Source organism: Colletotrichum graminicola (assembly GCF_000149035.1).
Source record: "Colletotrichum graminicola M1.001 genomic scaffold supercont1.102, whole genome shotgun sequence".
In the NCBI taxonomy this organism is placed as follows: Eukaryota; Fungi; Ascomycota; class Sordariomycetes; order Glomerellales; family Glomerellaceae; genus Colletotrichum; species Colletotrichum graminicola.
In genome coordinates, this window is record NW_007361106.1 from 1 (window position 1) to 60,185 (window position 60,185).

At 36.9% G+C, this 60,185-nt stretch overlaps 9 protein-coding genes and 1 non-coding gene across 10 annotated transcripts; 5 read left to right on the forward strand and 5 right to left on the reverse strand.

Annotated features, from left to right (window-relative positions):
• Positions 1-5,525: 5,525 nt before the first annotated feature.
• Positions 5,526-6,965, forward strand: GLRG_11660 (uncharacterized protein; the record flags this gene model as incomplete). Its single annotated transcript, XM_008102343.1, has 1 exon — positions 5,526-6,965. One exon carries the CDS (start codon positions 5,526-5,528, stop codon positions 6,963-6,965), a length of 1,440 nt encoding a protein of 479 aa, XP_008100534.1.
• Positions 6,966-10,305: 3,340 nt separating this feature from the next.
• GLRG_11661 (uncharacterized protein) lies at positions 10,306-10,700 on the forward strand (the record flags this gene model as incomplete). Its single annotated transcript, XM_008102344.1, has 2 exons — positions 10,306-10,347; positions 10,473-10,700. The coding sequence occupies 2 exons, from the start codon at positions 10,306-10,308 to the stop codon at positions 10,698-10,700; spliced, it is 270 nt and encodes an 89-aa protein (XP_008100535.1).
• A 12,287-nt stretch (positions 10,701-22,987) lies between these two features.
• GLRG_11662 (brix domain-containing protein) lies at positions 22,988-24,367 on the reverse strand (the record flags this gene model as incomplete). Its single annotated transcript, XM_008102345.1, has 2 exons — positions 22,988-23,887; positions 23,939-24,367. 2 exons carry the CDS (start codon positions 24,365-24,367, stop codon positions 22,988-22,990), a joined length of 1,329 nt encoding a protein of 442 aa, XP_008100536.1.
• Positions 24,368-24,652: 285 nt separating this feature from the next.
• Positions 24,653-27,022, forward strand: GLRG_11663 (DEAD/DEAH box helicase; the record flags this gene model as incomplete). Its single annotated transcript, XM_008102346.1, has 6 exons — positions 24,653-24,823; positions 24,881-25,024; positions 25,348-25,511; position 25,568; positions 25,728-26,360; positions 26,693-27,022. 6 exons carry the CDS (start codon positions 24,653-24,655, stop codon positions 27,020-27,022), a joined length of 1,443 nt encoding a protein of 480 aa, XP_008100537.1.
• A 551-nt stretch (positions 27,023-27,573) lies between these two features.
• Positions 27,574-30,124, reverse strand: GLRG_11664 (kinesin motor domain-containing protein; the record flags this gene model as incomplete). Its single annotated transcript, XM_008102347.1, has 3 exons — positions 27,574-28,569; positions 28,627-29,724; positions 29,786-30,124. The coding sequence occupies 3 exons, from the start codon at positions 30,122-30,124 to the stop codon at positions 27,574-27,576; spliced, it is 2,433 nt and encodes an 810-aa protein (XP_008100538.1).
• A 2,790-nt stretch (positions 30,125-32,914) lies between these two features.
• On the forward strand, positions 32,915-34,703 carry GLRG_11665 (uncharacterized protein; the record flags this gene model as incomplete). The annotated part of the gene is made up of 2 exons (XM_008102348.1): positions 32,915-33,683; positions 33,745-34,703. The coding sequence occupies 2 exons, from the start codon at positions 32,915-32,917 to the stop codon at positions 34,701-34,703; spliced, it is 1,728 nt and encodes a 575-aa protein (XP_008100539.1).
• A 683-nt stretch (positions 34,704-35,386) lies between these two features.
• On the reverse strand, positions 35,387-35,893 carry GLRG_11666 (uncharacterized protein; the record flags this gene model as incomplete). Its single annotated transcript, XM_008102349.1, has 1 exon — positions 35,387-35,893. The coding sequence occupies one exon, from the start codon at positions 35,891-35,893 to the stop codon at positions 35,387-35,389; it is 507 nt and encodes a 168-aa protein (XP_008100540.1).
• A 1,500-nt stretch (positions 35,894-37,393) lies between these two features.
• Positions 37,394-37,465, reverse strand: GLRG_13293. Its single transcript has one exon. It is a non-coding gene; the product is annotated as a tRNA-Arg (tRNA).
• A 698-nt stretch (positions 37,466-38,163) lies between these two features.
• Positions 38,164-40,374, reverse strand: GLRG_11667 (Brf1-like TBP-binding domain-containing protein; the record flags this gene model as incomplete). Its single annotated transcript, XM_008102350.1, has 1 exon — positions 38,164-40,374. One exon carries the CDS (start codon positions 40,372-40,374, stop codon positions 38,164-38,166), a length of 2,211 nt encoding a protein of 736 aa, XP_008100541.1.
• A 1,204-nt stretch (positions 40,375-41,578) lies between these two features.
• On the forward strand, positions 41,579-42,267 carry GLRG_11668 (uncharacterized protein; the record flags this gene model as incomplete). The annotated part of the gene is made up of 2 exons (XM_008102351.1): positions 41,579-41,720; positions 41,774-42,267. The coding sequence occupies 2 exons, from the start codon at positions 41,579-41,581 to the stop codon at positions 42,265-42,267; spliced, it is 636 nt and encodes a 211-aa protein (XP_008100542.1).
• Positions 42,268-60,185: the final 17,918 nt, after the last annotated feature.

A 60,185-nucleotide genomic window follows, 5' to 3' on the forward strand; every position in this document is an offset into this window, starting at 1 on the left:
CTTTTTTTTTTACTACTAGTCTCTATTTTATTAGAATAGAAGTTTATACTAAAGTAGGTTTTTAGAAACTAAGTCTAGGTTATAGGAATTCTAGTCCTTTCTTACTAACTACTAGTATTTTAGCTTATCTTAAGGTTATATATACTTTTATTTATAATTCTTAAGTAAGTTTAAGTATATTAAGGCTACTTATAGGTTCTTAGCTAATAAAGTTTTATATTAGTAGTTAATATAGTTAAGAGTAGATTCTTACTATTATATAAGGCTTCTTTTTAGTATTTATCTTATACTTAACTTATTATTTAAACTAATATAGCTTATTATATAGTAACCTTATAGTCCTAATTATATTATAAATAATTTATTTATTATACTTATTTAGTAGTTATTAAATATCTTTATTTATAATATTTAGAATTATTTATTATATCTTTATTTAGTAGGTAATAGCTTTCTTACTTATAGTAATAATCTTAGTTAGTTATATACTAAAGCTAGTAGCTTTATATATAGTTTATTTAAAGTCTTACTTTAATTACTATTATTTTTAGTAGTTACTTTATACTTTAATATAAACTTATAACTACTTATTAAGGGTGTCTAAGGATTTCTTTATATATAGTTAAACCTTTTTATTTTATATAGCGTCCTATATATAGACTAGCCTAATAATAAGCTATTAATTTTATATCTTAAAGTCTTTAACTTCTTAGATTTATTACTTTCTAGCTACTATAATAGTTTTAGTAACTTCTTATAGGTGTTCTTCTTTAAGTGCCCTTAACTATTTAAGGCCTTCTTAAGTTATTATTTATTATTCTTTTTTATTACTACGTTAGTAAGTAATTACTATAGTTTATTAGTTAATTTACTAAATATTTATAGGCTTAGTAGCTTAGGTTATAGTTTTAGTGCTTTTTTAAGGTACTATTATATAGTCTTTTTATTATAGTTTTTATTATTTCTTTTACTTTAATTTAGTTATAAAATTCTTTTATCTTAATTATTATAAACTGTTTTTATTAGGCTGTCTTAGTAGTATTTTTAAGCTTTCTTAAGTACTATCTTACTTATTTCCTACTATCCCTATAAGTTAGGTAGTTATTATTATAGTAAGTAGTCTATAAGAGTTATTTATAAGGAACCTCCTTTTAAGCTATATTAGCTTTTTATATATACTTAGGTAGGTTCTTATTTTATAGCTTTTTAGGCTGTCTATAGTCTTATATAAAGTGTTTTATCTTTTTATAGTTATAGCACTTAACTATACTAGTATTTTATACTAGTTACTAATTTTATTTTTTAGTAATACTAATATTTATAAGTCCTATATATTATTTATAAGTAGTACTTAAGTAAATATTATATAATTACTACTAGTAGTTTTACTTTTTATTTTACTAATATAGTTACTTAGGTCCTTAGGTATACTTCTTATTTATATTAGTATTAGGTTATTAAGTTTTTTTTATTTTTTATATTACTTAAAAAGTTATATATTAATTTTAATAGTAAGTTTAATATAAAATAAAAAGTCTTTAAGTAGGTTAATAATTTTAATAAGTCTATCCTTAATATTATTTTTAAGTCTTTAGTAAAAAGTAAAGATTAGTAATTCTTAAGTAATATTAAGTTAAGTAGCTAGTTATTAAAATTTAGCTATATAGTAAGAGGCTAACTTTATTTATTATAAGCTAGCTAGGTCTTACTTAGCCTATTTCTTCTTATTAAGATCTTAAAATAGTAACTATAAGGCCTTTATAAAGCTAGTTATACTTCTAAAGATATTTTATATCTTATAAAAGTATATAATAAGGTTATTATTATACTTAAGAAATTCTTTTAAGTAAGGTTTATACTAAGAGAGCACTTTTCCTTTATATAAATAACTTATTTAGTCTTACTTCTAAAGTTAGTAGTATAAAAGGTTTAATAAGTATAAACTTAAATTATAAATCTTTTTAGCTATTTACTAGTCTTATTATAAGTTTTAAGTAAGTTAAGTTTAAGTTTATTATATTTATGAACTAAAGTAGTAATAATATTTACTATACTCTTAAAGGTAGTTACTTTTTTCTTTAGTTTATTAGTTTTAGCTATTTTATTTTTTAGCTAAGTAATAGTATTATAAACTATATTTTATAGCTAGCTAACTTTAAGGGTTTTAGTATCTAGCCTTTTACTAATATTATTAATTATAGCTTATATTTAAGCTATATTATTATTTTTATATTTTATATACTACTAGATCTTATTATATATACCTTAAGTAAAGTCTAGCTTATTATCTAACTTTTTAGCGTCTTTTATTTCCTTATTTAGGCTTCTAGCTAGGGTAGTTAGGTTCTTTCTAGAGCTAGAGGAAGTTAGGGTTATCTTAGGTGTAGATATTATAAAATACTATTAGGTAAGTATTAAGGTTAACTTACTTAATAAAAGTAATTAAAGTGTTATAGCTAGTTTTTAGATAGTAAGGTTTCTACTAATAGTAAGTAAAGGTTAGTACCTAGTTAATAGTATTTCTCTTCTTATTATCTTTATTAATTACCTAGTAATTACCTTATCTTATAATTACTTCCTTATCTCTATATAACTTATACTATAGTTCTTTTATTCTAAGAAGTTATCTATTTGTTTCTTGTTTCTTGTCTATATAAATACTACTGCTGCCTACTATCTGTCTATTAGGTAGGGTAATATAGCCTGTAACTTATTAGGTCATAACATATAGCTAGCCTATTTATAGCTTTAGACATTACTAATTAATACTTAAATACTATAAAGATAACTATATACCTTAATAACTATATTACTAGATACTACCTTAATAACACCCTAGCTAACTTCTTATAGTTAGCCTTCTTAAAGTTTTAAAGCCTAGTATACTACTTCTTAGTACTAGTAAATATCTAGTAGTTACCTAGGTATAAAGATATCTTAGGAAATAAGATAACTAATAGCTTTATAAAGTAAAGTACCTTTATTAAACTTTTTAACTTAAAAACCTACTTACTTACTATTAGCTATATTAAATAAGAAATATAGTTCTATACTAGTATAGCCTTCTCTAGCTAGTAATATAAAGCCTACTTAAACTAATACTAACTATATAAGTTAAATAACCTTATTATATACCTTAAACTTACATCTAAGATCTTTTTACTATATAAAGAACTTTACTTCTTTTTTACTACTTATATAAAGTATAGTAACTTTATATCTTATTATAATAAATCTACTTACTTAGATACTAAATATCTTTACTAATATAAAGCCTTAAAGACCTTAGACTACCCTCTCTTTTACTATTAGTTATAGCCTTAGCTGCTATAAATAAAGATATATACCTAGCTTAAAGAGGACTAGTATAAGTTTATTAAGCTTACCTTAAAATTCTATACTAATATATATATATCTACTTAGCCTCTTAAAGTAGTAATAAGATAATACTATCTTATAGTTAGCCTTCTTAAGCCCCTTTTAGTAAGAGTAGACCTAAAGTCAAGAAATTCTCCCTTAAAAGCTTAGCTATAACCTAGGTTAAGATATATTACTAAAAGAAATCTTCTTTTCTTAATTAAGTACTATTATAAGTTACCTTTAACTATTAGATAGATAAGGTCCTCCTAGTATATAATAAATATACTTTACTTACTATACCTCTACCCTTTATACTTTACTAAAGTTATACTTAACCCTAGCCTATCAATAACATAGACTAGAAGACTTACTTTCTCCCTTACTATTACTATTACTAACCTTATATAGTTACTACCTAATATATATAACTTTTTATATAAACTTAGAAAGAAAATCCTAATTCTAGTGCTTATAATAAGGGATTTATACTATATTATAAGGACGTTGTTTTGCTTAAATTCCCTTCTAGAGAGAGAGAGTACTTAGGCTAGTAATAGTAAATAGACTACACAGACGCCTTGTGCTACAAGATAGACTTAACAGGCGTTAAATAATAACAATATTATTATTATATAGTTCTTTTATTTTAAGAAGTTATCTATCTGTTCCTTATTTCTTGTTTATATAAATACTGCTGCTGCTTACTATCTGTCTGTTAGGTAGGGCAACATAGCCTATAACTTGTTAGGTTATAACACCTACTACTTAATATAAGAACCTTTCTTCTTTATTACTCTTAAGTATAAAAAGAAAGTATCTTTAAGTTAAATATATAGGCTAGCTAATAAGCAACTAGGCTTAGTTTTATATTAAAAAGAATATTCTTTATCGTAGCTAAGTATAAGAAAATTATTCTAAGAAGCTACTTAATATACTTATTATATCTTTATAAAAGCTAGGCTATTTATTATTACTATTAAAGTTATAAAAGCTTTATACTTATAGCCTTTTAGATACTATTAAGAAATATAGCCTATAGGCACTTAAATAACTTAGCTATACTTTATTAAAAAAGTTAAATAAAGCACTTAATTTAAAGAATAGAAATATTACTTTTTAGAAGAAAGAAATATAAGAACTAAAGAAGGAACTAGAAGTATATATACTATATATAAAGCACTTAGTAAAGCTAAACCTAAATAAAGTCTTTACTAATAATAAAGTAGTATAATAGTTATATATAGTAGCCTAGTAAAATACTTTTATAGTTACTAAAAAAACATAAAAATAAGAGATAAAGTTTTAATCTTTTTAGTATAAACTTTAGATAGCTAAGTAGTATTAATTAACATTAGTCATAGTTTTAGCTAACATAGTAATCTCTATAAGAAAATCCGGCGGATGTAGGGGTGTGGCGGATAGGGGTAGGCTGACTTACCTAGGAGCCCTTATGTGGCTGCTTAGGCCTGTTACTAATACGGCAAGCAATGAGGCACGTGATACATCGCAAAAGGAATAGACAGTGTGGGAACGCTGACTGTATTTTCTTCTGTCGACCTTTGAGCGGGACAATATTAATCCCACAGACTTTACGGAAAATCGGTCTTTCGAAATTCCGCCAGTTTATTCCTCAGTCGATTCGGATCACAATTCCTCTCTTCTACATACACTACCGTCGTTGCAACTGATCTCCGTTTATCTACCGTCAACCCTCATCCCTTAATCGATTAATCCACTTCAGCGTCCCGGCTTCCCTTCTTCTCAGCCCCGGCGCTGCGCACGAACGTCAATTTTTCCTATTCGACAGATCTGTCTCCGGCGCCCCGATCATTCATCTGCTCCTGGCTGCTTGGCCGACTCATTACACAAGTAGGACTGGGATCCCGTCGGAACTCATCTAAACCGTTGCCTTGACGCTTCGCGGTTGGATCTGTCACCCGTCGCCCTGGTCATTCTACTGCTCGTGCAAGAGCCCCCAATGCACCTCGAGCAGGGTCGAGATCTCGCCACGACGCGTCTCGTCTGCGACACGGCTGTGACGAAGCCCCCTCTCAGAAGGGGTTAGACGCCAGCGCCCATGACTACGGTAAGTATTAACCATTCAGGTTCTCGTGCACTACTTCCTCTACGCGCAAATTTAGAAGGTTAAATAAAGTTATCACAACATGTCTGTTGAGGATAAGCCCTTTGTCCACGAAGTCTTTGCGGTGTGTGAAGATGAACGAGATGGACGACAGCCCAAACTTTTCGATCAACCCTTCCAACTCTACGCTAGCTGTAAGCCGTCGTCATCTGTCTTCTTTCGTCTCAGAGTCTCCCTCATCAACGGCGCCTCGCGCAAAATCATGGTTTATCTGCAAATCACACCGGATCGAATCTCTTCCCTTCGTTACACGACATGCAATGCGAACGACCTGGGCAGCCCGAGCCCGCCGTGCCTCGAACTTGTCCGTCAGAAACTGGGCGGCAGGCGCTCAGTAGCTCGTCTCCAGTTCCAGCTACACAGCACACATGCTCAGCTCGTCGTACCAATCGGTTTTGCTCTCGATGAGCCCCCAGACAGCCCGGCGCGTTCTGCCCTTGGCTCTGCCAACTCGCTTGCAGCCGCTTCCCTATTTTCCCTGTATCTTCCTCACAACGTTTTATCCATGGTGAAGTTTCAAAGCTTCGCACGGGCCCTTGACCAGTTCCCGACTCTGAGTGCCGAACAACATCAGTTGTATACTCGAATGGTGGATCTGCGTGGCCTGTATAACGGCACAGGGGGTATGGAGATGACACTCGAGGACCAAGATGCCAGTCCTCTGCCAGATAAGGACCACGACAGGTCTACCACACCACCCACGACCGCCTCGTATACTACTACTGTTGCCTTTGACACTCCCTCGCGTTATATAGACTCGCCACCGCGGTATGAAGAGTGCCCGGGTGAGGGCTGGCAGCCGAAGGCTAGGTCAGACCCCACAGCTATCTCCGCCGACAGTCTCGATGTCCGCTCTGCCTTGCCCGAGTACATAGAGAACGATCGACAGGACAAAATGTCGAATGCTCCTGAACGCGTGCTGCACTATGGGGGCAAATCCATTGATTCACGCAAGACGTGTAAAAGAAGACATTCATTTGCTGCCGGGTCGCCAACATTTTCGTCGATTGCAAACGTCCAACGCCCAGAGAAAATGCTGCGATCTCAGATAGCAGAGTCGGACCGCTGTCAGAGCAGGCTGGAGCTTCTGCTTGAACATCAACGCAAACAGATTGAACAGCTACAAAAAGATATGAGGGAACTTAGGAGGCGGAACACGGAGCTCGAGGGGCGATATGGTGAGGTGGAGGAAACCTGTTGTGACTTGGAGAGTCGTCAACTCGAAACGAAAGAGACCATTGAGTCCATACTTACACACACTGGCGAGCTCGACGATGAGTGCGAGAAGCTTGGAAAGCAGATGCCAGACATCTATGAGGAGGTGCAGGATACGGTGAAAGACTTGGTGGGTGAATGGGTCCAGGAGAATATGACGGAAATTATAAAAGGGCATATCGACCAGCAAGTCGCCGCCCAAATAGCTCTAGTGAAGACAAAGATGTGCCGGGCTCTACAAGATTAGCCGCTCCTGTTGCTTCTGATACTGCTGCCATTCCTGTATAGCACTTATTTTGGTACACGTGTGTTAATGCTCCTGGTCACTACCAGCTTTCTGAAAGGCCAGAAAGACACTTGGTTCCGCCGCCTCGCTATGCCTTACCTACAACACTTTTCACCCTTGATAAACATAAAACTTAGCAACCCCTACAGGGAAGAAGAGGCCCCAAATGAGAATTATCTCACGAAGAAGATTGGGCCAGCCTCTCACTGCCTAATTACTGAGATGTCGGCCCCCTTCCCATAGTAGATTGGGTTGGTAAAGTCACCAACAAGGACCATAAATCCACAACCAGCTTGCCTGCGGCACTGCAGACATCTGCAATTTCCTCGATTGCCTTCCATGACATGGGTTATGTCCAGCAAAGTATTTCACACCATGTACCAGAATAGGGCTGAGAACATCCCATACCGACCGGCCCACCGAAGGTCCTAACTCCCCCACCCTATATCCGAACCACCCCCACATCCGAACCACCATCATCACCACCATCGCCACCACTATCACCACTTATTTCACCATCTCTGCCGCCCACCCATATGCAACTTTTGGCCTCGCTAGGCAATTCGGATGCCCTGGATTCATCCAGACTATCTATATTGCCGGCATCCGGACTCTGCGCCCAGATTATATCCTCTATAGTGGCAAAGGTGCTGTTAGGCAATAGGCAGACCTTTTTCCTCTTGCGTGACTGTATATTATCTAACTAGGCCTGTAATAAGTTAACTTGCCTTTCTAGAAGGGCTGCTCTAGATACCTGCTTATTATATCCCTTTTACACTTTTTTAGATAAGTGACAGATAGTATAGGTATCTAACCTATCCTTACCTAGCTAGGTTAACTAGTATAATTAATACTATAGATTAGTAGATTAATAGGGAGTTAACTATAGGATAATAGATTTAGCTTTATCTTACTATTAGCTACTAGACTACTAGCTAGCCTGGCTGGCCTGGCTGGCCTACTAGGCCTTAGTGACTAGTAGGTTAGATAGAGGGTGCCTTTTAGATACTAGCTATAACCTAGTAGCCCTCTAGCTACTCTTAATGTTAATATCTATAATAGATACCTTACAGGCCTTAAAATAACACTCTAGAAATACCCTTTTGCTAGTAATAGTTAAATCTATTACCTAGTTATCTAGACATCTAACCCTCTAGCAATAGGCCTACTTTAATAGGCTAAAGATAGCTATATCTAGAGGCTAGAGGATAGTAAAGGTGTATAGCAGTAGAAATAATAGATAGATATAATACTATTAGTACTTTTATATAAAGTTAATAGTTATATAGCTATAATACCTATTAAGAACTAGTAGTCTAGCCTCCTCTAGCTAAGTAGGCCTAGTATATAAGATAAAGACCTCCTCTAGCTATTTAAAGATAGTATTATTAGTTATCTAGCTATTATTTATTACTATAAATTACTAAGCCTTATATCTAAATAGGTTAGATAGGTTAGATATAAACTACTAGGCCTAAAGTAACTTACCTTTATATATAAGTAAGGGGGGTAAGGAGCTCTTAGTAGTAGATATACACTTAATAATAGATACCTATACTTAGGATCCTAGCTACTTTTTCTAGATATATTATAATATTATAAAGCCTAACACTAGCCTATTAACTCCCTTAACCTCTATAATACTAGTCTTGTTTATATTTTATCTATTAGATAAATAGATACCTTAGATAGTAGGGATACTACTAAGGTAATAAAAGAAATCCTAGATAACCTTAGGGGAATAGGCTGCCTATTACTAGGTATTAATTACTCTAGATTAAAGGGTTCTAATAGATAGATTTTACTATATAAAATAGGCTATCTATTTCCTCCTTATAAGAGGATACCTATTACTTATTATATACTCTACTAGGCCCTTTACTTATTAATAGGTAATCTGCCTGCTAAGAGAAGCTTAGAGGGATATATAGGCAGCTAGATTATCCTCTTAGGCCTAGGATAAGTGCTGCCTATCTTTAAAGGCAGTATTCCTGCTTTACCTACTAAAGTATTAATACTAAAGTGTTAAATATAGTATACCTTATCTATAAGCAGCAGCCTAGAGGCTATACTACCTAGACTACACATCTAGGAGGGCCTATTAGAGCTTATCTTTAGAATATTACTTTATAATAAGTTAAAGAAGGTATCTTAAAAAAATAGCGTTATTTAGTAATAAATAGTAATTATTATAATAGTTTAAAAAAGGTAGTAGTGTTAATGAAGGAGGGGAAATGTGGGAATTTTGGGTGGTTCGGATGCGGGGGTGGTTCGGATATAGGGTGGGGGAGTTAAGAGTTCTAAGTTCGGCAGGAGACTGGCAATCCCTCTGTGGCAACAAAATGAAGGTCGGTATGATGGCGGCTCGATCGCGCACAATGCCCTCTGGAGGATAACCGTGCCTATTCGTCTTCTGGGCTTTAACCATGCCGAATATCGTTACTGCATGCGAGACTTGTGCAATGCTGGCTCAGAGACAAAGAGCACCTGCAGCCTTGGTTAGGTAGCTGTGTTTTAGGCTGAAATAGTGCACACTGTAAGATATCATATCTGTGCATAAGCAATGCTACATCCATTGGCTCGGCCTCTATTCCTCCATGGTACTTTATATCCTTGGAGAACTCGGGATGACCAAGCGGTTTGTGCCCGTATATTTCCTTCAACGGCGGCGGTTTGATGTACGCGAGGTATCAGAAACTGTTCGAACAAAAGTACTGAATCGGTTGTGTAGCTCCAGGAGATCATACGGGGTACAGCCGTGGATATAGGATAAGGCCGTTCACCACGGCATCGCGGCGGCGAGACGGGGCATAGGATATGGGCGAGCGGGTGAAATTAGATGTTGCAGATAGCAAGTGAGACGAAGTATCCTGGTGTCTTTTAGGGATTAGGAATGACTCTTGGCAAGTTCTTGTTGGAAACGACTTACTAGTGTGATGGGCAATACGACAAGTGACAACCCACTACAAGGTGTCACAGCGGAAAGGGTGGTTCGTGCAAACACCATTTTGAATAGATACAGTGGAAGAAGAAATAGTAACAAAGTATGCCACACGGTCTTTGGATTAACAGGAGAGCCCATGCCATTAAACATGTGGTCATGAACTGGCCTCACTTCAGAAGCTCAAATTGTCTAGCCATCGCGGATGATGAAGAAGTCGTCTCAGGTTGAATGACTAACGCCAGATCCTATCGTGGACGCAAATCGGGAGTACCACGTATGAGACTGCAAGCTGCTTGCACATCGTTCTACGAAAGGGCAACGAGGGATCAAAAAACAAATTTTGCAGAGCTTATTGGTATGATGTGCGGCGAACTAGAAGATGACGGCCACGGTACTCAGGTAGCCGGCCTCTTTCCTTGGCAGAATGCATGTACCATCTCAGTCTCTGAACCATGAACATCTGCCCAGGTCTCACATTCCTCGACCTGAAAAACTCTTGAATCCTCGCGGAACTCACGACCAAGATCTACACGACTTTCGCCCACCCCTTCGGCATCATCTCCACCGCTATAGGCAACTGCAAATACCTCCTTGCCTGCATTGAAGAGGACCTACGCATGTACTCGTACTCTTCTCAACCGCACACTCGCATTGTACCCGCCGTTGGTGCAATTTTCGACGGCAAGCTTCTTACCAAAGGCACGTCCATCAGTGTCACTCATTGCGCCACGTCCAATAGCCCCGCGAACTAGACGCTCCTGGGGGAGTTTATCCCCGAGCGTGTTAAGCATGTTTCGGAGACCACTTGGAGCAGGACCAACAGCCAAGGTCTAAGAGACTGTGACAGGTTTAGGTAAAGCTTTCTGGCTTAGATTTTCTCCTTTACGCTTCTGTGTTAATATTGTTGATTATGGATAGGGCCAGGGGTGGCTTTAGGCACTGGGAGTCTAGATAGGCTGAACGTTACATCAAAGACACCTACCTCTTCTCTCTCACTGGAACATAAACTAGCCAAACTCCCTCGGTTTCGACCAAATCTGTCACAACCTTGCGCGTCTGTTTGGAAGTTTCCAATTGCCGCAGCTAGATTGTTATTAGTGTGCGCCACATCCACTCTGTCGCCCTCTTGCGTCTTGATACCAAATTCGAACACCAGCGCGGCCAGCGCCCGAGCATCTTAGTATTACAGTGCTAATACCTGTGTTCTGGAAGTCTCCAATATACGCCCTTATACGCGAATACGGACGAGCTAGTCTTGCATAGGGAGCAAGCCCCTATGAGGGCTTGACATGAGCAAAGCCGCCTGCAACTGGCAGGGGTAGCGAAGGAGGAGACCGCCTCGGTCACAGCACAAAGCATGGCGAGAAGTGCATTTTGCGGGAAAGAATAAATCCGTTGACTGATTGAAAAGACGCTGACCCTGTCATGTTGAACCTCATGTTGTTTAAGTAAGGAATTGAAGACATGACTGACACCGAGGGTGTGCCGAAGATGAAATCTTTGTAAAGGCAAGATAATCTAGAGCAGGCAACATTTTGAGGAATACTTAACTCCCCTACCCTACTTACAAGACATCCCCACATCCAAGACATTATTATTACTATCATTACCACTACTATTACTACTTATTTTACTATCTCTACTGCCTACCTATATATAACTTTTAGCCTTACTATATAATTTAGATACCCTAGATTTATTTAGACTATCTATATTACTAGTATCTAGACTTTATACCTAAATTATATTCTTTATAGTAATAAAGGTACTATGAGGTAGTAAGTAGACCTTTTTTTTCTTATATAACTATATATTATTTAACTAGGCTTATAATAAGTTAACTTACCTTTTTAGAAAGGCTACTTTAAAAGCCTACTAATTATAACTTTTTTATATCTATTTAAATAAGTAATAAATAGTATAAGTATTTAACTTATTTTTACTTAGCTAGGTTAACTAGTATAATTAGTATTATAAATTAGTAAATTAATAAAAAGTTAATTATACTATAATAAATCTAGCTTTATCTTACTATTAGTTACTAGACTATTAGTTAGCCTAGCTAGCCTAGCTAGCCTACTAGGCCTTAGTAACTAGTAAGTTAAATAAAGGGTGTCTTCTAGATACTAGCTATAACCTAATAGCCTTTAAACTACTCTTAATATTAATATTTATAATAAATACCTTATAAGCCTTAAAATAATACTTTAGAAATACTTTTTTATTAGTAATAGTTAAATTTATTACCTAGTTATTTAGATATTAAATCTTTTAGTAATAAGCCTACTTTAATAAACTAAAAATAACTATATCTACAGGCTAAAAAATAGGAAAAGTATATAGTAGTAAAAGTAATAAATAAATATAATACTATTAGTATTTTTATATAAAGTTAATAGTTATATAGCTATAATACTTATTAAGAACTAGTAGTCTAGTCTTTTTTAGCTAGATAGGCCTAGTATATAAGATAAAGACCTCTTCTAGCTATTTAAAGGTAGTATTATTAGTGATCTAGCTATTATTTATTATTATAAATTACTAAGCCTTATATTTAGATAAGTTAAATAAGTTAAATATAAGCTACTAGACCTTAAAGTAAATTACCTTTATATATAAGTAAGAGAAGTAAAGAGCTCTTAGTAGTAAATATATACTTAATAATAAATACTTATACTTAAGATCCTAGCTACTTTTTCTAAATATATTTATTAGAAGTAAGAATATCTCTAATATTCTTATACTTCTTTATCTTATATTTCCTCTATTATAGAGATTATATATATATAAGATATATATATTTTTAATCTACTAACTTAGTAGATTAATATATATATTAATTACGTAAGTATTTCTAATTACGTAATTAACAGAAGATTAAAGAAGGTACTAGAATATCTAAGATCTCTTAAGATCCTACCTTCTAACTCTATCTTACCTATAAGGTTATTACTTTAAGTTAGGGTTATTTAGTTAAGGTTATTATCTTACGCGTCTATTAGGTTGATTTATAAGCAGCTTACGTAAGTATAGAATATTCTAGTAAGCTAAGTATAACTATATAAGGGCGAGAATACTTCCTGTTTCTAGTTTCCTTTCCTTCTTTCTCTAAGCAAGCAAATAGTTAATAATCTAACTACTATACTCTCTTTTAACTATATATCCTTATATCCTCTATTTATCTACCCTAGGTATAAGCATTTATATCTCCCTTTTATCCTATATTCTTGCTTCTATAGGATATATCTTTATATAAGAGATATACTCTCTTATATTCTCCTAAGCTAGAATTCTCTATCTAAGAGACTAGCTTACCTGTTATGCTAACAATATTATAATATTATAAAGCCTAATATTAGCCTATTAACTTCTTTACTTTTTATAATACTAGTCTTATTTATATTTCATTTATTAAATAAATAAATTACTTAAATAGTAAAGATATTACCTAAGTAATAAAAGAAATCTTTAATAACCTTAAGGAAATAGGCTACTAATTACTAAGTATTAATTACTTTAGATTAAAAGGTTTTAATAAATAGATTTTACTATATAAACTAAGCTATTTATTTTCTCTTTATAAGAAGATACTTATTACTTATTATATACTTTACTAAGTCTTTTACTTATTAATAAGTAACCTACTTACTAAGAGAAGCTTAAAGAGATATATAAGTAGCTAGATTATTCTCTTAGGCTTAAGATAAGTGTTATACATAGGTAAAGGTAGTATTTTTACTTTATTACTTATAGTATTAATAATAAAGTAACTAGTATAGTATACCTTATTTAAAAGTAGTAGCCTAGATATTATACTTATTTTATATATCTAGAAAGGCCTAATAAAGCTTATCTTTAGTATATTACTTTTTAATAGGTTAAAGAAGGTATCTTAAAAAATAGCGTTATTTATTTATATATATAAAATGTTATAATAATTTAAAAAAGGTGGTAATGTTAATAAAGGAGGAGAAATGTAGGATTTTTAGATGTCTTGGAAGTGGGGGTGTCTCGGATGTGGGGTGGGGGAGTTACACCGCTAGTTCCCAGCCCTGGTATGGCCAGAACTCTCATCGACCGGACTCAAAGCCGCTTCATGTGTTGCCTGTTACCATGTTCCATGAATTCTCGGCAGGAAACAGGATGGGAGGCAATCCCTGACACGTATCATTGTGTAGTTTTGGGTGCCTGTCATTCGTCCCCTGACACTTTCCATCTTTTCACCGCACACTGTAACATCGGTTAGAATGATTCGATCACTGTGCCATGCTGAATCCCAATTGTTGCAAGGTTGCAGCCCCTCAGTATGATTCCATCCTTTTCCTCTTTGCTCCTCTTTTCTCTTCCACCTTGCTGGGCTAATCTCCAGGTTTGTGCCACCATGTTCTGCCGCCGACTTCTTTTCCCCCGCTCCAATAGCTATATTAATTATTTTGCTATTAGTAATTACTTAGCTATTAGCTATTAGATTAATTAATTTAAAACTATTTAATCTTACTTTACTATTAGATCTTATTTTACTATTAGTTCTTATTTTACTATTAGTTCTTATTTTACTACCTCTTATATTAAAATCTATAAAGGCTATAACTGTTAAATAGTAGGGATTATAATAGTTACTTAATTAATTCTTGTTATATGTTATATATCTATAGTAAATTACTATAGAAATAGGGAAAACCCCCTATTTCTTAGTTAGGAAATCCCTAGTTAATCCTAGCGATATTATTAGTAGACTTACCCTAAAAGTGAGGCTAATTTACTGCCTATTCCCTAATAATTTACTATAGGGTAACTGTACATTTACTAGTTAATTTATATATAATTCCGCCACATTTAATACACCCCCTTAGCGCTAGTAACGCAGTTAATTACTATAGAGCCTATATTAAATATCCTCTATATATAGCCTATTTATTTATTAATTATCTTTTAATATCTTATATGTTTTCCTCCTTTATCTAGTAGTAAAGCTTTACTTTATTATTAGCTAATTCTTACTATTAATTTGCTTTAAGGCGTATACGTTAGTTACTTATATTTAATTAGGCTATAAATATAGTAAATTATAGCGCGCTAAGCGCCTTTATTAATCTATTAGCTATTAATTTAGTAGACTTCTTATATTTAATAGTAATTTAATCTACTACTACTTCTTATTATAGCTAGTAGTTATAAATATCTATATACTATAACCTTATCTATAGTTAGATAAGCTTCTTAGTAATAAGCCTAATAGTCTAGGTATTATTATAGCTAACGTAAATAGTTAGTAGCTATTTAGTAGCTACCTACTTATTAAGTAATAATTTAGTTCTTATTTATATTAACAGTTAAATACCTAGTGTAGTAATTAATTTACTAGTAAAAAGCGCCTCTTTTACAGCAGATAATAAGGCTAGTAATTTAGCCTTAGTAGTTAACGTTATTACTATATCTTACTTTTTAGCTTACTAAAAGATAAGCCCTCTAAATAGCTTTAGTGCGTACGCTTATAAGCTATAATAGTGTAGTAAGTTATTAGTAAATAAGGTGTCTAAAGTAACCTCTAACGTATTATCTTTACTACCTAACGTTACTTTATATTTAAGGTAAAAGTGCTATATATAGTAAAGATATTTAAGTATATAATTTACTACCTTTTAGTAATTTAAATTTAGATTATAGTTAAAGTAAGTAAGCTAGCTAGCTATAAAAGTAACGTCTAGCTAAGTTATTACTACTATATAAAGGATTATTTCTACTTTCTTTTAATATTAGTTAACCTCTTATAATAAGGCTATATATTTACTAGGTAGTAGCTTAGCCCTTACTATAAGTAATAATTTAGTATATTTCTTATTTAGTAGTAATAGGTTTATTACTTTATTATAATATACTACTTATAAAAGCTAGAGATAATAGTTACTTTAGCTATAAATTACCTTAAGGCTAAGAAACTATTATAATAGGCCTTTAACTTTAAGGTAGTATTATTACTAAATAGCTATTATCTTATTACTTACTTATACTTTATTTATATAGTAATAGACTAATATATAGCTATTAATATAAAAGAAGAATATAATATAATCCTTTTTCTAATAGTAATTCTTACTAGGCACTTAGTAAAAGCCCTATACAGTAAGTTCTTCTTTAAGGTGCTTTTACTATAGCAGTAGTAATTACTAAAGCCTATAGAGTGCTTTTAATAACTAGAAGATCTAGCTAGTAATTTAGTAGCCTAGAGGTATCTCTATAAATACTACCTTATTAATAGTAGTATAAATAAACGTATTTATTATATTATATTAAAGTAATTCTAGATTAAAGTAAGTAGCTATTACTATAAGTATTTTAAATAATATACCTACTAATATAGCTATATAGGTATCTTATAGATCTTTTACTTATTAGTTACTATAGACTATAAGTCTTACTTTAAATTTAGTTAATTAACTATATTTATTAAGCTTATAGGTATATACTTAATAGCAGCTAAGGATTTAATACCCTTTAGCTACTACTTATAGCACTATTACCTAAGATTTTAATATTTTATACTTATATAGATACGCTTTTTTAGCGTCTTTAAATTAATTTTTATTTAGGTAGCTTTTTAACTATCTATAGATTAAGAGAGGGTGTAGTAACTTCTAGTATATACCTATTAGCCTATAAGGTCTAGTAACTCTTTTATTATACACTAGTAATTTATTAGTAACGTCTTTATAACTATAAAGCCTATTAGGTGCCCTATAGTTATTTAATTATTAGCTACTAGTATAAAATATATATACTAATATAATATTATTTTTAATATAAAATATATATATTATTTCTTAGTTAGAGGTATATATTAGCTAAAGGTAGTAATCTTTACTTATTAGTTAACTTTATAATATACTAGACTACGTTATTACCTATAAGCTGCCTTATATATAGTCTGTAAGCCTTTACTATAAGGTAAGCCTTATAAGAAAAGCCGCCTTAAATAAAGTTCTTAGTATAATATAACTACCTATATACGTAGTAAGATAATACCTTTTTATAACGTCTTTAAATAAGGTTACTACTAGCTAGATATTACCTAACAGGCCTACTATAGTTACTTAATTATATAGGGATAAGATAAGGCATAAGGGATTACTATCCTTATTATTTTAGAACTATTAGTTCCTAGTAAGTTACTAGCTTATAGGCTATTAGCTATTAATAAATTATTTAAACTATTATTAGCTTTAATTATCTTAAGTAAGTTACTAGCTTATAGGCTATAGGCTATTAATAAATTAATTAATAGGCTATTAGCTATTAATTTAGGTATTTACTTATTAACTATTTTACTATTAGTAATTAATTAGCTATTAACTATTAGATTAATTAACTTAGAGCTATTAGTTCTTATTTTACTACCTTTTATATTAATATCTATAAAGGCTATAAAAAGGCGCTTAGTAGTAATAGTAGTAAAGTAAGAAGAAGTGTAAATTTTGTCTGCTTATATAGATATTCTACTGTGTTACCTAATTATAGAGCGCCTAGTAGAGTAATATTAGTATATTTAATTACTTTATTTATTTCTTTATTAGCTTCTTTACGTATAGGGATTAATTACTAGCTGTAATTAGCTTATTAATTTATTATTAAATTACTATAAGGTTAGCTTTATAAAGCTTATTAAGTAGTCTATCTATTAACCTATTAAAGGTTTATTTTTTATTAAATATTACGTTACGCGTAGTAAAGACCTTATTTTACACTAGATACTAGACGTAATATAAGTTACTAGATATATATCTAATAAGAAATCTAATCTATACGTATATAGTTAGCTTTTACTAATAATTTTATAATAGTTATATATCTACTATTAGTATATATACTTAGTAGCTATAGGCTTATAAATATAAAAGATCTAGCTTTACTATTAGTAAAGGCTTAGCGTGCTTATTAAGTATAAAATATAAGTAAAATAATTAATATAAGGATTTTTACCCCTAAGCTACTAATAGCGTTTAATTATAAAGGTATATAGCTATAGTTATAATTTTAGGCTATAGGACTTTAGGTAATTTTATATTAATCTATATATATTACGCCTTAAGTTTAATAATTATAGTAATTTACTTAGCGCTACTGTTTTAAGCCTAGGTATTTACTACTAATAGCTTAATAGAGATTCTATAATTAAAAAGTATATCTATATATTACTTAAGGCATAGGATTTCTTAGTTAGCCTTAATAACTTTTAGTATAATTAAATATTTAGTTTTTAGTATTATAAAAAAACCCCTTATTATTAATTTAATAGTATCCTAGTAGTAGCTATATAAGTAGAAATCTTATATAAGGCCTATTACTTAATCTAAGATTATTATTACTAAGTAGTATCTTATTTAGCCTTATTTAAGATTATAAAAGTCTAGCGCTAGGTAATTACCTAGCGCTATATTTATAATTAATTTATAAGGCTAGTAGTAAATCTACTGCTTTATTTTACTAAGACTATATAAATTATAGTCTTATATTATTATAGTATTAACTTAGGTTAAATATACTTTATATATAGTGTTTATAATCTTTTATAAAGCCTTAGCACCTAGGTAGCTAAGACGCTTATACTATATTATTATATTACTATAAAGTAGTTATTACTATATTAATATTATATATTTATTTCTTACTTATAAGTTTAGTAGTAAATTATTAGTAAAGTGTATAGTAAAAGCGTCTTTACTTTCTTAGCTATAGCTATATTACTTATAATATTTAAGTACTTATTAGTTACCTTACTTTTTTATATAGCTTATAAGGCTATAGTTAGTACGTCTTAGGTAATTACTACCTAGGCTTATATCTTACTATATACTTTACTAGTATAGCCTTATAAAGAAAATAAGTAATATAGTAAATACGCTATAATATATTATGTTATATATATAAAGCTTTATTAGTAAGCTATTAGTGCCCTTTAAAGTAATCTTTATAGTACTATATCTTTTAATTATAACTTAGGTAGTGCCTACCTAGATATAGTTACTAATTAGGGCTACTACTAACGTAATAAACTATAATATATAGTTAAATATATAGTTAGTAGTACCTAAATTAAGTAAGGCTAAATTACCTAACTTATAGCCTTATAAAGTGGTATATAAGGCTATCTTTATATAGTATTTACTATATAGTTAATATAACTTAGCCTTAATCCTTTATACTTACTTAGTAAGATTAGGATTACTTATAATATACTTATTAATCTATTACTAACGTTACGTATTTACCTACTAATTATTAGGCCTTTATAATTTATTTATAAAATAATAAAGTTATAACAGATAGGTGCTAAAGTATATAAGGTACTTTACTTTTTTACTTATACTTTATTAATAGTAATACCTCTTATTAGTAACTTTATTTTCTTTTACTATAGCTTTACTATATAATAGGCTATTATTATTATTTCTAGTTAGGCTAAACACACTATAGCCTACTTAGCTATAATATAGTAAGTTATTAGTAAAGGCTTTAACCTTATCTAGCGCTATCTTATAAAGAGATTACTATTTAAGATTATTTTAATTACTTATTATTCTACTAGTTACTATATATAAATCTAGCTAGGCGCTAAGTACGCTACTTTATAGTATAGTAATAATATTATTAAACTAAATTACTAGCTGTTAATAGTTAGGTAAATTAACTTATACTAACTTACTATAGGCTATATTTTATTTATTAAGCTATATAGTAAGATCTTTTTTAGTAGTTAAGGCCTTTTACTAAGCCTTTACTAACACTTTACTATACTTATTATAAGTATACTTTATATATTCTTCCTTAGTTATTCTTACTACTACGCTTAGGTTATTAAGCAATTTAGCTAGTAATTTAGTAGACTTATAATATTCTTTTTAAAGATCTATAGATATAGTAGATTTAACTATATTAGTTATACCTTTAATATCTTTTTAATAAGTAGTATACTTATATACTTCTTTATAATAATAGCTTATCTAGCTATTTAAGTATATAAGATTATATAAGTTAAGATTATTTAGTGTTACTATATATTTAGATTTATATATAAGCCTATTAGGTATAGCTATAATAGCCCTACTGTTTACTATATATAGCTATATAGTTACTTACTAGGATACCCTAGTAATTACTATAGCTATAGTAACTTCTTAGTAAGTAGTAAGCTCCTCTTTAGATAACACGTATAGATATTATATAGTAAGTAGCTTTATTAGTTTTCTTAGATATATTTTAAGGATTAATTAGTCTGCTGCTATAACTTCTAGGTTAATATATTCCTAGAGATTATAGCGCTTTGCCTTTACTTAGATAACGTTAAGCTATATAAACTAATTACTATATAATTATAGGATAGTTACTTTATTATTATTATTCTTAGTACTTATTATAATAATACTATTTAGTAGATAGGTATATTAGTTATTATAGATATATATATTAGACTATTAATTATTAAATAGTAGGGATTATAATAGTTAATTAATTAATTATATAATATGTTATGTTAATCTAGTTAAGAACCTATAGAACTGTAGAAATTCCTTTATTTCTAGGTAAGGAAATCCTAGACTAATCCTAGTTATTTAATTAGTAGATTAACTCCTTAAAGTGGGGCTAATTTACTGCCTATTCTCTAGTAATTTGCTATAGGGCAACTGTGTATTTACTAGTTAATTTACATGTAATTCTACTATATTTAATAAGTATTATCTAATATATAGTCTATTAAGCTTAAAAAAGACTAGGTATATACCTAGTATATAATTTACTAAGGCTAAGTATATACTAAGTTTATTTTACTTATATAACTATTTTCTTCTTCTTTTTTTCTTAATTAAAATACTTAACTTATAAGCTATCTTTTAGTATCTCTAACTACCTCCTTAACTACCTCCTTAACTACCTTCTTTACTACTACCTTAACTACCTCTAATTATATATCTTTAGTATATATACCTTATATATACTAACTATATATTTCATTAATATTTTATATATAACTTATATATACTAGTATATACCCTATATATACTAAGTATATATTTAACTAATATCCTATATATAACTTATATATACTAAAAATAACTTATACCTTACTAGCTAGCTAATAACCCCCCCCTTAACTTAGGCCCCTTGTAGAGGCACTGTACTGCGTAAAGTTATGTAATAAATAGTGTATAAATAACCCTTACACCCCCCCGAAGTTTGCTCTACTTTCCGGATACCCCCTCCCCCGAAGCTGGAATACCCCCCCCCGACCTGTGCACCCTTACAGATACAAATAATCAGAACAATCAATTAACGCAAGGATTCTCGCTGCCATTTGAGGCGCTCCCCAGCGTTCGCCGGTTAATTCACGTGTAATTCCGCCACCTTTGACAGCACCCTTGCCATCAATCCCCTGTTCCCGGCGTCAATCTTGAGGGCCTGGAGATGGTTGCCCCTCTAATGTGAGACGAGCTCGAGGAAATAGTCAGACAACTACATTGATTTCAATTAGTCATACAACTGATGCAGCGCGCTGTCTTCGAGAATGAGATTCAGGGCCAGCAAAGTACTGTCGAGTATATATTCTATCTGCATGCGTGGAGTACTGGGATCATCGGCGCCGCTGCGATTGCAGCCGGAGTGTGCTTGATAGTTTCTTGTATCGTCAGTTTCGTTGTCGCGATTCATCATGCTTGAGGTGGGTTCTTAGTAATGCATTTCCCCGGCCAGGCGCGAGATTCAGTCAAGTGCGACGGCCAAGGGGCACAAACTGCCTCGGAGAGGAAATCCGCGGCTGACGACGGCACAGGCGATGCTGAAGTCCTCAAGAACTTGGTGCATCAAGGCATGCACGCAGTCTGTGGTTGGCCGGTGTATCGTTGAAGGGTCGCCAATGTAGTCGAGTGAGATCGTAAGAGGTTGCTGGGTTTTCCCTGGCCCGAGATGCCGAAACTACGTCTCTGACGATTAGCTCTACCGGCCATAACATTACGCGAGACTCAATCCAATACGTCTTGGAGAGGTTCTAGAGGTAAAGAGACATGTTTGTGACAGTCCGCTGGGATCGGTAGGTGGTTAAGAAGTGCTTACACACCTGTTGATAGACAGGATTCATTACCTGGGTCTTGGCATAGGTAGGGCTGAGATTCAGTACGGCTGACGCCCACGTGTCTGCTCTGAGGGCAAAGTAGCTCTAAAGCACTACAAATGGGGGAACTAGGGTCAGTTCCCAATACATTAGGGGAAAATGACCCATTCCACTCAACATCATTCTCTAGGCATTCCCGGCATTCCTCGTAAGCTTTCTCAATATCGGCGACAGGGATTAATTAGGTTTTTGAGAAAGACACCGCCATCACGCTTGAGGAGGTAGATGATGTCCTCCATGGATGTGTTTGCGGGAACTTTCTGGACCTCGGGCCTGTACTTGGGCGGAACATTGGGCATAACGACGAACAGCCACAGCCTGGCGCTGGCTGTAGGTTCAGTAAGGCGCAGACCACGTGGTGTTGCAAGTCGTTACGGTTGGAAAGGATGTGGTTATACCCAGTTGGTGGCAAGAGAATTCAGAAATTCCGTTGTTTGCTGGCGCATATGCTGGCTTTATATAAACAGCCATTTAGGTATCTCAAAGTCCCGACCATTCCGCACTCAAACGGGCAAGAGGCATAAGCTGTAGAATGGTAGGTGGCATCGAAGGCTCGGTCGCCACACGCAACAGGGGTCGGTGGTTGAGTCTACTATCAAAACGGCACAGTTGGGGCATGCAGCCCATCGGATATATAGCAGAAAACTTGAACTAATGCAACGAATACCTATTTTTGCCTTGGAATCGAAACCCATTCATCAAAATTGGCTTCTTCACTGCTACAAATAAGACTCAAGGACCACCCAGCGATAAGATGTTTTTATGCGAAACTACTATTCGAACTCCTAGCTGCCTCTTCTTACGATAAACGTTAAGAAACATGCCATTTCTGGGGTATTATTTACTAGAGGTGCCCGCAGGCTACCTGCATCAACTCCTTCAACCGTTGACAATCTCGTCTTCTTCGTCTTCCCATTCCCCAGTGGCTTCCATACCCTCATTGACCTTGTACTCGGCATCACCCTCAAGACCTTCGCTGTCAAACTCGTCGTCATAGTCCATCTCTACGTCACTGTCATCGTCCGCAGCCTCGCCCTTCTCGGCTTTGGCTTTCCGCTTCTTCTCAATGTTTTCCTTTTGCTGTTTCTTGCGGGCCTCCTTCTCCTGCTGCCTCTTCTCCCAGCGCTTCTCTAACTCCTTGACCTGCTCCTTGGTCTTGTGGATGTACTCGTGCCACATGATCTTGCCAGCACACAGGCCTTCTTCAACCTTGGTCAAGCGCAGGCGCATACGCGGTCCCAGTTCAACCAGCTTGATGGCGCGCTTCTCGACGGCGTCATCTTCATCCGCGGCTTCGTCGTCAACAGGAGCGGCGCTTTTCTTGATCTTTTGGGCCTTCTGCTCCTTGACCTCGACCTCGGCGTCGCTATCGATCTCGCTGCCACTCGTAGCGTCCGTGAGATATCCGTCGCCATTCTCCCCGCCTTGAAGGAAATCGGCAATATCCTCAAGCTTTCCGAGGTTCGGTATACCACCCTTTCCGTTCGTCTTTGAGGCTAATAGCTTCTCGGCCTTCTCAAGTCTGCGTAATGGTCTCGAGATGCCGGTAGAGCGTGTGGTGATGGCGTAATGCCGCAGGTTGATGATGAAAGACCCTTCATTTTCAGGGTCGTTCTCTCGATTGAGTAGTAACGTTCGCTTGATCTTGCTGAGGGGGGTCGCATTCGGATTCAAGGGTGGGAAGACGCTGGACCATACAGAGGTCACTAGAGATTCCAGGTGTTTGGGAACCTTGGAGGTTGCATCGGCATCGGGCGTGTGGAAATTGTTCATGACCAGCTACAACAAGTTAGTAAAAGCTCAACACGAAAACGCATCGAGAGACTGTACCAATGGAGGCGCAAGCTGCTCCTTTCCGCTGCCTTTCGGGCGTCTTTGGGCCTTCTGAACATCCTTGCAAAGGGAGTACTTCTCGACTCGGAAATTCAACGTCGGACCGCGAGGCGTGAGGGCAACGCGCAGGTTGGTGTTGCCGCTTTCGGAGCGGGAGAAGAGCATGAGATGAGTGACGCCGAGGGGGCCGGTCATGACGACGTAATCCTTCAATCGGTTTGCTCTGCGTTCTTTCAGGCGGGCAGCAGTTCCTGGCTCCATGACCTTTCGGAAATCGGCAGCGAGTTGACTGACGCTGGAGCCGACCTCGCCCGCGCCGATGCGGATGACCATACTCTTGGGGTCCTTGGAGCCATGATTCTCGGCAACGGTAGCGGGGTTGTTGGCACCAACGTGCGTTCTCTTCTTGACTCTTTTGCGCGCCATTTGGGCGAGTCCTGGTGTCGGTTGAGCTGGATGGAAAACCCTCCCAGAGTCCGTAAATGGGAAGATCTGGCTCAGCTTCTCCGTCTCTCTTCGCAAGAAATTTTTTGGCGGGGCGGCGGCGATAAGGCGAAAAAAGGCGATGCACGTGCTGATAAGAGCACTGCTCCACTAAAAACATTCTGCTGGGCGTGGGATGTCATCGCGCCCACCTGCTAACTTTTGCGCCGTCAAATCACAACTTCACTTCTTTGCGCCGGACCGCAACTCGCAAAATCCCTAACGAAAATGCCTCCTACAAAGCGACAAAAGATCTCGCAAAAGAGCTCCCCTGTCAAGGAGTCCCGCGTCACTGACAGAGACTCGTCTCCCGCCTCATCAGTCGCCTCTCAACCCGAAGTCGAGGGTGGTGTTACTGCCGACGCTTCAGAGGAGGTCACAAAGAGCTTCAAGGATCTCGTAGGCCTCAAGACCCTCAACTATTCACTTTGAAATACCTTGCTAACCACTTGTTAGGGAGTTGCCGACTCTCTCTGCGACGCATGCGCTAATCTCGGATACACAAAACCCACTCCCATCCAGGCACAGTCGATCCCACATGCCCTAGCCAATCGCGACATCATCGGCCTGGCCGAAACTGGTTCGGGAAAGACAGCGGCGGTTAGTACAGACCTACCTCTTTCTTTTGATTTATAAGAAACGAGAATCTGCCCAAGGGTTCACGCCTAGTCTGGGAGTCTCTCACAGGAAACCATCAATGGAACTGCGTCAATATTCACCCAACACCCCGATGCTTCCTTTGTCCCCTCATTGCCCTGATAGAGGAGTTAATTCACCTCGATTTTGGGAGACATATCCTTATATCTAACTGGCTTTTATACTGCTACAACCCCCTTGACTTTTGTCCTCTGGCTGATTTATCTACTGTCCTCACGCGGCTACAATCAGGGAGTATGAGCGTATACTAACACCGGGATGTCTAGTTCGCGCTGCCGGTAATCCAGGCTCTCCTGGAAAAGCCTCAAGCATTCTTCGGGTTGGTACTGGCACCTACAAGAGAATTGGCCGCTCAGATCGGCCAGCAGTTCGAAGCTCTTGGCAGCTTGATCTCGCTCAGAACAGCAGTGATTGTGGGTGGTCTAGATATGTAAGCCTCAACAATTCCCGTCCCCCCGCACGTACTTACTTTCCAACTCTATCTAGGGTAACTCTTCCTGTCTCCTCCCTGTTCGTGAATGATATCTCCGCTTCTCATCGCACGTCACAATCCTATTCTTCCAAGCCAACCTTACAGCGACCCTGATAGTTTTCAAACATGTTTAACTTCTGATTGACAGAACGATACGCTAAATATAACTCACAGGTTGCTCAAGCCATCGCCCTTGGCAAGAAGCCACATGTCATCGTGGCAACACCCGGAAGGCTGGTAGACCATTTGGAAAAGACAAAAGGGTTCTCCTTGCGCTCTCTCAAATACCTCGTCATGGACGAAGCCGATCGGTTGCTGGACATGGACTTCGGCCCCAGCATCGACAAGATTCTCAAGTTCATACCCCGTGAACGCCGAACGTTTCTCTTCTCCGCCACCATGAGCTCTAAGATTGAGAGTTTGCAAAGAGCCAGTCTGCGCGATCCCGTACGCGTTAGCATCAGCTCCAACAAGTACCAGACCGTCTCAACTCTCCTGCAATACTACCTCTTCATACCGCACCAGCTGAAAGACACCTACCTTGTCTACCTAGCCAACGAGTTCGCTGGCAAAAAGCTAGTCGTCTTTACGAGAACAGTTTCCGAAACGCAAAGATTAGCCATCCTGCTCCGTACGCTAGGTTTCGGCGCTATTCCCCTCCATGGCCAACTCAACCAGACAGCCCGTCTCGGAGCCCTTAATAAGTTCCGCGCAGGAGAGCGATCAATCCTAGTAGCTACTGATGTGGCTGCCCGAGGACTCGATATTCCTCTCGTAGATGTCGTCATAAACCATGATTTAGCCCAGGTACGTGCTTTCCCATTAGTTGTACGATCCACCGGATTGCTTGTTGGAGGCAGTGAACGTTTCCGTTATCCTGTCGATTGCGAGACATGTTGGTACGAAATATCTCCCGAGCCCACTTCCTCTGCATGGTCTAGGCTTTCAGGTCTTGGCGGAAAATCGCCAATAGTATTGGGATGGGCTTGTCCACTGCACCACCAGTACCTTATCTATTCGCAGTGGATGGGTTAAGCAACATGCTTCAGCGTTTCTTTTATGCCTTTCTACATGATATAGCTGCACTCCTCCCATGCTTACCTATTATCACGCATGATCAATGTCTAACGAGCACCCAGGATTCAAAAACACATGTGCATCGTATAGGCCGAACGGCGCGTGCTGGAAAGTCGGGTATTGCCCTGAGCCTTGTTACACAATACGACCTCGAAATATGGTTGCGCATTGAGGCTGCTCTTGGCAAAAAGCAGGACGAGTATCCCACGCAGAAAGAAGAGGTCATGGTGTTCCAAAGCCGTGTTGAAGAGGCACAGAGACATGCCAGAATGGAGATGAAAAACCTCATGGAGACGAAGGGCAAGAAGGGATCGACGCTGAAGGGAAAGAGAGGCGGTGCGGGTGGCGGTAGAAAGCGGCGCCACGACGACATGGATACCGAGGAGGGTTAATGAGTATCGGGAGACAATGAGGCGTGATGCCACTGTCCTGTGAATATACAAACAATGGCATCCGTGCACTGGAGTTGAGAATCAGAACGTTATCAAGACTTTGCTGCAAGCCTGCAGATGAGGTGAGATGGATTGTTAAGTAATCCAGTGATTGGAGAGACAGCATCAATGAACGGCAGGTGAAAGTAACACTTAGAATGCTGAGCCAATCAAGTCTGTTGACGGTGACGAGGAAAGAATGTGCAGAGACTGGAACAAACATGCAGTCAAGGAGAAGCGCGAGGCAAGGAGTCAAGGCGGAAGTCGCGAGGTTGACTAGACAGAAAAGAGTGTAACGCTCGAGACAAACACTACAAAGCTCGTACAGCATTAATTAATGTTATATATGGTCTGTCATCGCAGACATTGCCTGCTCAGCTCCTTGGGCCTGAACGCCTGAACCCCCTTCCACAAAAGAATGAGTGTTCGACCAAAACATGGGTATATGCTAGAAAAACAAGCCTACCCAACCGGCGCAATCATCTCCCAAGATTATTGTGTAACTCGGTCAATCAAAAGTCATGATCGTTGACCGTCTCACAGCGCTTTGTTGCGAGCTTCCGCATTTTCTTCGGGCTCCCAGAGTTACTAGTGCCAGCTGTACTCTCGTTGCTAACGCGCAGCTGCTCCATCTTTTGGCCTAGATTGCTTACACCAGTGCCTGCTTTGCGGCCGCTGAAGTCGGCTCGTTCTTGGAGCGGCTTGCGCTTAGTTGGGCTTCTCGCTGCAAGTTCGCGTTTCAGAACCTCGTTTTCACGTCGAAGTCTCTCATTCTCGTCTTCGAGGTCCTCGATCAGTAAGTTTTCCTTGTCATCGCCGGCGTTGTCGTCCTCTGCCAAGGTGACACCAAGACCCTTCTCGAAGAGCTCCATCTTCCGGTCCCAGTGCTCTTCTCCCTTCTCCTGTTCTGCTGCGAGTGTCGCCTTCCAGCGGGCCAGTTCCATTTCAAAGCGAGCGTCGAACTCGGCCATGCAGTCTTCACGCACCGTCTGCTCTACATCTAGCAGTCTGTCTTCCATGCTGAGAAGATGTGCCTCGGCAGATATTCTCGCTTCGCGCTCGTTATCAAGCTCGATATGGAGATTCGTTATCTCTTCTTGCATCCGAGCAATCTCCAGTGCAGCATGCTCCATAAGAACCCTGTCTTCGTTATCAGAGCCTGGCGAAAAGCTGCGATGTCCCGCTGATCCGTGGCCAAAGTAGCCTCGTCGATGTTGCGGCAAATCAGGAGATCTAATTCCTGCAGATGGATGCGAGGTTGTGGGAGTATCTGCAAGCAGGGTTGACGTGATGCTTGGTATACGAGGTATTGTGACTTCTCTCGCCAGAGCGCTGTATCTGAGGATTTGTGAGGTAGCATTAACGTCACCTTGTGCGTCGGCCGTCACAATCATGACGGCTCGCTGGGCATTTCGGCGAGGCACAACTCCTGCAGAGGATGTCGCAGAGAACGAGTTGGAGAACAACAGTTCAGTCATCTTGCACTGGCGGAAAGGCATGACAGTCGGCTGAAAGATGATTGTTAGACTCACAAGATTTGGTGCAGCGCTTGCAACTTGACGTACCTTGTTACTGCTGCCCATACCACTTTGCGCCTGAAGGCATTGCCCCAGATACATAAGACTTTCATTGATCTTGCCAGCCTCAGCAAGGGTCGCCCCCTGGGTCTTTGCATCTCGAGCGCGCTCGCTTCCAGCAAGATCAACCACGGTTAATGTGTTGCCAACCCAGGCGCGACCCCGTCCAACCTTGGCCCGCTTCTTTACCTCGACGCAAAAGAAACCGTGGCTACGAGAAGAGACGCTGTTGCTTCCAGTTCCAGCAACTTGGCGTTCGTGTAAACCAGCTTCAAGCACCATGATAGCTTCCCTCATGTTGGTACACACAATCTTCTTTAGGCCAGCAACGACCTTCCTGTCAGCGGAATATTCAGTCGACTTGAAGAGCAAAGGTCGTCGTCGATACTCTTTTGTAGCATTGGACTTGATAGGCGGAGTCAGAAGATCATAGATCTTGTCGTTGTATACTTCGTACATGGACAGCACGACGGCATAGTCACAATCGGGGTCAGAGGACACGTTAACGGAGCTGATATCGGGAGAGCAAGGGAGAGCTGAGGGTCGCTGAAGGTTTCGTCGAGGAGTTGGTGGAGGATAATGTTCGCCCTTTGTCGAAGTTTTAGCAACGTCTTTCGTTTTGGATGCAACAGTCATGGTCATGAATTGCCTTTGCGCATCACCTTGATGCTCAAGATGCTCTTCGAGCATTAGCGTCGAAAGAGCATCACGTTGCTTGCGCCGCGGGGAGTCTGGAGTTGGAGGCACTAGGCGCACATCCCCAAACACAGACATGGACGGGGGCAGATGTGGTTTCTCATGGCGGCCAAGACGTAGGAAAGGGGTGCGAAGAAGGGAAACAGGGTCTCCTACAAGCATGGGCGTTCCTGCTCTTGATCCTCCCCCGCGGGAGGAGCCAAAGTCCGCAAACACAGTCTCGAGGAAGTACGGTGCCGAAATGATAATGGCGTCGGAAAAATCGGAGGCTTGAAGAGAGCCCTCTAGGTCCGGGGAGTCGTACAGGTTGGTGCCAATGGATCGGAAGACGACGTCGAGGGCGAGCTGGGTCATGCCTCGTGTTGAACGCGATCCGAGAATGGTATGAGACTATGTGTAATGTCAGTCATGATGCATCCACAGATGATAGGTGACCATCACTCTGAATTACCTTCCCAGAACCAGTGACGCCTAGAGTAGCAATCAGAGCATCGGTGCCCTGACCGCCATGAGGGGCCAAGACTCCCTCGACAAGTGAGGCGACTCCTATGCAGTGAAAAACGTCGAGCTGTGTTGCATCTTCCTCAAAAACCCTAGTGAAGGCGAACTTTTCCGTTGAACGTTTCCGATCGTTTGGTGGGTTCATGGTGATGTGAGTGGGGTGGGAGTCTTCATCGCACTCTTCGACATCCAAAAATCGATCAGACTGAGCAGCGCCGGCAGGAGGCGGTCGCAACCGCAGATAGACCTGGAATAGGTTGGCGGACTTTTGCGAAGATGAGGAATCCATGATTGAAATCTGCGTTTTTATCTCGCATATGGAAGAATTCGAGTGTTCGCGACGGTTACTGTCGAGCGAGGCACGTCAATCGCGTTGATGATGCTGCCCTTGGTCGAAGTTGACAGAGCTGGGTCCGGGGCGCGAATGTTGAAATGGCCAAAGAGACTCACTCAATCCTTGTTTACTGCGATGACCAGGCAACCGACGATAAGATAAGCGATGGTTTTGCTGTCCCGATTTGATAAGTGGAAGGAAGGGGCACGTGCCTCCCTGGTACCAATCTTGACCCTGCCACGTTTTGCACGGTGCTCTCCACTGAGACACAGTCCTGAGTTGGGCTTGTTCCCGGCGGGGATCGAGTTATGGTGTGGCGCCAGCTCCGACCGAAGGGGAACAAAAACGCAGTGCATGTTGCCTACGGCCCGACTGGTCAGGCAATCCGGTACCTTTGTTCCTGAGTATGGCAGCATCATCCCTCCCATCTTGGTTTTGAGTCAGACCCCGGCGTAGAGTCACGGCAAGATGAGACCAAAGTATAGGTATTGTGGAAGGTAGGTATGGTTGGCCAAAGACCTTTCTGCCGTTTGTCTTTGAAAGAAAGAAAAAAAGGTGGGGTGGAGAGGGGAGGTTCGCCAGCTCTAGGACCCTTCCCCCTTTTTTTCCTCGAGTTCCAGTCCTGCGTCGACCAACACAGTCTACAGTGCTACAATACAGCTACCTGCCTCTTGGTCAAAGTTTTGCTGGGGCTCGAAGTCAAATGGTTGAGGTCTGGCGCAAGCATCACCCGGCTTGACAACCCCTCATATTCCGTCTGTGAGTCATGAACAGCAAGAAGCCATACAACTGGGACCACTGCCATCCGAGGCAGTGCGAGCGAGTGTGGCCCCGCTCGTCGGAGCTTGGAGAGGGAAAAAAAAAAAAAAAGACAAGGGAAAATTGACTTCCCTCTTTCCTTACGTGGCTCATAATGGGTGGCTGCATTTGAGAATGATTGGTTCTAGATTCAGTTACATGACAGATCAGTTGACATTAGGTATAGTGTACGGGGTGCCCAAGGGCCTGTCTGCTAAGAGGCGGAAGAATGATGATTTGGCCCTCGATTGCCCATCGACTCCTGGAATCCTTGCCTCTCATGAAAACGGTCGTGGAAGCCGAGGCGAATCAGCAGACCTCACCCACTAATTCTGCGTCTGCAAGGCGAACAGTGGGCCTAGTGTCTCGACACAGCCCAATGTGGGTGAGGAATGTCACTATGTAAAGAGTCAGACTGGGAAACCTCGATGCTATGGGATTCTGATCCACAATGTCTGGTGTAAGAGTAAGTTTGTGCTGGCTGGCCTCATGCTGCACCTCTTGCTCCTGCTGGTTTCTGCTGTTGACACTGTTATGGGTGAAGAGGTGTCAACAGGAGGGGACGGTGAGATGAACACCTCAGTTTCTAGCTCTGGCTAATAGTTGGTGGTTGATGATGTCCTGTCCTGGGTCGTCAAGGCTAATGCTACGGGGTCATAAGGGAAAAGCCGGGAGTTAGACTCTGCCATGATGAGAGACATAATCAGCCTATACCCATGTCGATCTGGACCAGCTTGACAGATGACGACAGGTGGAGGAGGGGCTGGTTGAAGACATTCACGGACGGGGGCAGGCAGGCACGCAGGGTGAGGTGACACAACCGGAAGGAGGGGCAGAGGTCGTTTGAGCTCGACTTGAACCTGGGAGAGAGGGGACGACGAGTTGCAGACGCCAGGCTTTTCCCCTCAGGGCCCTTTCCTCCACAGTTTAGTGATCTGATCCACTAATGACGATGCGTCTCCAGCAGAATTTCAGCATCTGCAGGGCATTAGTCGGAGGCGTCAGGGGAACAAATCGTGAAATGGCGGTGACGGCACGCTGAAAGCGGTTAGGTTGGCTCGCTCCCCACTTTAAGCGAACCAGACAATGCCAGGTTCCCACACCTGAAAACCCCACCGAACGGGGATGTCGAGAAGCAAAAAAGGGAAAAAAAAAAGGCAGGCAAGCATGAAGGGTAAAAGTGAAAGACAGAAGGAGGAGAAGAAAAAAAGAAAAGAAAAAAAAAAGTCGATTGGGTGTGGAGCACCGTACCAAGACGCAAGAACGGAGCGGCAACTGGGGTGCCATATTATTTTCGGGATCCCGGTGCCTGACCCCTTCCCTTCCTTTTTTCACTCTTTCCCATCTCAACCACCACCAGCACAAATCCAAATTCCACGAGACAACGAAGTCGCCCTACACCTTTTGAAAGGAGCACCCCTAGAACTTGATACTACACTTCGTCGAGAATCATGTCCGCCGCTTTCGCTGAGCTGTAAACGCCCACTGCGGGGGTGCCTGCGCTGGGCACCTCTGCAGTCCAGCAGCCATCGAGACATTCAATCCCTTCTCTTATTCTCGACGAAGTTCAACCCAGGCTTTCACTGTCCGGTGCCCTCCAACGGGACGGCTCTGGCCCATTCACGGAAGTCTGCATCTGATTTCACCCAAATCGACCACCAAGCCCACTATTCACCGGGCTACGAGAGGCCTATCCGCTGGAAGAAAATATCTTCACATCCACCTCTCCCGACCTCCACGACTTCCACCTCGGCTACTCCAGCCACCTCTATACCTCTTTCCGTCCTCAACACCTTAAAGACAATACAATACATATGTCGCGCATCATAGCATCGAGCACAAAGCAAAAGAATTACACCTACGCCATAGCCATAACCCATTGGGCATACATACAGTAACCGACCACGCCCTCTAAATACCACACCGTTTCCCTGCACGACTGCTACAATGTCTCGCAACATTCGCAACAAGTCCTCTGTGGCTTCCCGCAAGGCCACGAAGCGTTGCGACTCCATCACATCCTCCTCGTCCTTTGACTTGTCTGACGACGGAGGCTACTCTGCAGTCGAAGACATCAGCGATTCTTCCGACGACGATGAGGAGGATGTCGATGCGGCCGAGGAGGAGCATATTCTACACGAGGTGCTACCCCCCTCTAATATACAGAGCCCCCCTCGGCCGCCCGTTGTCCGAGATGACGACGACGATGAAGAAGAAGACGATCAGGAACAGGAAGAAGAAGATGAGGAAGACGGCGCTGCCGATGTTGAGGACAGCGCGAGTTGGGACGGCATCATGTCCGAGATTGATGAAAGTGCAGCTTCTGACCACCATCAACGGTCAGTCGAACGGCATGTTCGCTTTGATGTCCCCTCGAGTGATTCCGACTCCACCGACACCGAGGATGACCATGCCGACTTCTTCCCTGACATATTTGTTGACCAAAGCTCTCTCGACCCGGCCTTCCGCCGCGAGATCGAAAATGATGATGAAAATGACGAGTCTGAAAACTCGAACTCATTCTGGGACTACCATGGCGACTACCATGGAGCCTATGGATACGCTCCTGACGCCGAATCAGATGTTGAGGCCCTAGTTCAGGAGCTCGGCGACGATGACACACCCATCGCTACCCCTATGGCAGCCGGCGAAGTCTCCGAGATGCCCACTCCGGTCGCAGCTTTTGAGGAAACCCAAGAGCTAGACGGCTATGAGAGTGAGTTTGTGCTTTGTGACGAGGACTGGAGAACTTGTGATTGCTGACACTTCCCGATTAGCTGATGGTGATACAACTGAAGAAGATGAACCGGAACCCGTTGTCCGCCGCAAGATTAAGCGCCCTGAACCGCCCGCTAGCCAGTGGGACGATTCTGATACGGATCTCCCGGTCAAGGGCGAAAGAGGTCGGCCGCGTGTTGGCCGCTTCAACCTAGACAACTCTGAGCGAAAGCCCATTGCTGTCGTTAACCCCATATCCCGCAAGATGATGATATTCACTCCCCACCGTCGCCGCCAGCTTGATCTGTCACCTGAACAGTTCAACTTCCAGTATCTGCCTCCCATTGACGAGAACCAGAACTCTCCCATGCTCAGTAGCTCTGCCCAGATCATGATGAGCGCCATGTTCTCGTCCAACACGTTTGGTGATTACCTCAACACACAAGCCATGGGGCCTGCCGAAGCCTTTTTCCCCTTCCCTTCGGAACCCAATACTGCCGATGAGAGCTCAGACGTGGGCTTTGACGAGGAGGGGGGAGACGATGAGGTGGAGAAGAGCCTCAATATCAGCGACTTCATCGAGTTCGATGAAAATCATTCCTCTGGCGAGGAGGACGAGGAAAACCAGTGGGATGGCGACCCCCTGGGTTCTACCCCTGTTCGTCCACGTACGACATCGAGCGATGTGGACTTACATTCTCATATCAACGCCAACAACGTGGGGGCTTTCCGTCGCGACCAAATTAACCAGCGACTCATCCTCAGCGATAAAGCCACACAGGACTCTCTCGCCCTCAGCAGTCCTTACAACTACACTGCCCTGCGTGGCCTCAAGTCGGACCGCTTCAAGACGGCAGCCGTTCCCTTAACACCTCTCCGGCGGTCTAAGAAGCAGATGCGCGACCTCGCTCGCAGCCCCCTCGAGTCAATGTCGCAAAAACGCAAAGCATCCGGCGAGATACCCATTGGCCATAAGCGCCAACGTAGCATCTCGGACGTCAACTTGCTGCATCTCTAATGTGGTGGTGCAGCCTTTTGTTTATCCGAAATGTCCGACACAAAACGTTTGAGGATGGCGTGACAATGCTGCCCCCAAAGCAAAGGGCACTTGTCATCCCTGGCCTCATACCTGGCTCCGACTGACTTTTTCATTTTCTTATGTTACACGAGTTCTTACTCGGGCCCGTCAAATCGAGGGGAATGACGGTAGACAAAAGCACCAAAGCAACGGGTACTTGGCTAACGCCAGTGCCAGGAGGGTAGCCCGACGAATGGCGTCAGCCCCATGCGGCCAACTGATTTTTGCAATTGTTGGAGAAATCCCCCTCAAGCACCAAGATGACTTGAGGTAGTTGACAATCTTTGTCTCCTAGTTTCGTATCAATGAAAAGCATGAAATTTAATAATGTTTACTTGTCATTGTGACGATTATGTTGCTTGTAGTCCTTGTGCTCATGGCCGGCATCCTGGTGCAGATCAACAATTTATGGAAGCAGTTGTGTTGCAATAGCACTCCCCTTGACAGAAGGCCGAGATAGCCATGGTTTGCTGCTACATTCAGGGATCATATATACAAAGGGATGTTTATCCACTCTCAAGACTGGTGTAGTGTGCTATGGTCTCGTCATTGCCACGGCCCTGTCCGCCCTACTACCTCTTTGGCCCCTCCCTTCATCCAGTCAAAGTCTCTAGAAACAACATTCAGCTGTAAGTGGCAATAGCATCATTGAACGCTGTTCCAATCCTGCCCACCAAAGTCTCAGCAGCACCCTTTAGTGACTTGGGGACTTTCTCAACAACTGCCGCGCTGAACTTGTCAGTGGCGCTCTTCTCCTGCTTGAGATTCAGCAAGATGACGGGGCTCAGCAAGAGCTTGTCGAACTTTGGCTTCGCGTCAACGACGTTGCCGAGTGTGGTCTCGACGCCGCCAGCAAGGTTTTGTGTTGACTGAGCGATAGTGATGGCCTCGATGGCATTTAGCGGCGCCGAATCCTGGGCGATGCTAATGGCTTCATTGATCTTGATAAGAAGCTTGGCTGATTCAACGACTATGGGCAGCGTGCCAAAAAGCCCGCCATCCCAGGAGGCGACAGTTTTGCCCAACTTCGTGTTTGATGCGGCGATCTCATCCGTGGCGGACACGATGGCGGCGCCGTCGGCGAGGACGGAGCCGGCGAAGAGGCCGAGGAGGGAGAGGTTCAGGAGCATTGCAGCGAGCGTCTTTCTAGACGAAGTTGGATGTTGGTCGATTTACCGAGCTACTGATTCATGATCAGAATGTCGAAGTGCTAAGAAACACGGACTCTTCTCGTCAAAGACGGCTATTCCAATGGTCCTTTATACTGTCCTTGAACATCTCGCATGCCATCATTACATTCGGTCACATCAGCTTTCTCACTACTACAAAGCATCCGCCTATCAAAGCATCATAGTGCTTAGCAGACTTTCATCTAGTACATTCCCCCCCGCAATCCCATATTGCAGGTGACGTTCAACTACCACATGCAGGCATAGCCGACGTGTGATCGCGCCGTCGCCGTCCCAGAATTCTCAAATCATCCCTCGCCCTTGGCCGAAACTCCTACCTAATTCTCACGAAAGAAACCACGAAGCACCACAAACACATGCTCCCCAAGGGTTCCCCGACCTTTTCGAGCCGAGGAGCGCAAGGATATTTACCCCGGATTTCTAGTGTCGTCCCCCAACTTCTCCCCTGCTCGCCTCGCCGATCAGCCTTCAACCCCTCATGCAGTGAGTGTGCCTGCCAATGTGACGGCCCGACGCTATTCGAGGTGCGCGGATGGCAGCTATTGGACCGACCGTAGCAGGCCAGCGCTGGCAGTGTCACTGTTCGCCCGGGCTGCAAATATTGATGCGGGGAAGAGGTGCGGTTGGTGCACGCCGGCAGCCTTTTTTAGCCTTTTTGAGGATGGGCCAATGGTTCCTCCGAGCTTTAACCTCGTCGGGTAAGGATGGTCTTCAGCCTCGGAGGTTGCGATGGCAGTCACATCATGTCATCATGGTGAATTGCAATTGATCATCTTCACTTGTGGGAGCACAACAGCGAGAAGTGAAGCACAATAGCAATGGTATTGTGGTGATCTGGATGGTGGTGGTGATGGATGGAGGAAATCCTCCACCCAAGGCTACGGCAGAGGCTGGCGATGAAGGTGAGGGGCCCGGGAGGTCACGTGACCTCCCCAGCACACGGGCCCCCCCACAACATCACTTCTCACCTACTTACTGCCTGACAGGCTGGCTTCTAAGTCTGCTCTTGTCAGCGTCTCTTGTATCATGGCTACTTCACACCAGTGACAGAGCAGCCCACAGATAGATCGTGTGTAGTACATTTGTGCTATTTACTGAGCTGTTTTACATCATCCATTCTGTGAGATTCAGAGAGTAGCTAGACGAAGTACATTTTGATAAGTCGTAGGGAATCTTCTGTAGCCCAAACAAGCCGACCAGAAAGGAAGGGCTCGGACTGTTGTTGTTTGTTGTTCACATAAGCGCGTTGTATCTGGATCAAGTCCTATCAGGATAAAGGGGTAAATCTAGAAAACGAAGTGGTTCACTCTATATACTACCTGCCACTTGATACGTTCAGTAGACGTGACAGTTGGATTTTGCTAAGAAATAAACTGCTATTGCACATACGCGCGCGCACACGCATACACAGTAGGTAAAAGGGTCAAAACAATTAAAATGCGACCGAGCTGGGACTCGAACCCAGAACCTCCACCACCGGAAAGTGATGCGCTGCCATTGCGCCACCCGGCCATTGTTGATTGTTGAGACGTCTTATTGGAGCGAGTGTTCTAGAATGGCTTGGTGGTGCGAAAAACGCAGGCTTTTCAGAAAACAACAGGCCCGGAAGGGGACCGGCGGGTCCAGATCGCGTTAACGTAGGACCGAGTGACGCGACAAAAGGTTAGGGGACCGTAGATCAGAATAAACGTCACAATCGACCCCTAGCTCAACTCACTGTTGCCTCCTTTATTTACTCCGTACAATTGCAGCCTCTGGCACGTACCTCTATCCCTCTCTATTAAGGAAAGTTACCATGGTTTCGGCTCGCTGAAGTTGGCTTATAATCTTCATGCTTGGAGTGACTACATGCACAATTGCTTCGACAATCATTGGTCGCCGTTTGAAGTTTAGTCTAAGTGGCGTAACTGGGTGATAAGGGTCCGAGGGTAGACATGCCGGCTGTAATTAACGCAACACAACAAGAGTATATCAACCAAAGACACACAGTCAGGAGCGGCAATCGAAAATATAGTAACCAGAAGAATTACTTTTGACGAATCTGCAAATTTGCTTCGTTGGCCTACAAATGCATGACTCCTGTGACGCATGCAACTGTACTGTCACACGACCAACCGTACTAGGCACTTGGGTATATAAATATGACGACGCCGCCGTTCTCGATGTTGGCTGACCCAGAGGATGACGATGCATCCAGCAACGATCTACGATCACTCGTCATCGTCGTTCAGTCCGAAGTCATCATCGCCTTCGTCCTCTTCTCCCATCCCCTGATCATCCTCATCGTACATGTGGGACTCGTCACCCATGTCGTCGTAGTCATCTCCACCGCCAAACTCATCATCCTGATGTTCGTACTCTTGACCCTCAAGAGGTTCAATTTCCTCCTCCTCTTCCTCCTCCTCATAGATGGTCTCGTCAATCACACTGGGCGCCTTGCTGGTCGGGCGGCTGGCAGCTTCACTCTCCGGCCGGGATCCCGGGTCACCCTTGTCCGGCACGTCGAACATTTGCCTGATGGCGTCGTAGTTGATGCGTTTCGAGAAGCCTCTCTCCTTCATCACGTTGACTGCTGCCTCTCCGGGTGTGCTTGCAGGAGTCGTCTGGCCCTCACCAATGCGTGGTCGCTTCTTCCGTTTACGGTCCTTTTTGGGTTTCTTCTCTTCGAGCTTCTTTCTGAATAGGCGTTCTTGCGACTGGCGCAGCCAGTCTTTATTCTCGTTGACCCACAGCAACTCCTTGATTTTGATCTCCTCGGGTGTCAACATGCAGTTCAACACCTCGGGATCATCAGCAAACTCGTCTTCGCCGACCTCTGGTGCCATCGATACAGCCCTGTTGGGCTGCTGCTGAAGCGCCCAGATGGAATGGATGCGGGCACGCTGCTCAGCGTTGCTGAAAGCTTTGGCATGCTCGTATGTCTCCGGGTCGTTCATGATCTCCGAGATCTGCTCCTCCATTTGCGCCTCGTCCTCCTCCCACTCGTTGTCGATGGGCAAAGAAGGCTTAGGTTGACGTCCATTCTTATTGGTGGCATCCTGTCGTGACGCTTCCTCGCTCTCTTTCTCTGCATCACCAAACTCCTCTGCCAAGCCTTCGAGATGCTGGGTGCTGTTCGTGTCTCGTAGTGCCGGCTCGTCCTGAGCAATCTGGGAAGGAAGTGGGGGGATAATGAAGCCGTCCTTGTCTCGGCGGTATTCAACGGCGGGAGCTGTAGATAAGTCGGGAGGGGAAAGAGAAGGTGCCGGCGCGGTTCTGGTATTTTGGCCTTCATCCGTAACTTTACGCTTGCGCTTCTTGCCCAGCTCCTCCTGCTGCTTCTGCCAAGCCTCTGTGCCTTTGTAAAATGAAGGCGGGTCGTGCGAACTGGAACTGAAGTCCTGTGACAGAAAGTCCTCCACCGTCATCTTACTGGCCTCAGTGACGTTGAACTCCTGAAGACGTTCTTGTATAGTGTGGGTCGTGACCTTGACGACATAGACGACTTCTCTGGTCGTACGCCTAAAGTTGTGCATTCTGGCGGCTATGAGTAAACAAGCACCACAGATACCGGATGGACGACGGCCCATAACGATCCAGTCCTGCTTCATGCGATGAACGAGACGGACAGCATCTTCAGCAACCCTATTAGTCATGTGCTTAAACTCAAGCTTGGAAGCGAGCCGGAAAAGGATATCCTCGGGGAATACCGGGGCCTCTCCGTTGCCAAAGATGTACACGACCCTGTTCAGAGCCTTGAAAGCTCGGCCAAGCTTGAAGACATTGATCTGCGTGAGGTCGGCAAGATCGATAAGCATGATCTTGCAAGGTCGCTCGGTGCGGCAAGCAGTGTAAAGGCAGACGGCGGCAACCATGACGAGGGTGCGACCTTGAACAAAGTTGGCCTGAGATGCGAGCTTGAAGACCTGAACGGCGGTGTTGACAGTGTTGTCGCTCAGGTTGAGTCTCTGGGCGTACCCCTGCATCAAGGAGCGAGCCTCGCGAATGGACTTTTCTCGGTCGTCGGAGCCACCAACACGGCGGAAAGCAGGGCCCATTGTCCGCACGCCGGCCTGATCGGCGGCGACGTAGCTTCCCTGCACCATGGCGGCACCCGAAGAGGTCTCCCCGAACTGTACTTCGGCGACAATGTTGCTGTCGTCAGCGACTCGACCGCAGGTCTGGCACACGCCATCGACGACATTAGGCTTGACACAGGTTTTGTTCGGACATTGTGGGCGGTTCGAGACGGCGACGGTCGGTGCTCTGGAGCGGTTCAGCTGTGCTTGGGCGACAGCACTGGCGGCGGCGGCAGCGGCGGTTGCCTGTTGGCGTTCGGCTTGTTCACGAATGGCCCGAATACGGTTGGGGGGTTGAAACGGCTTCGATTTGCCCACCGTCGGTTTCTGGGATTTCTTCGTCGGTGTGAGAAAGGACGACATCGTGACCGTGTTATAATCCCTCGTAGGCAGGGCGGCCGAGTGTCAATGCTTTCTTTGGGGAGGGGGGGGGTGTTCTTTTTCTTTTCTATTCTGGCTTCTTCTCCAAAGAGAGCTTTTGAAGGGCAGGAAAGGTGCTGCAAGAATGAAACCAGAAAAATAGGCGGGGCTCTGATTGATGGGACATACAGAGGCGTTGATGTTCTTGAAGCCCCTCCCTTTTCTCCAGCACCAAGCAGAAAGCGCAGCCTGTCTGCTTGCTTGCACCTTGGACGACAGAGGCCAATTGTATGGGGAACGCGGCCTGTTGCGTGGGATCTTGCGCGTTGAATTACGCGGATAACGGTGAGGACGTCGACGAATGGAGTGTAAGTGAATTGAAGACGACCCTGGGCGCTGTTGGTGGGATGTCTGGAGGGATACTGGTGGTGGGCGGAATGAAGAGAGGAATGAAAAAACTAGTGGGGTCGGCGACGAGATGGTCGAGCGGGAGAAGGTGCGAGGGACCAAGAGGACCGTTATGGGTACCAGATGCTGCTGAGTCATGCCTCTGATGGCCTTGTTTCCCAAAAGGGAAATCTCCATTTCTCTCCCAGTCTGCTAGAGCCACCGGTTCGAGTCTACCTTGGTTCATGATGCGAAACTGCAAATTTCTTTCACGTCTATTTACAGTACAAATTTTGGGTTTAAAAGCAACATTTCCTTTTCTTTCCTTTTTTTTTTCTCTTCTTTGTCTTCCTTCTCCAATTGGTCACTTACCACGATGCAGTCGATGTGTCGAGAACTCCCCGCCATGCAGCTGGGGCCACTGCCATATTGGGAACTAGTCAGCGCAAGCGCATCGCTGCGCCGCTGTGGAGAGGTCACCTGCGATATCTCCCTCACGTCACTGTCGCGAGCCAGATCGTGCATATTGACATACTGCATGCTATGGTCCACCTAAAAGCGACAAACCACAATGTCTCTTAGTTTCTTTTCATTGGCGGGCTCTGGGCTCATTGAACCACCCCAGGTGCCTAGTCCAGAGGAACCCTGCATGTTTCCTTGCTCTAGCAACTAATACATCGTGGTGTTCGTCGAGTGAGGGGCAGCCCGCGTCAACTTGGCTAACACCATGCATACTACATACATGGTTGTTATAGCAAGTAAGCATGCAGTTGCTTGTGATTTAGCCTATTTAAACCTCGACATTCGCACCTTGAATTTCATGCTAGGTCACCGACTACAATTCAACCTCTCACTGGCGCTTCACTCTATCTCGTCTATCATGTCATCCGATGCCTTCACCCTTTCTGCCCCTCCCGGTACAGACGTTTGGAAGAAGCCGCCTTCTCACTATGTCTACAATGGTAACATTGACCCAGCGATAATTCCAGAATCATGTAACTGCTAACGATCCCAGCCCCGACCAAGGCCGTTCCAACCAAGTCACTCAGTCAATTCAAATCCGCTCAGATCACCTTCTCCGCTGACTGGTCGGAGCAATACGACCAAGCGGGCCTGATCCTTACATTTGACTCTCTCTCCGATCGTGAGCAAAGGTGGATCAAGACTGGTCTGGAGTACTACAACGGCACCCCGCAGATCAGCACCGTAACCTGCCATACCTGGGCCGACTGGAGTATTGTCCCTCTCGCCGCTTTCGGTGATACCAATTCCGTCACCGTCCTTGTCGAGAAGGCTCAGGACAACCTCGGCTTAAGTCTCTGGATATACTATGTGAACCAAAATGGCACCAAGGCGCCGCTGCGTGAGGTTTGCTGGGTGTATGGAGACGACGACGCGTCAGGCAAGGACTGGAACTTGACGGTTGGTGCTCTGGTGGCCCGGCCAGAGAAGGATGCAAAGAGTGATCTTGACGTCCATTTCAAGGACTTCGATGTGCAGTGGCAGTGATATACTTTATTGATGTTGTGGTGCTGTATTCATGTTGCGGTAGCAGTTCCTCGAACCTGTCTTAGTCTCAACCGCTGTCTCAATCAACCCAGAGACCACTCTCTCGCCGCCCACTGCCTTCACCATCGTCAGATTTAGTGGTCTGTAAACAGTTCCAAGGCTTTTCTGCTCATTTAACAATCGTCTTGGAATCAAGCGTTGCCTGAAGGATCAGCTTTTGGTTGTCTTCTGGTTCCCTGCCTCCTACGAGGCAGAATATAAGGTCTTATATGTTGCGCGCCATGGCCATCTTCGGCTTATGATTCCACAATTGTGATTCCAGCTCTCCTTGGTTCGAAAGAATCCGAATTAAAAGACCAACTTCACTAGCACTCGTTGCACGACACCTCGGCTAGAGTTGCGATGCCTGTAAAGCCAAGTATCATGCTCCGCTGGTTGAGGAAATCCTCAATGTAGTCCGCCACGTTGCCATTCTTGATAATACTCTTTGACGTGGCAAATTACTTCCAAGCAGCAAAAGTGACGAAGTGAGGCACACATGGATTTCCTCATCCCCTTGTGTCAGTATTGCCAAACGGCGACTTCGATGGAGTTATGGCGGAAGTCGGCGGGGCTAGCGTAGGTCCTCGCATAGCTTTGTGTTGTTGCACCAGTTCCCGTAGCTTTTAAGCCCGTTCCACTGGCGATTTCTCTCAACTCTGCTGCAGTGGTCCGCGGCTAGGGTGGTGTGCGTTGGCGAGTTCCCCGGTTCGCTAGAATGGAAGCTTTTTCTATCATTATGTTGCAGTATGAGGTAAAGTCTTCCCTCCTGAGTCTCTGGGGCCGTATGAAGGACCGTCTTGATGCCAGCCTCCTTCTAAGTTGCTCAAAGGGGCCACATTCACCCAGTCCTTAGCATGAGCATGTCACTTAATTCTCGTCATGAGCCTTTTGAACTAAGTGTGTGATTGAGGAACTTGACTAGAGTACATGGTCCACAATCAAAGCCCGGCATTTGGAGGCCGTGCGTCTTCATAATAATATAGCAAGGCATGTGTAACAAGACAGTCGATGCTGAAGAGGAAAGTCCCCATCAAGCTATAATTATTACTTTGGATATTCCGTTACGGTAAGTTACACCCTCGTCTGGCGTCTTTAGGAAAGCCTGTCAGTTCCGCATGCCGACGCGTTATTATTCGTCTTAACCGAAACATCCGCCTCAGTAGTCAGAGAGTTAAAAAAATACAATACAAATACAATACAATACAAATACATGTATTTGCATTTTTTCTTCTATACAATACAGTACATGTATTTATATTTGTATTTTTTACTCTATATAATATAATAGAAATACAAATACATATATTGTATTTTGTATTTAATATAAAAATATAATAATAAAATATAAAATATTTATCTTCTTTATATATAATTGGTATGGGTTTGGTCAGGGTCTGTCTCACCACGAGAGGTAATACAGGGAGAGCGCCCTTAGTGCGTCCCTTTGCGGCTCGACATGTATTTATATTTGTATTTTTTACTCTATATAATATAATAGAAATACAAATACATATATTGTATTTTGTATTTAATATAAAAATATAATAATAAAATATAAAATATTTATCTTCTTTATATATAATTAGATATAATAGTTAAGTAATATAGAAATATATAGTAGTGTAGTTATACTAAAGTAGTTTTAAAAACTAGTTAGTAATACTAAGACTTTTAATTCTACTACTATAAAAAGTATTTGAAAAATAATTATTAATATAATATTCTTTTACTTCTTTAATATTATAATCTAAAATAATATTTATACTATTCTCTTCCTACTTATAATAGTTATAACTAATGCTATACTCTATAGTATTACTAATAGTAGTCTAAAGTACTATATATTAGTAATATTTTAATACTATATATAAATAAATAATAGAATATAAATAAATTACTTTGAAGTCCTTAAAACTTTTCCTATTACTATAAATAATTTTGTTATTATAAATCTTAAATAGTATTAGCTTTAAAGTATTACTAATTATAGTCTTTTTATTATTTATAGTAATATTATATAATATAGTATAAGGGTTAAATATTTCTAAAGTATTAATATGTTATCTTTCTTGTAATTCTTGTTATTTACTTTCTTCTTCTTCTAGATTATCTAGTAAAATAGAATATATAGAAGAAATATAATTATTAGATTCTTTTATTAAGTTAACTAGATATATAATACTAGTAGTAGTATTATTATTAATTATAATATTTAAAGTATTATAATAATTAACTTTTTCTTTTAGGCCTAAGTACTTATTATAATAAAGAAGGCTTAGAGTTATAGGAGAATCTATCTAATAGAGTAATATTAGTTAGTAAATAATATAACCTAAGTTTAGTAAATCTTAAATAGTAAAAAGTAATACTTAAAGTAGTATTAAAATATTAATAAATATTTACTTACTTTAATTCTTATATATTCTATTATATAATGTATATAATATTAGTTTACTAGTAAAACGTATATAAGTATTATATATAATTTAAAGTAGTAAGGTAAGTTATATATAATATAATAAGAGCCTAAGTATATAATAAGAATATAACCTTAATAAAGATTAAGCTGAAAAGCGTTAAATACTTAGTAAACTAAGAAGGTTATAAGCTATATATATAGTAAGTAATTATAAGATATATAAGGTATACTTAACATTTATAAACTATAAAGTAAACTAAGCTTTTTAATATATATAAGCTATATAGTATATAAAGAGATAAACTATACTTATACTTTTATAAAAGCTTATGTATACTATATAACTTTAAATCATAAGGTATCTAGTATATAAAGATATAAAGTATAATTTTATATTTATAAAAGTTAGTATATAGAATATAATTAAAAAGTATAATATATATAGTATATAAAGATATAAAGTATAATTATACTTTTATAAAGGCTAGTATATACTATATAATATTAAAGTATGTTGTATATAATATAATAATAAAAGTTAAATCTTTATAAGTATAAAGTATAAGTATTAATATAGTTAATAAGTAAGTAGAATAAATAAGTAAGTAAAATATATAACAGGACCTCTAATATATTATATAGTAGATATTAACAATAAAATAATTAAATTAATTATAACTACTTAAAATCCTCCTCTCTATATATTTCTTTATTAAACTAATATACTTATATATTATAACTAGTGTTCCTATAGACGCTATATTACTATTAGCCCGTCTTAGTCCTTAGTTAATAACTACTACTTTAATACGTTTTATCCTTAACCTAAGCTATAGCCTCTCTTTATAAATAAAGGTCCTCTCCTTTAGCTATAGTAAGACTTGTTTTTTATTATAAGTAGGTTTTTTTAGCTCTCTAGCGCTAGCTAAGTAGGTTACTTTCCTCTTAAAGGATCTAAACCTTAGACTTTAATAAAGTAATGTTATATATAAATATATATACTTTTTTTAAAAAATACTTTACTACTTTAATAATTAAGATTAGTAAGCTATTATTAAGGGATTCTCTTTTTAATAAGTTTAGACTAAAAGGTACTTTTATTAGGTTATTTAGTGTTTAAGAAGTCTTTAGAGGAGGCGTTATTAGGAGAGATCCTAGAGGTATTAAAATATATAGCTTAATATTAAGCTTAGAAAGTATACCTTTTAAACTTAAAAAGATAAGGCTAGTCTTTTTAGAACCTCTTTTAATGTTTCTTTTATAATTACTTATATAAAAGCCTTATAGAATATAAAAAAGAAGTCTTTTTTAGTAATATAGGTATTACCTTTATATATATTTTTCTTAATTTCTTAACTATATATTATCTTTAAGAGCCTAAAATATCTAATATTTAAGAGCTAAAGTAAATAAGATAAATAAGGTCTTATATAAAAAGTAATAACATTATTCTTTTATAAAGTAATTTAAAATTTATAAAGTAATAACTTTTATACTTATTAATAATAAAAAAGTAATATTAACTTTTTATATATAGTTTTATATACTATTTAAAGTGTTATAGTTAATTTAGATCTTTTTTATTTATTATCTATTTATTATTAAATATTATAATAATCTAATTATATAAAAGACTAGATTTTATATACTAAGTAAAAAAGTAATATTAGCCTATAATAATAATATATAATAAAACGCTATAGCCTAATAAACTAATAGCCTAAATAACTATAACTTATTTATAATTACTAGGCTATATTATTTTTATATTTAAACGCCTCTTATTACTTATAATAACTATTTTAGCTATAATCTAGCCTATTATAAACTTAGTCTTATTAAAGTTATAAATATCTAGCTTTATAATACTATATTTTATAATTAAATTTACTATAAGGGAGAACTATATATTTATTATATTAAGATCTTTATATTAGGCTCTCTTATAGTTATACTTTTAAAAAAATATATCTAAAGCTATAGTTATTACTTTATAAAGTTTAAGGCCTAGTGCTTCCTAATAAGAGGTATATTATAGTTAGTAAGTAGTTAATTAGCTATATCTTTTCACTACTAATCTAAAGAGAAAATAATAAAAAGTCTAGGTTAAAAATATACTTAACTAGCTTCTCCTCCTTAAGTATAGATAATTTCTTTAAGTTAGGTATACTATTATATTATAATAGTGTACTCTTTAATTATTAGTAAAGTGTAGTTAAGAGGACTAAGTAGATATTTACTATAGCCTAAGCACTAAGTTTTAGGGCTTGTCTTATAGCTTAGAGAGCTAGGTTTAATTAGGCTTCTATGTTTTATATAGATATTACTATAGTAGAAAGAGAATACTTTATAATAATATAAGTAGTAGGTTTATAGTTATATATTCTACTTACTTATCTGTTTTACTTACTTATTAACTACGTTAAGTATAATATTAATAGTAAAAACTTAATAAATAGGTAGAAAATATAAGATATATAATAATAAATTAAATTTAGATTAAGTACTTTAAAAGGTTTATATCTTGAAATATGTAAAGTATAAAAGTTAAAATTATTAAGTAAGTACTTATAATACTAATATATTATATAATATAAGTTATTATATAAAAGAAAAGTTCAAACTTTATAAATACTATAAATCTAATAAATTACTTAAATAGGTAATTAGTAGGGCTACTTACTTAAATAGGAAGGTAGTATAATCCTAGATAACACTTATATAACGCTTAATCTTTTATATTTACCGCTCTCTTATTACCCCTTATAAGGTCTAGATAAGAGGTAATATTATATTAATATCTATATTAAATCTATAGAAAAACCGGTTTTCTTATCTACCTAAATCTAAATACGTATCTCTTATCTATTATATTTCTATTAGCTAAGAGATATTAAAGATAAAGAAATATTTAGAAATATCTATATATACTACCTAAATATCTTAAGATTATGTTAGTTTCTGGATAAAAAAGTATACCTTTTCCTTAAAGTAAAATAGACTTTTTTACTCCTTTGTCTGCCTTACTAGTAACAGAACTTACTGCTTAATAAGTAATTATTTAAATTATTACTTAACACTTTCCCTAAGGCCTTTCTTAGTTACCACTAGTCTCTATCTTACTACAAGAGGTCTTATTAAATTCTACTTTTTAAAAGCTTTTAAATAATACTACTTTTACTAAGATTGATCCTTTTTTTAAATCTATAGAATAGCTAGAAGATATTCTATCTTCTTCTATACTTTAGTAAATATTCTAATCTTTTCTACCTAGTTTCTAACCTTAGAGGAAAGCTTTTAGCCTTCTTTTATACCTTAGTAAGTAAGTAGTATATATATTATATTTATTTACTTACTTACTAACTTATATTTACTAGAGATCCTAGAGAGGTTTACTTATTCTTACTATAATATAATAGGACTTATAGTAGCAGCTATAGCTCTTAGTAATTAGTTACTAAACGCCTAGCGACCTACTCCTACTATAGATTCTATCTGCGTGTCCTATATATATAAATAGAATCTATAAGCTTAAGTCTTATAATACACTAATACCTACTATTAAGCCCTACCTAGTTAAGTGCCTATAGCTAATTATCTTATAATTCTTAAGCTTTTATCTCTCTTAAGTAACTAGTATAGGTAAGATAAATTAGAATAATACTAGACGTACTAATTAATTACTAATATAATACTAACGTGTAGCTAGTATAGATAAACTATAGCTATTTAGAATTAAATACCTAATAGGCCTAAATATAGGTAACATTTAAGGTATACTACTAAAAAGGTTTATATAATAACCTAATAAGGAAGAAACATAAGGAAGAACGCTATTAAGAGGGTTTAATACACTAAACTTCTATATAGCTACTAATAAGGCTAATAAGGCTTTTATTACTAAATAGTTATATAGTAAGTAAAGTATAAGTATATATTAAAGCACTAGTATAGCTATACTAGGCCTAGGTATTATTAACCTTATATAGGTAATAATACTATACTTCTAAAAGACTATAAAGATAATAGTAAAAGAATATTATAAAAAATAAAAACACTATAAGCGTCTTTTATAAAAGCTTACTAATAGACTAGCGTAGTGTCCTAGTAAAAGGGAATATAAGAAACCTTTATCCTATAATTATAGGACCTTAAGAGAGAAATCTATAAGCACCTAAGTAGCTAGTTAAATTATTACTATAAAGTAGGAAATAGGCTTTACTTAAGAAGTACTATTAAGTAATATATTAAGTAGGCCTTATTAAAGGTATCTCTAACACTTTAGATATAGTAGCGTAACTATAAAAAGAGGCTATAAGAGCTTTTAACTTAAAATAACTTTTTATTATTTATTTACTAATAGTATATTAACCTAAAAGCCTAAGAGTAAGACTATTAATAAGAGCTATAAAAGATAAGAATATATAATAGCTAGAGCCTACTATAGTACCTTACTAACTAGTTAGTAATATATTATAACCTAGGTACTAAATATATAGAGGACTTAAAGACTAAGGTATACTACTACTTTTTTTACCTACTTATCTTACTATAAGATAAGATAGTATAGCAGAAGGTCTTTATCCTTTAGCCTAAAGATATTACCTATAAGGCAGGACAGCTATAGTCTATAAGAGACTAATAGGTTACTAAAGGGTTACTAAGGGATAGTAAGAAGCATCTTACACCTAAAGGTAAGTAGCTATAGAGACTAGCGCTATATAAAAGGGATCTAAATAAGAAGTTACCTAAAGGTATAAAACTAACTAACTAGACATATAAGGCGTTAGGAGGTAAATAGTATAGTAACTAATTACCTAAAGGTAGACTAAAGTTAAGCTAGTGCTTCTTTTACTATAAAATAAAGTATTCTATAAGTAAATATTATAAGAGGAAGTTTAATAGAGGTAGTAATAGTAAGCTATTTACTTACTAACTAAATAAAGAAACTACTACTATATAAAATATTATTACTAGGCCTAAATATTATAAGTAGGTTAAGGTAACTAACTTTAGTATAAAGTAAAAGCTTTAGTAATAATATACCTATATTATTATCCCTTATTCTATACTATATAGTTACGTTAGCTAGCACCTAACTAGTTAGATTATAACACTATGTCTCCTCTCTAAGAGGTATATCCTTATGCTAAGGACTAATTAGGTATATTGTAGGTATAAGTAGGGAAACTTTAGTAGGGGTATAAAGGACTAATCCTATATATACTACTTACTGTTAGAACGCTAAGGACTTTAAAAAGGATTCTATTTAGCTAGTAGCGCTAGGATTTAAACCTATACCCTATACGTAAGGTAGATATATTATTATATTAGAAGTAAGTTAAGGTAACTAACTCTAGTATAAAGCAAAAGCTTTAGTAATAATACACTTATATTAATATCCCCTATTCTACACTATATAGTTATATTAGCTAGTACCTAACTAGTTAGATTATAACACTAAAGTCTATAGGCTTAACTTATTAGAAAATAAGTAAGTATAAGTAGCTTACTTAAAACACTTACGCCTAAATTAATAAGGGTACTTATAGAAACTACTACTATAAGTATAGTAATTATCTTATAAAAAGACGCTAAGAAGATTATCTAGGTAGCTATAAACACTTACTTAGAGGTAGACCTTATTAGCTATAGGCTAGTAAGGTATTTAGGCCTTAGCCTTATAAAGGCAGAAGTCCTAACTCTTAAGTTATTTATAAGGGAAATAATAGGATAAGGGCAGGCGTACTAGCTAACCTTCTTCTTTATTAATTATTAAGACTAGCTATAGAAGCCTTACTAACTAGTTATTAAGATAGAAAAAAAAAGGCTAACTAGATATTTTAATATCTAGATAGTCTATAGGCTAGAAAGGTATCTAAATAAATATAGCTACTACTTAATAGTATTATAAGAAAATATTAATTACTAAGCCTAAGGTAATTATCTATAATATAGTTAAGAATAAAGAGTATATATATATATTATATATATTATAAAAAGTAGGTAGGCTAGTAAAGCTAAAACTACTAGATATACTCCTAAAAAAGTTATAAAGTAAAGTAGCTACCTTTAATAAAGGCTTAGTAATAAGACTATAAATATATAGTAAGGTAAAACACTTAATTAATATTATACTAAAGATAAAGCCTCTATATAGTCTAATCTACTTATTAAATAAGAAGTAACTAAAAGAACTACGCTAATACCTTACTAAAAACTTAGTAAATAGTTATATTACTAGATTTATTAGTAAGGCTAAAGCACCTATACTATTTATACTAAAGAAGAATAGTATATTACGCCTCTATATAAATTACTATAGCCTTAATAAAGTTATAATTAAGAACTACTATTTACTACTATTAATTAGTAAGCTATTAGATAGGCTTTATAAAGTAAAATAAATCTTAAAAATAGATATTTATAATACTTACTATTATATTAATATTAAGAAAGAAGATTACTAAAAACAGCGTTTAAGACTAGATATAGTTATTTTAAGTATATAGTTATACTATTTAGGCTAACTAATATACCTATAACGTTCTAGGCGTTTATTTACTAAGCGCTTAGTAAGCTACTTAACACCTATTATATTATATATATAGATAACTGAATAATTTACTTTATTAGAAGAAAGTAATATATAGAAGACCTTAAAAAGGTCTTATATAGGCTATAAATATTTAGATTATTTATAAAGCTATTAAAGTGCTTCTTTTACTAGCAGAAGGTTAAGTTCCTAGGCTATATAATTATATTAAAAGGAATTAAAATAAATAAATTATATATATAAATAATTACTAACTAAAAGGCGCTAGTATTAGTAAAAGATATTTAAGTCTTTTTAGAATTCTATAATTTTTATTATAAGTTTATCTTAAGGTATTTTAGTATTACTACGCCTATAATAGCACTACTAAAAAGGTATATAAATATAGGTTATAAGTTTAAGTAGACTAAGGAGGTAGATAAAGCCTTTAATTAGCTAAAGGTTACTTTTCTATTAGTAACTATACTTATATACTAGAACCCCTAACGTGCTATATATATAAAGACAGACGTATTAGTAAAGGCTATTATAGCTATACTATTATAGTAAGTAAAGGGATAATAGTAACTGGTTACCTACTAGTTATAGAAGCTTACTAATATAAAGTAGTAATAGGCTATAGGTTAGTAGAAGCTATTTGCTATTATAAAAGGCTTAAAGTATTAGTCCTACTACCTCTAAGGGCTATTAGAAAAGTTTATTATCTTAATAAATTATTAGGCGTTAAAAGGTGTTATTAGCGCACCTATATAGGACCTTTATAAAAGGCTTACCTAGTAGGTACATAAACTATTAGTATTTAATTTTAACTTAGAATATAGGCTAGGTAAAACAAACCTAGCAAACAGACTATTTAAGAGGCTAGACTATATAAAGAGAGAAGTGCCTTATAAGGACGTTCTCCTAATATTAGTAAGAAAATTATAGCTTATTAGTAAATAACTACTTAATATATACTAAAGAATTATTAGCCTTAAAAAGAAAAGTAAGATAGTATAAGTATATATCTAAGTAGTAAAAACATTATTAAGGAACCCTAGCTATATAGTAAATAGCTCTTAAAATAAAAAATCCTCTTCTTTATACTAGTAGTAAGCTTTTAAATATACTAGTTATCTAGTAATAATTACTACTATTATAACCTAAAGCTAATAAGTAAGAGGAGTGTTAGGGAACGCTTAATAAGAAGTTACTAAGGTAATAAAGAAACCTAATAAAGCTAAGATTACTATACTAAAGTAGTATATCTTATATTATATTATAAAAGGACTTATAACTACTAAAATAGCACTAGTACTACACCTTATAACTAAGATAAAAAAGCTTATTAGAGGACTATAGGCTAAAAATAAGTTTTATTTATTATAATTAGTAAGGGCGTATAGTATAGCTAGTAAATCTAAGATATATACTATTAATAAAGAGGGCACCTTATTCTTTACAAGCAGGCTAGTAATCCTATAAATAGAATTACTAAAAATAAAAATCCTTTACTAACACTATAATAACCTTAAAGTAGGTTATATAAAGGTAATAAAGACCTTAGATCTTATTATAAGGAAATTCTATTAAGAAGAGATTTATAAACATATATAGTAGTATATTAAGAACTATAAATATTACCTTAAGGTAATAACCTCTTAGTATAAGCTATATAGAAAGCTATAATAACTACTATTACTATTATATTTATACTAGAAGATCTTAATAGACTTTATTATAAGGTTATTACTAAGTGCTTATAATAATAACGCTAAGTATAACTATATTTTAGTTATCTTATATAAGATAACTAAGTTTATAATATTTATCCTTACTTTTAAGACACTAAATATAGTATAAATAGTAAGAATCCTTTATAAAAAAGTAAAATATAAGTTTAAAACACTAAAAAGAATTATTACTAATAGGGATAAGCTATTTACTAGTTTATTTTAAAAGGAATTTATAAAACATAAGGTAATGTACTACTAACTATTTACTATATACTACCTCTAGATAAATAGTTAGATAAAGTAAACCTACTAGACACTAAAACACTACCTATAACTATATACTAATAGCTTACTAAGTAAATAGGCTATATAATTAAATAAGGCTAAGTTTATATATAATAATAGTAAACACTTTACTATTAGAGTATCTCTCTTTATAGTATTATATAAATACTACTTTAGGAGTATAAAGTATATACCTAGCTATAAGGTTATAGTATAAGAGGTAAAAAAGCAGATTAAGAAAATTACTAAAGTTAGAAGGTAGGTAGTAAAGATATAAGAAAAAGTCTAAGCAACCTAAAAAGCGGGCCCGCCACTTAGTTGTGACGGAATTGGCCTTAAGTATGAATGTTGCTGGATTGACATTCCAACAGCCCCCTTTAAGGGCATTTCCGGAATTAACCTTACCCGGCTGGTCTGTGCGCCTGCCTGTTTTGGACTCACGGTCGCACGCGCCTGCACTTTTAAGACTTACGGCGCCAAACGCGAATTGAACGCGCACCCCTTAGCTCATGTGGGGTAATGAATGTGGTGGCCTAACCACTGAGGCATCTGGGCTCATAACCTCTAAGCAACCTAAAAAGCGGGCCCGCCACTTGGTTGTGACGGAATTGGCCTTAAGTATGAATGTTGCTGGATTGACATTCCAACAAAAAGCCACTAAGTTATAAGCTACTTATTATAATTAAAGGCACTAAGAAAAGAAGTTCTATTATAAAGAGGTTATTAGGCTATTAATAAAAGATATAAGCTTTAAAAATAAAACACTAGCACTATAATATATTAAAGTAGTAGTTATAAAAAGAATGAGTAACTAGGCGTACTATATTTACCTCTCTAAATAGTATAAGTAAATATATAATATATTTTTAGTCTTACTACTTAAACTATAAGGAGATAGGTAATAGCTTACTAAGGGACTAGTAAAACTATTTAAACTAGAGTTAGAAGATAATATATAAGAAGTAGAAGAAATTATTACCTATTAAGGTATAAGGGATAATCTCTAATACCTAGTTAAATAGGCTAGATAGCTTATAAAGTATAATATATAGGAACTATTAAGCTATCTTAATAAAGTATAAGAGGTAGTTTAAAATATAAGAAATAAATAAAAAGGTTTTATAAGAAGTAAAATATATAAGGTATAGTTAGAAACTATTTACTAAATATATATTTATTATAAACTACCTAAAAAACCTTTTTTTATTTACCTTTAACGCTATAAAAAAGCTAGAAAAATAAAGTAATTATAAAAAGTAATTACTAAATAGTTAGTAAGAAGAATAAATATTTAAGCGTCTAGATTATAAAGATTAACGCTTTAAGTGCCTATAGCACTAGTAGTAGTATAAGTAACTATAAGAAGACGCTTATACTTATTATTAGTAGCTTTCTTATTATTAGTAAGCTAGTAAAAAGTAACACTTTTACCTTTAGCCTTTATAGTAGCGTAAGTTCTTTTATAAAAAGTTACTACCTACTAGGTAAGCTTAAAGTAGGTAAAGGTAATAAGGGACTACTTAGCCTCCTTAAAAGTAAAAACAGCTAGCTAGGCTTTAGATACTATAAAGAAAAATTAGGCTTAGTTTACTAAGTTATTACTAATAAAAGAAAATAGACTAATACTACTATTATTAGTATAGCTAGTGTTATTATTAAGACTAAGGATATTAAGAGAACTAAGGTTATATAAGAAGGCTTTTTTATTAAACTTCTCTCTAAAGGCTTTAGCTTCCTTAGTAGTAGCTATAATAGTATTACTAAGCACTTATAAAGTAGACACCTACTTATTAGTAAGGTTATAACTAAGTATATTAAGAGCTATAACGTTATAACTATTTACTAAGGCTAAATTACTAAGGGTAAAAAAGGCGTAAAAAGTAGGATATATTACTAAGTAGGCGCTATAATAAGGCCTAGTAACATCCTGCTTATTAAGAATTATAGTAAGGCTAAGAAGCTTTATAAAGGCTTCTATATTAAACTTCTTACTAAAGAAAGTAGCCTTTTTCTTAGTAGTAGTTAGGACTATATTAAGCTATTATAAAGCGGTTATCTAGGCTATAAAGACTAAGAGACTAAGGCCCTTAAGGGTAATATAGTTATATATAAGTATTAAGATATTACTACTAAGGTTATATAAAGTAGTATTAATAAGGCGGTTTATAAAGGCCTTACTAAGCTATTACTAACGCTTATAAGTATAAGCACTAGTAAAAAAAGACTTAGGAGTATTAGAATTAGTGTCTATATTAGACTTTAAGAGGATCTTATTCTTACTACTAGGAATATAAGTAGTCTTAAGGGCGTAGCGCTTACTAGGGGTTATAGTACTATAGCTATAGCTAATAAGGCTAGTACTATAGATAGTAATAATATATAAGGAGATATTATTTACTAAGTACTTACTAATAAGATAATAAAACTTCTTAAGCTAAGTAAAGGTATTAAGACGCTTAATTTTATTACCTTAGATAGTATAGGTATTATACTCCTTAAGGCTATCTAGAGTCCCCTTTAAGGTAAAAGCCTAGCTATTATTATATAGATATATAGGCTAAAGAGCGTGTAGATAAAAGTAAATCTTATCTTTATTTAAAGTATTAAGGAGGCTAGCCTAAATAAAAAAAGAAATAGGGGTTAGTTATAGAATAATTACTAAAGGCTTACTAAAACGTACTAAGATTTAGATTATAAGACCTATATACTTATAAGAAGAAGAAAGCTCCTAAAGGGTTACCTATTCTAGGTAGACCTTATAACTACTTACTAAGGGGTTAGTAATATAGTTACTAATACGCTTCTATATAGTAAAGTAATAAGTAAAAGTAAGAATAATATAGCTATAATTAAGAGAGCTAAGCTTACCTTTAGCCTTAAGCTTATAATAAAATATTATGATATTCTAACTATACTATATAGCACTAGAAAGCTTTTAAAGAACCTAATATAATATTAGTAAATAGTAATAATAACTTACTAATAGTAAGGTAATATACTATAAAGTATTTTTTCTTATCTACTTAGTAAAATGCTATAGGACGATTTCCCTACCTATGAGAAATGGCAAGAAGCCATATAGGTGGTGTTGACAGCAGTGCTTAGTGAGGATCACTCGAGCATTAGTGGACCTTTTGACGTTCTGGCGTATCTGGCTCAATGGGTTAGAGCCTGCTAGGCGCTGGAAGGTCTATTGGCAGGCGCGTTACTGTTCGCGCCCTGTTACAATTATGCTTGAGTTCCTACGGTCGGGGTAAACGTCGGCAGGATTAAAAAAGGGCAAGCCAAAACTTGAAGTTTAATTCCTAGCTTAGGCGCCTGGCCGTCAAGGGGAGGTTAACTAGATTAACTTTCGCTAAGTGCGGGGTCAATTAGATCAGCAGTAACCTTAAGCCTTAGGGGTTTATATTACCTTACAGATAGATACCTTAAGGTTAAGGCATAGAGAGGAGGGGTATAATTGTTATAAGGCGATTTCCCTACCTATAAGAAATAGCGAGAAGCTATATAGGTGGTGTTGACAGCAGTGCTTAGTAAGGATCACTTAAGCATTAGTGGACCTTTTGACGTTCTGGCGTATCTGGCTTAATGGGTTAGAGCCTGCTGGGCGCTAGAAGGTCTATTAGCAGGCGCGTTACTGTTAGCGCCCTGTGATATAAAAGATATACTTAGTAATATAATAGCTAGTAATATAGATAAGTCTAGTAATATTATAATATATACTAAATAGATAATAGATATAAGGAGCACCTCTCTTAAGGCTATAAAACGCCTTATAAGGATTATAGTTATAGTTAATAACTATTTAAATATAGGAAATAACAGATATTATAGTAAGGGTATAGTAAGAACTAAGTAAGTAAAATAAAGATAGAAATTAAAAAAATAAGTAGATAAAAAGCGTAAAAAGAAGATTATAAAATAAAGCTATAATAATAGAAAATTATAAAAAGGTTACTAAGTTATAAGAAAAAAAAAAAAGAAAAACAAGCAGCTAGTAGTAAGAAAAGCTTTTTACTTAGGTAACTAATAGCTAGAAGAAAATAAGCTAGGCAGCTTATTAATATATAGTTACCTTATATAAATATTTTTTATTTAATAAATTAACCTAGTAACTATTTACTAACGCGTTACTAAATAAAATTATAACGTATACCTATATTATAAATAATAATAATAAAACAACTAGATTCTAAATAATAATAGGGTCTAATATAGCTAATAAGGTAGATATAAAGCTATTTAGAGCTAAAGAAAGGGGCTTTATTTTGTTATTATTATTAGATTATTAAAGAAAGTTACGTAACGGCTTTAGGACAAAGCCTTATAGGGAGGGAAGTAATTATAATAGGATTTATAGTAGCAGCTATAGCTCTTAGCAATTAGTTACTAAACGCCTAGCGACCTACTCCTACTACAGATTTTATCTGCACGTCCTACGTATACAAATAGAATCTATAAGCTTAAGTCTTATAAGACACTACTACTTAGTATTAAGCCCTACCTAATTAAGTGCCTATAGCTAATAATCTTATATATAAGACTTCTTATAAGTTAAAGTGGTCTTTTACTTCTTATATATATTAGTTTAAAAGAAGAGGAGGAAAGTGTATTAAAAAGTAGAATCTTTAGTTAGTATATAGTAATATAGTTATATAGTTTTATACTTACTTTTTTTTTTCTTTAGATTACTTTAAAAAGTTTTAAATATGTTATTAGTTCTAGAAAAAAATAGTAAGTTTATATAAACTTATACTTTGAAGAACTTATAGAAATATATTATATTAATTAAGTAAGTATTTATATACTTATATTTTTTAAGAACTTGAAAAGATATATTATATTAGTTATAACTTATATACTAGTTAAGTTACTTTTTTGATAAAAGGTACCTTAAAGATATATTATATAACTAACCTACTATAAAGTAGTTTAAAGATATATTATATAGGCTATTTACTAGTTAAGCTACTCTTTTAATAAAAGGATACCTTAGAGATATATAATATAACTAAGTTATTAAAAGGTATTATAAAGATATATTATATAAGTTATATATAAGTATAAGTATAACTATAAGTATAAGTATAAGTATAGGTTTAAGTATAGGTTTAAGTGTAACTATAACTATAACTAAAACTAAAACTATAGCTATAACTATAACTATAACTATAACTATAACTATAGCTATAACTATAACTATAACTATAAGTATAACTATAACTATAACTTATACTTTAAATAGATTATATTATAAATATTAGTTTCTTTTGATATATTATAATAAACTATATATATTAGTTTCTTTTGATATATTATAATAAACTATATATATATAACTAGTGTAAAGTCTAACTTTCTAAAAGGTTTAAATTTATCTATATCTTATACTATCTTATACTATTTTATACTATTTTATACTATCTTATACTATCTTATACTATCTTATACTAAAGTAACTATATTATAATCTATATTTACTTATTATAGTATTAAGATACTAGTCTAAGAAATTAAGATAATTATTTTACTTAACTTTTACTTATATTTTATAAACCTTTTATTTATGTATTAAATCTTTATAAAAGTATTTAAAAAGATATTATAAATATTTAAAAAGAAATAGTAGCCTCTAATAATTTGTTTTTCTTTTACAGAAGCTCTTCTAATATAACAGATAGCAAAGCTTCTTCTTAAGTTATAACTAATTCTATAACAAATAAACTTAAAAAAACAGCATTAATATAAAGATACTTTAGAAAATAGTCCTAACTATATTATTAGGCCTACTAGTTCTTATATTATAGTAACTAAGTTATTTACTTATAATTTAAGTACTATTAATCTTAATAACCCTAGGGAAATTATATGTAATAATAATATACCTAACTATAACTTTAGCTTTAGATCTTAAGTAAAAAGATTTTAAGCTAGTGCAGGTTAAGTATATTATAAACATAAGCACCCTAGTATAATAATTAAAGAAGCAGAAGAAGAAGAAGATCCTTCTAAAATATCTAGTAAGTTATATTTATATTAAGTATTTATATATAGTTATGTCATATTAGTATAAATATAATAATAATATATATTAATTAGCTAGTTTTAATTAATATCTTTGCTAACTTTGTTATAGTAAAAGACTAGATTAATAGTAGAAATACTAGAATAAGTTAAGCTAATATTAATAGCTTTATAAGTAATAGTTCTATTGATAATAGTTTTAAAAAGCCTAGACTTTTAAATACTATTTTTAAACTAGAAACAGGAGTTAATATTTATATTAAGTTTTTAATAAATAATAACTTACCTTTCTATATTATTACTTCTAAAGACTTTAATAATCTATTAGAATACTTTAATCTATAATTAACTTGAAATTGAATAATAAAGCCCTTAGATTATATAATATTACTAACTTCTTTTAAACTACTATAGTAATAGCCCTAAGTTATATTATTATAAAGTTATTAGTAGTATTAATACTTTATTTAATACTACTAAAGAAACTATAGTATATTACTTAAGTAACTACTTTAATAACTATAGTTATATATCTTTATGACTAGACGTCTAGACTTCTATAGATTCTAAGAGCTATTTAGGTGTTATAGACACCTTTATTAATAGTATCCTTATATTAGATAATAAAGTCCTAGGTATTTAAATTTATATTATTTATATAATAATACTTTAATATATACTAATAATGATTCTAGGATTTAAAGCTTTAGATAACGTATATATAGGTTTATATCTTAGTAAAGTATTTAAGTCTGATATTATAGAAACCTATAATATTCCCTTTAATAGAGTTATAAGGTAAGTATTAAATATTGTTATATTAATATATTTAATACTCTTTAAGTTATTAATTAAGTGAAGTTAAAAATTATATACC